Source organism: Camellia sinensis, chromosome 7 (genome assembly GCF_055761805.1).
Source record: "Camellia sinensis isolate YWXY chromosome 7, ASM5576180v1, whole genome shotgun sequence".
Taxonomy (NCBI): Eukaryota; Viridiplantae; Streptophyta; class Magnoliopsida; order Ericales; family Theaceae; genus Camellia; species Camellia sinensis.
Window position 1 is genome coordinate 16,771,677 of NC_138967.1, and position 72,089 is coordinate 16,843,765.

Below are 72,089 nucleotides of genomic sequence, written 5' to 3' on the forward strand. Positions count from 1 at the left end.
CTCTCAACTTCCTTGCTCCTGTGTCAGAAGTGATTTGTAAGCAAACCCTAGAAATGGCACAAGAAGAAGTAGTCGATGTGAGGGTGGACCCGCTGGGGGATGATGATGTGGAGGAGTTAGCAGCGCAATACAGGACGGAGACACGGATGGTGGGGGCGATAGTGGGGGAATCGCAGGCGTCGGCCCTGATATTAGCTCCAAAGCCACTAAGCCAGGTAGAGCCAGATCAGTGACACACTAAGGCGGACAAATCCACACTCACGGCGGCGGATTTGGAGGTTATCAGGGAACAATACCAGATTCCGGCGGAGGTAGAGTTACTGCTGCCAACATCAAGGGAAAGGTCGTCTACTGCGAGGCCAAGGGAGTTTTCCCTGTACGAGGAGGTGCTAAAAGGTGGGCTGAGGTTGCCACTGCCTCAAGTGGTGGTTGACGTACTGAATCGGCTGGAGGTAGCGCCGGGGCAATTGATGCCCAATGCATGGAAGATTCTGCTGGCCTGTGCGAGTGCGTGGCCTAAGGCGAATGGGGGGGAGGCCATGACGGTAGACGAGTTCTTTTCGTGTTACAAGGCGTCGGGGCAGCAAGAAACTTGGGTCACCCTACAGGCGGTAATGGGGAGGGGATTGGTGGCAGGGCTGCCTACGTCGATCAAGGGGTGGCGGCCACGGTGGTTCTACGTGTCTGTTAATGGGGGAGTGGGGGTGCGCACCATCTGGAAGGTGCCAACCAGGTCGATGGAGTCGAGACTGGGGGCGATGGCGGAAGAGAGGGTGAAGAGAGTGAAGGAGTGGAAAGAGAGAGAGAAGGCCAAATGGGACGAGCTTGTTCAACCGTCTGCATTGTTTGAGGCGGGGCTGGGACCGCAGCCGAAGGGCGGAGACCTCGGCCGGGCAGAATTGGAGGCAAGGAGAAAAGCTCAGGAGGTAGAGGATCGGGCCGTTCTGGCCAAGGCCACGAAGTTGAAGGAAGCGCAAAGGGACCGACCGCCTCAACCGATCGCGCGGGAGAGGATCCGACCGCGCCCAAGGCCGTTGGGGGAAAAAGACTTAAGCAGTTTTGAGCCGCGGCTGCCTCCTGTAGACCCTGTAAAAGAACAGGCCAGAAAGGAGGAGAAGGCTTTGAAAAAGAAGAAGAAGAAGAGGAGTGCCCCAGAGGAAGTCGCAGATGAGTTTGGGGCCAAGAGAGCTAAGATGGCCCCAACTAAGGTGGAGGTCCCTGTGGCCAAGGACACCCTAGAGGTGGTGGAGATCATCCCAACGGTGGAGGTTGTGGAGGTTGCTCCAACAGTGCAAGTGGAGGCTGGGCTGACTGAGGCAGTGTCGAGCGGAAGGGAACAGGTCCAGAAGGGGCCTGACCCCTAGGAAGGAGGGGTTCGTCTGGCTACGGCGATCTATCATGCGCGCGCGGTAGCTGGAAGGTTGGAAGGAGAAGAAGGCCCAGCCAGGGCGGGGGCAGATCGCCTGGTGAAGATTATGGAGGAGACAGCTTTGCGAGCGGCATCAGGATATAATGAGGCTGACCTGCTGAGGGGCTGCCAAGTTAAACGTTGAAGAGGCCAAGGCCCAGTTGGCCAAATTGAAGAAGGACAGTGCCGACTGGAAGACTGCCCATGCCGATCTGCCAGCAGTCAAGTTGGAGCTAGAGGACACACGCCGTAAGGTCGTGTCACTCGAGTTCCAACTGGCTGGTGAACAGAAAAAGTTGGAAGAGTCTGAAAGGGCCTGCGCCGTGGCGGTCGAGCGGCATGAAGAGGCCATGATCAGCAATGAAGAGCTGGTCAGGCAAAAAGATGAAGCAGATTCCAAGATTGGAGATCTGTTGAAGGAGTTGGGGGAGGAGCGCGCCAGAGCAGAGGAGGAGAAGGGGAGGCTTCTGAGGGAGTGGGAAATAGAGAAGGCGAAGGCGGTGGCGGAACTGGAGAGTCTGAAGAAGGGGGTGGAAGAGGAGAGGGCGACGGCGGCTGCTGAAAGGGGGGCCCTGCAAAGAGAGCTGGACGAGAAGAGGGCGAAGGCGGCGTCTGAGAGGGCGGCCTACCCTGATCTGTGCGTCGCAGCAATGGAGCAATATAAAGGGTCCCCCGAATTTCAGATGGTGGTAGACGCCAATGTCGCCAAGAGTCTGGCTGGGCAAGAGTCTGGGGGGGTGGGCCCATCAAGGAAGACTACTGGAGGCAGGACAGAGGCAGAGGTGATTGAAAGCTTCCAGCAGTCAGACTTCTACAAGCACGAAATGGCCGAGTTCTGGGACAGCGGTTGGAAGATGTTCAAGCGCAAAGCTGAAGAGCTGTTCCCACACTTGGACCTTAGTAGTGTAACGATAGGTGAGGATGATGTGGCCCAGACCCCCCTGGACGAAGGCATTGAAGAAGAAGATCTGGCGTCTAGCGAGGAGGAGTAGCCAAGGAGAAGAAGAGCTGGGTGTGCTCTGTGTTTGTGTGTTTTCTTCTTTTTTTTTTTTTTTTGTAATGAACTTGTGAACACATTGTAAAGGAATGAGTGAATGAATGAATGTATGAAGAATTTAATTGTAATGAATTTGTATACAAAGGTTATTTTGTTTATGTTGCCAGTTGAATTTTGTTTATTTTGTTTATGTTGCCAAAATGAATGAAGTGTTATTATAAAAACTGGTCATAAAGATTGGGTCAATAAAAATATCGTGTAAAGTTAAAGTTAAAAGTTCCTCCCTGCGGAGTGTGAGTGGAGTTGTATGAAAATTGAAAGGATAATAGTGTTTGATTGAAAAATTAGATTAGGAAATTGTAGAACATAATATTAAGCACGGATGAAGAATCCACGGATGAGGACAAGATGCGGGTTGCGAATTGTAACTAAACAGTTAATTGTAAACTGGGTGAGGTGGCAAATAATCTGATTAGTAAATGAAATACGTGAGAGCATGTTTGGAATTTAACTAGGTAAAAACGTGGTCCGGGAATTGTGAAGAAGCTTCAAAATGTGACTAAGTGTTAAAAATGTGGTTCTGCTTGGCTTTGAAGTGCGCAGTCTAGCCGAGGCTTTAAAGTGCTCAGCCTGGCTGAGGCTTTGAGTGCTCCGACTGGCTGAGACTTTGAGTGCTTGGTCTGGCTGAGACTTTGAGTGCTCGGTCTGGCTGAGACTTTGAGTGCTCGGTCTGGCCGAGGCTTTGAAGTGCTCAGTCTGGTTGAGGTTTTTGAAGTGCTCGGTCTGGCCGAGGCTTTGAAGTGCTCAGTCTGGCTGAGGCTTTTGAAGTGCTCGGGCTGGCCGAGGTTTTGAAGTGCTCAGGCTGGCCGAGGCTTTGAAGTGCTCAGGCTGGCTGAGGCTTTTGAAGTGCTCGGTCTGGCCGAGGCTTTTGAAGTGCTCAGGCTGGCTGAGGCTTTTGAAGTGCTCGGTCTGGCCGAGGCTTTGAAGTGCTCAGTCTGGCTAAGGCTTTTGAAGTGCTCGGTCTAGCAGAGGCTTTGAAGTGCTCAGGTTGGCTGAGGCTTTTGAAATGCTGCAAGTAAAAAAGTTATGGGGGCGACATGGAGACAGTTGAATTATGAAAGCCGAGGTCACTAGTCGGAATTTGCATTATGTAAAAAAGGGAAATACAACAATATTGACAATACAAAAGTATGAACTTATTGATAGTAACGCTTCAAATGTTCCGCATTCCAGGGATGGGGCAGGTCTCGGCCTTCTATGTCTTGAAGTCGGTAAGTGCCTGGTCGTGGTCGGGCTTTCACAACGTAGGGCCCCTCCCATTTGGCTGCCAGTTTGCCCTCGGTTGGATTCTTTATGGCAAGAGTCACTTCTCGTAAGACAAGGTCCCCTACGGAGAACTCTCGTGGTCGGGCTCGGCGATTGTAGTGTGTTCTCATTTTTCTGCTGGTACAAAGCCAATCTGACAGCAGCGGTCTCTCTGAGCTCTTCGACGAGGTCCAAGTCTGTGCGATGGAGTTCTTCGACTGCGGCCAGATCCGGATGTAAAACCCTGGGAGTGGGCAAACCGACTTCTACCGGAATAACCGCCTCAGCGCCATATGTTAAGCGAAAAGGGGTTTCACCAGTGGGAGTGCGAGCAGTGGTTCGGTAAGCCTAGAGTACGTTTGGTAGTTCCTCAGCCCAAAGGCCTTTAGCAGCTTCGAGCTTAATTTTGATGATTTTCAGAAGGGAACGGTTGGTGACCTCAACTTGGCCGTTTGCTTAGGGGTGACCGGGGGAAGAGAAACATGGTTGAATCTGGAGATCTACACAAAATTTTCTGTACTTCGCGTTATCGAATTGTTTGCCATTGTCAGAGATGATGGCTTGAGGGATGCCAAATCAGCAAGATCGATTGCCAGATAAACCTGGTGGTGTTCCGCTCGGTGATTGTGGCGAGGGGTTCAGCCTCGACCCACTTGGTGAAGTAATCAATGGCGACAATCGCGAACTTGGTCTGGCCTCGACCGGTGGGAAGTGGACCAACCAGGTCGATCCCCCACATGGCAAACGGATAAGGGCTGCAGAGTGTGATTAACTCGGTAGGAGGAGCATGAGGTATGTTGGCAAAGCGTTGATATTTATCGCATTTGAGCACGAAGTCGGTCGCATCCTGATTAAGAGTTGGCCAAAAATACCCAGTACGGAGTATCTTCTGGGCAAGGGACCTGCCACCTGAGTGATTACCACAAATTCCCTCATGGATCTCCTACATTACATAAGTTGCTTGAGCTGGATTGAGGCACCGTAGATATGGCCGGGAGAAACCGCGCTTGTATAATATACCGTCGACAATGACGTAATTGGACGGTCGGGATCGGACTTTGGCAGCCCGTTGCTGGTCATCTGGGAGTGCTCCTGTGGTCAAGAATAGGAGAATGTCGGATGCCCAAGGGATGGGTTCGTTTTGGATGTATTGTACAGCTTGCAGATCGGGTGAAATGGTTGGGTGGTGTAGATATTCGACGCAGACATCATGGCTGAGAGTAGGATGGTCAGCAGAGGCCAACAGAGCCATCTCATCTGCTTTGGAGTTTTCCGCCCGAGGAATGTGCCTGATGTGCAAGGTATTGAAGAGGCGAGCAAGGGGGAGTGCCAGGTCCCTGTAAGCTCGCATCGTGTCTTCCTTGGCATCAAAGTCCCCTGTCATCTGACCGACGACGAGTTAGGAGTTGCTGAATACTCGGAGGTGGCTGACCCCTGTGTCCTTGGCAAAGTGGAGTCCTGCTATTAATGCCTCGTACTCGGCTTCATTGTTGCTTACTTCAAACAAGAAACGGAGGGCACATTTGAAGTAGCCACCCTCAGGGGAGGTGAGGATGAGGCCGGCACCACTTCCTTCTCTTCGGGACGAGCCGTCGACATTGAGAGTCCAAGAATGAGGATCTTCTGGCTCTGTTGGAGTTGGTGGGGGCGGAGGTGTAGTGGTCGGGGTCAGCTTGGTGAACTCCATGATGAAGTCAGCTACAGCCTGCCCCTTGATTGCTGTCCGAGAGCGGTAAGAGATGTCGAACTGGCTGAGTTCTACGGACCACTGCATCAGTCTACCTGAGAGTTCTGGTTGCTGCATGACCTTCTTCATGGGCTGGTCGGTGAGGACCACTATGGAGTGGGCTTGGAAGTATGGGCGGAGTCGTCTAGAGGCAATGACCAAGGCCAGGGACAGTTTTTCCAGCAAGGGGTAGTTTTGCTCCGCGCCCCTGAGAGCTCGACTGATGTAATAGACTGGCCGTTGGATTGAGCCATCTTCTCTGAGGAGAGCTGCACTGATTGCGGTTCCCGATACTGCTAGGTAGAGGAAGAGGGGTTCGCCCGTGATTGCTTGGGAGAGAAGGGGGGTTGACCATGTATTGCTTTAACTGTTGGAAGGCCTCTTCGGATTCAGCCGTCCATTCAAAAGTCTGCCGAAGAACTTTGAAGAAGGGCAAGCACTTATCTGTCGCACGGGAAATGAAGCGGTTGAGGGCCGCCACTCGGCCGGTGAGTCTCTGAACCTCTTTGACCGTCCTAGACGAATGCATCTCAACCAAGGCCTTGATCTTCTCAGGGTTAGCTTCGATGCCGCGCTGACTGACCATAAAGCCCAAAAATTTGCCAGACCCTACGCCGAAGGCGCACTTTTCTGGGTTGAGCTTCATCTGGTACTTGCGCAAGGTGGCGAAGGTCTCACGTAAATCAGTGAGGTGATCGGAGGAGTATTTGCTTTTGACTAGCATGTCGTCGATGTAGACTTCCATATTCCGACCTATTTGGTGATGGAAAACAACGTTAACCAGCTGCTGATAAGTGGCCCCAGCATTCTTCAATCCGAACGGCATTACACAGTAGTGGTAGGTACCTCGGTCGGTAATAAATGATGTGTGCTCCCGATCAGATGTGTGCATCAGGATTTGGTTGTACCTAGAGAAGGCATCTATGAAGCTGAGCATTTGATGACCGGCCGTGGCGTCGACCAGCAGATCTATACGGGGAAGGGGGTAGCTGTCTTTGGGACAAGCTTGGTTCAGGTCAGAGTAGTCGACACAGAGCCGCCATTTGCCATTGTGTTTGCGGACGAGGACCACGTTGGACAACCACCTAGGATAGTCCACATTTTTTATGAATTGGGCCTCGAGGAGTTTGTCAACTTCGGCGACAATAAGAGTGTTGCGCTCCGGATGGAAAATGCGTTGCTTCTGGCGGTGGGGTCGAAAGTGGGGTTCGATGCTGAGGCGATGAGTTATGAAGGAGGGGTCGATGCCCGGCATGTCAGAATGGGTCCAGGCGAATACATCTCTGTGCTAGGTCAGGAGAGCAGTAAGGTCGGCCTTGGCTTGGGAAGGTAATTGGCTGCCAATCTTGGCGGTTTTGATTGGGTTGGTGGGATCAATGTTAACTTCAACAAGTTCCTCTACAGGTTCACCTCTGACCAGCTCGTCCTCGTCTCGGACGTCAAGCCCTTCGATCATCATGGCCTCTTTTAGCTTGACTTCTTTGAGTGAGGCGACATAACACTCCCTGGCCACAGTCTGTTCTCCTTTGACAGTTCCGACACCGAGATCGGTAGGAAATTTGATGGCAAGATGATATGTAGATGTGATGGCTTGGAAGGCGTTGAGGGCTGTGCGGCCAAGGATGATGTTGTAAGCAGAGGGGCAGTCGACCACAAGAAAGGTGAGCAACTTAGTGGTCTGCCGCGGGCGCTCGCCAATGGTGATAGGTAGATCGATGGAGCCGATGGAGGTCACACGATCGCCGATGAAGCCGACCAGAGGGGTTTGGAGAGGAGATAAGCTTTCTTCCCCAATCTTGAGCCGGCGGAAGCAATTGAAGAAGATAATGTCTGAAGAGCTACCGTTGTCTATGAGGTCTCGTCTGACTTTGTAGTTGGAGAGGATGGCAGAAATGACAAGGGGGTCATCATGTGGGTAACGGACTCCCGCACAGTCAGTGTCGGTGAAGGTGATGGGTTCGATCCATTGTTTTGACTGTTTGGGAGGTCGGTCCACCGTCGCCACTGCTTTGTCTGAGCCCTGCTTGATTTTTCTGAGTTCTGCCTTCTGAGCCGAGCGGGATGGTCCCCCGCAAGTAAGGCCGCTTGAAATAACTCAGATTTCTCGGACTGGTGGAGGGGGGTTACCAGGAGGCCGAGGCTGTGGTGGTGGGCGATCGTGGCCTTGGTTAGGTGGGGCTTGATTGCGGGGTGGTGTTTGTCGGCGATTGTTCCTGGTGAGGTCGGTTCTTTACCTCTGTGGAGGGCGGGTGTCTGTGAATCAGCTGAGGCGGCCCTGGTGTATGAAGGTCTCGATCTGGTCTTTGAGGTTAATACACTCGTCGGTGGTATGACCATGGTCTTGGTGGAAACGGCAGTATTTGGACTGATCTTTTCGAGTGGAAGGGTTTCGTGAAGGTAGGGACCACTTGAGGGGGTAGTTCCGCTGGATCTGATTGAGGACGTGCTCCATAGGGGAGTTGAGAGGTGTGTATCGCTCAAACCGACCGGGCGGTCGGGTCGGAGTCGACCGGTCGGCACGGGGGGGTCTGTCATTATAGTGGGGTGTTTGGCTATTATACTGGGCGGCTCTGGGTTCGGAGTCTTTCTTCTTGTCTCTAGGGATCGGATTTTTAAGGGTGGGCTCTTGCCGAGCGGCCAGGGAATCTTCAGCATTCATGTATTTCTGGGCTTTGGTTAGTAGGGCTGCCATGGTGGTTGGAGGGTTTTTGGAGAGGGAGAAAAGGAAATTCGACGATCGCAGGCCGGCAATGAAGGCGGCGAGGATGACCTTGTCGTCATTCTCCGCTACTTGAAGGGCCTCGGTGTTGAAGCGGGTGACGAAGCTGCGGAGCGACTCCCCCTCGGTCTGACGAATGTTTAGGAGTTTGGTGGTTGGGCGTCTCTGACGCTGGGCCCCGATGAAGTGGCTCAGGAAAGAGTCACTGAGGTGTTGGAAGGTGGAGACGGAGTCCGCCGGTAACTGGCTAAACCACAATCGAGCTGATCCCTTTAGTGTCACTGGAAAAGCTCGACACGTGATCTCGTCAGGGAAAGCATGGAGGATCATGAGGGTGCAGTAGGTTTCCAGATGGTCGACTGGGTCCGTCATGCCATCGAAGGAGTCAATGGTAGGCATTTTGAACTTGGCGGGCAACGGTTTGTCGCGGATGGAGGCAACAAAAGGCGAGTTGGCGGTGGCTGAGGGCTTGTGCTGGATGTTCTGCATGACCCCTTGTAGTTGGAGTTTCATAGCTCGGAGTTCTGCGTCCCAGAGGGGAATGTTGTCGCCATGGTCAGTCAGTGGGGGCTGGACACTGCTGGCTTCCCCCTCAGGGGCTAGTGGGACGACTGGCGGGCGTGGAGGCGGAGGTGGTAGGCTCATATATGGAGGAGGAGGGGGTTGAAAACCTTCTGGGTTGGGGGGAGGGGGTTGTGGAGCAGTGTGGTCCGGGGTTCTTTCTTGGTTGGGTGGAATGTTTGGAGGTGGAGCAGGGAGGTTTCTTTGGAGCAAAGCATTGATCAGGGCCTGGTTTTGCTCGGCCATGCGGTTAATACTGTTAGTAAGTTCGATGATGTACTGTGGTGGGTTGTTTGGATGAGAAGGGTCTGTTTGATGATCGGCGGTATCATGGTGGGAAGCCATGGACCTAGTCGTGACCATACACCTGGACGGGTGAGAGGAAAAGGTAACAGTGAGAAAGGAGGGCTCCGGCGATAGTGAACACAACTAGCGCACGAATAAACCACAAATTTCCCACAGACGGCGCCAACTGATAGTACAGTCCGTCTCGGGTGGATGGGTCGGGCTGGTCCAGACTCTTCAAGTTCCGGTTTAGGGTGATGATTCCGTCAAATGACCTGCATGCAAGTCCAAAGAGGAACGGGGCAGTCCCCCAGTGAACCCTCCGGCATGAGAATTAGTAGAGGAAGAAGGAAAATGTAGAGAGAAAGATGGAGAGATAAAAAGCTTAACCTTCCTCTTGTCTTTCTATTCTTGCTTATATCCTTTGGTAATCATTTCACTGTCCCTTGTGACGTGCCCCCTTCCGCCGAAAGCCTGTGCCGTAGCTTACCTTGTTCAGAAGGAGGGGGCTCTGTTCCGACGGGGAGGTGTTGTCGTAATAAATGCTGTGATGGGGTGCATTAATGGTGATGTGTTGTGGTAATAACTCTGCAGATCTTTGTCTGCTGATGTGGCCCGTGTTCCACCTGCCATGTGCCCGAATGCCATTGGCCCCCCATGTCTAGATGGCCTCCAGCTGTCCTGGGCTTTGCCAACCGGGTTATGCTATTGGTCCTAAGCGATGGGTTCGGGGTGGTTTGCTGTGGGCCATATGCCTCGTGGGCCTATCCATGTCACAGTTAATAATTTTTAAAGACTATAATATCATTTATCTGATGATCTTATTTACAATTTGTCTTCCTTATTGTAGTGGTAAAGTACAAATGAAATCTTTGATAAAAAAAAAAAGTACAAATGAAATCATTAGGTAAGAATACTATTGTCATAAAAATTTAATAAATATGTTATGTCTTTACACATTACCTTGTTTTGTGTAAATTGTATCAAAATAATATCCAAAATAACTGTTGATCGAATATATTTACCCTTGAGCGTGAACCTCATTTGGATTTTTTTCTATTTACTCAACCCTTTTATTTTTTATACTAAATGATGTGATAGAAGAATGGAAAATAAAAACAGAAGTTATTTGAAATCCGGCCAGGACCATTCCCTTGACTTCTACCGATGAAAATTTTAGAGGGATTGCTTATCAGTTAGATGTAAAAAAAAAAATTATACAAATATAAAAGAGTGCAAGTAGGAGTGGATATCAGCCTGTTGGCCCACCCAATCAGTAAAAAAAATATTTTTAGCCCGAAATATTAATTGGTTAGATTTGAGATTTTATACTTTCAACACAACTCGACCTGCTATTAAATTATTTATTTATTTATTTATTTATAATATATTAAAATATATATATATATATTTTTTTATTGAAATCTAAACTTTATCTTTGTTGATTTTATTGAAACTCACATTTGTTGTGATATGTGATTGAATTTATTTAAGAAATCTTTCAATTTGTACATAAAATCTTTCAATTTATAATGATGTCAATATTTTTTAAAGAAATATAATGTGTGATGGAATTTAATTATTGAATGATTTAATTTTTTTCATATATAGCCCAATAGGTAGGCTTGAGATTTATAATTATTTTTTGGACCGAACTTGGACAGATATAGAGGCCAGATGTTAGGGTCGAATCAGGCTTGGACAGACACAAAGTCCCTTATTATGTAGTGTCAGCCCAACCTGACGTTTGTCTGCCTCGAGGTGCAAGTGAGATTTGCATCACCACGGTTCTTTACTTGTATTAGGGATGGTAATTTGAACAGGATTTTTGGTGAAACCCCCCTTTTGGGCCTCTTTATTAGGGTAAAGGATAACCCCAGTCAATTTTCTTCCAAAAAGCCCTTGAATAGGAAATGTCTACCTTAATAAGAACATTTTATAATTTTTATTTTTTTTATCACAATATTGCCCTTCTATATATACGTATCAGACATTTGAAATATTTGAAATCTGAGCTGAAGATCTCGCAGGAACGAAATCGATGAAGACGGTCTTCAAATCTGAAGATCTCGCAGCTGAAGATCTCTCACTTGGTCAACAATAGACGATCCCGCCGCCGACAATCAACACTCTCAATTAAACGAGAGTTTCATTGAGATTTGTGACTATTGATTGAGTTTTAGAGGGTTTTTTTTCAATTAGGTATGTTGATTTGTTGATTAATTTTTTTTGTTTTGTTTGTTTGTTTTTTTTTATTTATTTTTATTGTGTTTGATTTGATTTCGTTTGACAGAATCAGAGTAAAATTTTATTCTGGTTCTATTGCTCTGTTTTTTGTTTCAGAGAATGAGAGTAAAATTTTACTCTGATTCTATTGCTCTGTTTTTTGTTTGAGAGAATTAGAGTAAAATTTTACTCTGGTACGTGCTCTGTTTGCAATGAGAGTAAAATTTTACTCTAGTGTTAGAATGATATTTAAATTTTACTCTGGTACTTTTAGATTCAGAGTCTAACATTTTATTCGTTTTTCAAAGTAAAATTTTACTTTTATACAGAGTAAAATTTTACTTTTGTACAGAGTAAAATTTTACTTTTAGATTCAAAGTGTAACATTTTACTCGTTTTTCAGAGTAAAATTTTACTTTTAGATTCAGACTAACATTTTACTCGTTTTTCAAAGTAAAATTTTACTTTTATACAGAGTAAAATTTTTACTTTTAGATTCAGAGTGTAACATTTTACTTTTATTTAGAGTAAAATTTTACTTTTATACAGAGTAAAATTTTTACTTTTAGATTCAGAGTGTAACATTTTACTCTTATTCAGAGTAAAATTTTATTTTTATACAGAGTAAAATTTTTACTTTTAGATTCAGAGTGTAACATTTTACTCTTATTCAGAGTAAAATTTTACTTTTATACAGAGTAAAATTTTACTTTTAAATTCAGCAGGGTAACATTTTACTCTTATATTCAGAGTGTAACATTTTATTCTTATTTCAGAGTAAAATTTTACTTTTATGCAAAGTAAAATTTTACTTTTAGATTCATGTCTCAAGTTGTGTTGGTGACACACTATATAAGTTGTCAATCTTTGGCAAACCAAATAGTAAAAATTAACTCTAAAATATAGTACAATATTACACTAAATCACAGTGAAATTTTATCAATTCAAACTAAACACAAATTGACTTTTGGACTTGTAGTGGCAGTAAAATTTTACTTTCATAGTGACAGTAAAATTTTATTTTAATTAACAGTAAATTTTTACTGTTAATTGATTGCAGATTTGTAAAATGGTTCCACCTCTTATGTTGTTATGCAAGTATGGTGATCATACTATTGTGTTCAAGGTTGTGTCAAACTGCACGTCGAAAGATTTAACTGATTTCTTAAGTTGTAAATTGAAGAAGTTTGACAGCAGTGGTTGCATACTGTTATCGTACTGTTTGCCTGGACATTCGCAATGCATGATTGATGATGATTCTGATTTTCAGAATATGTTGTCGCTTGTTTATTCCCTTGGTGTTGACCGAGTTGATGTAACTATTACTAAAATGGGCATTTCAAATGAAAAACATGGAGTTAGAGAATCAGGAGACGCTAGTGGATCCAACATTACTGATGATGAAATGGATTTACTCCCTATGTGTTTGTCAACATGAAAAAAGAACTTTGTTGTCTTGTGGATGGGTGAATGGAATTACTCATGTAGGTCAAAGATTTATTGGAGGTGCAAAGGATTTTCGGACTGCATTATGTAAATATGCCATTGAGATAGGATTTGAGTTTGTGTATGTGAAGAATGAGAAGTGTCGGGTCACTGCTGTGTGTTCAATGCGGGAGTCCAAAGCTTGTTTATGGCGAGTACATGCATCTCTAGAAAGTGCTAATGATTTTTTCTACATTAGGACTCTACATAATGAGCATACTTGTGGAGCTGCAGTTCGTACTTTTAAAAACTCAAGGATGAGTTCAAATTTGGTTGCAAGTTTGATTGTTAATGAAGTTCGTGGGAATCCCCAAACTCGTCCAATTGATGTTGTGCGTCAATTTATAGATCAATACGAGCTCATCATTACGTACAATCACGCCTGGTAAGGAGTTGAGAAAGCTAGGACTACTACTTTTGGAGATTTCTCTATGTCTTATGATGAGATTCAATGGTATATGGATATTGTGATGAGCACAAATCCTAGTAGCTATTTGCGTCTTGACTATAACCATCAAAGTGGATGGTTCAAGAGGTTTTTTGTTGTGTTTAATGCTTCCATTCAAGGGTTTAGGCATTGCCGTCCTCTATTGTTTATCGATGGAACTTTTCTGAAGGGGAAATATAAGGGCACCTTGTTAACAGCTACAACGAAGAATGGGGATCAAGGTAGATATTACTATAGTTTATTCAAAAGTAACAAGTTACTTATTCTCAGAGTAACATGTTACTTATTTTCAAAGTAATATGTTACTGTTATTCAGAATAAAAATCTCTTATATTTGTCATTTTCGTTTAATATACTTACTTATTGTAAAATGTTATTTTTCCGGTTTTTTTCCTCTTACAATGGCAATTGTCGATGCGGAGACTACAGACAGTTGGGAATGGTTTTTTATGCATTTGTCGAATATATTGTTGGATGAAAGACTAATTACCTTCATATTTGATCGAAACGCAGGACTTTTGGAGGCTTTACCCAAGGTTTTACCTACTGCTTACCACTATTTTTGTCTCCAACACTTGAAGGCCAATTTGAGGGATAGGTTCTCCGGTCCAAGTTTTAGCAATACTTTCAGGAGTATAATAGTTTTTTTGTTTTCTTCTTGTGCTTATGCTCCGACAGTGGGATGTTTTAATCAGTGCTTGAAAGAATTACAAAATGAGAGAAAAGGGATCGTTTGTAGGTTTCTATCCAATTTGCCCTATGACAAGTGGACTAATGCATATTTTAAAGGACAAAAATATAGTGAAATGCACTCGAATGTGGCAGAGTCTTTCAATTCATGGATCCGTCAAGCTCGTCATTTGCTCACTACGAAGATGATTGATTCAATTAGGTTGAAGATCATGGATTTGATGTCGAGAATGAGAGAACAAGCTAAGAAATAGAATACTTTTCTTTGTCTGGAGATGGATTCAACATTAGTAAATGCTCTTAAAAGTGGAAGAACTTGGTTAGTTAGCTGTTCAAGTGATCATGCTTTTGAGGTTCAATCCCGGCCATCGGTTAGCGTTGAACTCTTGAATAGAACTTGCTCATGTTACCAATGGCAATTAATGGATTTCTTTGTGCTCACGCGGCGACCGCTATCCAAAAGAGCAGAGGTGATTTGTATGCACATGTGGAACCATTTTATTACACTAGCAAGTTCAAAGCTTGCTATGCTAAGTCCGTTTATCCAATACCCACTGTTGAGAAACCTCTTGTAGCTATGGATGATCTTGTTGTCCTTTCTCAAATTTGTAAGAAGCCACTTGGTAGGCCAAGGAAGAATAGGATTTCATCTAGGGGTGAGAAGATAAGACGAGTACAGTGTGGTAGATGCGAGAAGTACGGTCATAATAGGAAGACTTGCAAGGAGACATTGTCGTGAAAGACATTATCGATTTTGTAATAGAAGTATGAAAATAATGCAGTTCTTCTATAATAAATAGTCCATAGCAGTAATAGTATAGTATTTTAGACTAGATTTGTAAGGAGACATTGCAATAAAAGACATTTTTACTATGTTCTTGAATGGTTGTCTGTTCAAGTTTCTGATTTGCTTTGTGGTTGAGTTTGACATTTTAATATATTTTTTTAATGTGTTTGAATAAGTTTCATGTAAATGAACTTATAATGGAGTTTGTTCAGTAGGTGTGAAGGTCTGAAATGGCTGTGCTCAGCCTGTGCTTCCAAAGTAAAATTTTTCAATATTTCAGAGTAAACTTTTACTTTATTGCAAAGTAAAATTTTACTTTTTTCAGAGTAAAACTATACTGCCTTTCGAAGTACAAATTTACTATGTTATTGAATGGTTGTCTATGGGTGTGATGAGCCTCTGGTTTCACAGTAAAATTTAACTTTATTTCAGAGTAAAATGTTACTTTTAGATTTAAATTTTACCTTATTTCAGGGTAAAATTTTACTTTTATAGAGGGTAAAATTTTACTTTTGTGCAGAGTAACATTTTACCTTTAGATTCATAGTCTAACATTTTACTCATTTTTCAGAGTAAAATTTTACTTTCATTCAGAGTAAAATTTTACTTTTATTGCAAAGTAAAATTTTACTTTTTTCAGAGTAAAACTATACTGCCTTTCGAAGTACAAATTTACTATGTTGTTGAATGGTTGTCTATGGGTGTGATGAGCCTCTAGTTTCACAGTAAAATTTAACTTTATTTCAGAGTAAAATGTTACTTTTAGATTTAAATTTTACCTTATTTCAGGGTAAAATTTTACTTTTATAGAGGGTAAAATTTTACTTTTGTACAGAGTAACATTTTACCTTTGGATTCATAGTCTAACATTTTACTCATTTTTCAGAGTAAAATTTACTTTCATATAGAGTAAAATTTTACTTTTGTACACAGTAAAATTTTACTTTTAAATTAAGAGTGTAAAATTTTACTCGTTTTTCAGAGTAAAATTTTACTTTTGTGTAGAGTCTAACATTTTACTCGTTTTTCAGAGTATAATTTTACTTTTATACAGATTAAAATTTTACTTTTAAATTCTGGCGGTAACATTTAACTCTTCAGAGTGTAACATTTTATTTTTATTTCAGAATAAAATTTTACTTTTATGCAGTGTAAAATTTTACTTTTATGCAGAGTAAAATATTACTTTTAGATTCAGAGTGTAACAATCTATATAATAAAGTAGGATGGTTTTTGAATTTGTCATACACATATTTGTCCTATTAGGACATTTTGACGGCTGAGATCTATTCAAATTAAAAAACAACGGCTGAGATATATTTTTCAAAAAATATTCTACATGTACATTTTGTTTTTTTCCGCTTTTCTCTCTTACTTTTTTCCTTTTCTCACTCATCATTCTATAATCCCATGATCCCACATTCCTCTCTCTTTTTTATTTTTTTATTTTCTCTCATTTTTATTTTTCTCTCAATTTGTTTATTTTTTTTCATTTTCTCCTTTTTGTTTACTTATTTTTATTCATATTATATGGAAAAGTCTGTGATCCCAGAATTTGGAGCCAGATTTTACTGTGTGTAATGGATATTAAATTAATGAATTTTATAGTTCACAAATTAAATGAATTTGAACAATTAATTATTATATTTAAATTTATTGAATTCTTGATAGACTTCGTAAACTTAGACCTCATATGAATATTCAACATATTTTAATAAAGCAGGATGATTTTTGAATCTTCAACATATTTTTGTCCTATTAGGACATTTGGATGGCTTAATTTGTTCAAATTATAAAACAATAGCTGAGATATATTTTCCAAAAAATATTCTACATATACATTTTCTACTTTCCTATTTTTCTCTCTCTTACTTTTCCTTTTCTCACATCCCTCCTTCCATGATCCATAATCCGCCATTCCTCTTTCTTTTCTTTTTATTTCTTTATTTTCTCATGTTTTTATTTTTCTCTCTATTTGTTTATTTTTTTTATTTTCTCCTTTTTGTTCAATATATTTTACACATATTTCCATATAATGTATGTATGCCCGTAATACACTAGGATATTACAGGCATACATACAATTTCATATAATTATATAAGCCAAAGCAGTATAATATGTATGTCCGTGGAAATTGTATGTATGCTAGGCACATCTATTTATCTAGATATATATTATATAAGCAAAAGCGAGTTTTCATGAGGAGTTTTCTGAGAACTCCAAAATTTTATAATAAATTTGTGATTTTATCAAATTAAAAAATAAATTTAAATAGTGTTGGGATTACAATTATATTCTAATCCTAATATTATTTACATCGTGCCTTCAGGCACGGGCATACGCTAGTTTACTCATATTTCAGAGTAAAGTAAAATTTTACTTTTATGCAAAGTAAAATTTTACTTTTACGCAGAGTAAAATTTTACTTTATTTCAGAGAGTATGTCAACCCCTTAGAAAAACATTTCCAACCTGCAACAAAATTTACCACAATACACAAAATCCCCTAATGATCATCATGCAATCTTTGTGCAAAAATAACCTAACAACACAATTACATATATCATCAAAGACACACAATTATAACCTGCATCATTGTATTCTATCCATAACAACGTTCATTCCTAGTCAAAACAATATCCTGCTATAATAATGTATTAATTACCAAACCACAGTAAAATTTACTAGAACAATAGACATAGCATGTACTATCTAATACTCTTTTAGTATTCTTTCACTTACAATTACTTTTTCACCATTATTTCGTTTACAAAAACCGAAATTATATACATCATTCACAGTAGTTCTCCAAAAGTTGTCCACATTGTCATCCTTGAGGTCTTAGCTCTTGCCTATTTTTTTTTATTTTTTTTGAGGTTGAATTGTTCCTCAGTCCATGCTTTTGGATAATCATTCAAAAATTGATGCACTATTAACACTCAGAAATTTTTAATTTCATCATCTTCCATAGAATTTGCAATAGGCTCGTCTCTTATGATTTGGCGCATAATATAACATATAATAATTCCGCAATCAACACTATTAATAAAAATCAATATCTTGTTAGATTTAGTCAAATTTGAAAACTACCAATTCAAGCATGTAGTAGTAGCGTGAAATATTTACGATATTGGGCGTTGTTGTGGACTATCTTTCACAAAAACCAAGTTTGCAAACTTTCTTCTACCTCTCTTCGTTTTTTTGGCCAACTTGTTCTCCACATATGTTATCTAACACCATTGCATAATTGTTTGGTCATAATTAAATTCAATAATAAAACACAGCAAAAAATTACTGTTAATATGATGCAAAGCACTTACAATCTTTTTTGCATCCTTAAGGTAAGGATCTTCTCTTTTGTCTCTTGGCCTTAAAGAATTGTAATGTCTCCACTCATTAAATTCAGTGTCAAATACAAGAAGGTTCCAGTGGTAGGGTTTTTCTTCCTTCTTGTTCCCATTGGAGTTCATGCAAAAGTGAAGGTATCTGTACCCACTCAAATCTTGCTCAAGCACTTGGTCAATTAAACGATTTCTCAAATCTCCATAACCCCATTTCACAAGTGATTGCATTTAATCATATAAGTGTGTCATGTCTCAAGTTGTGTTGGTGACACATTGTATGAGTTGTCAATCTTTGGCAAACCAAATAGTAAAAATTAACTCTAAACTATAGTACAATGTTACACTAAACCACAGTAAAATTTTATCAATTCAAACTAAACACAAATTGATGGCTTACCCAACAAAGGCTTGAGAAAAAGAATGACTTATTATTTTCTGGCTTTTTTGCTTCTTGTTCAATCTGAAGCATTTCAACAAAGCTGTCAATGACCTACAAAAACAAAAATCAATTAGATATATGTTAATAAAATGAACTATTTTTAGTTATTGAAGTGAACACTAGTCATTGAAAATTGTATGGCCACTTACATTATTTGCAGTATCACCATCTCTCATAATTGCATCCACATCATGCATTGTAACATATACCCCATTTCCTGTGCCGAACCATATGATTGCACTAGTCATAAGGTAAAAAAAATGTTCATTAACACGTTGTAGTTTGATAACAGTAAAAATCTATTGTTTGATAAAATTAAAATGGTCTTACTCTGTGGTTTCCAAATTGTAAATCTTGTTCAGTAGACACTTATCATTCTCATCAACCAATTTGCATATTGCAGCCTTATCTGGAAACAAAACCCTTTCAACTGGCTTTGGTTGGCTTAGAAGCAAGTTGTTAACACAAATCACTTCATTTGATATCACTTTAATCACTTGTTTTGTGGTCTTTTTTTCTTTGCCTCTCTTGGCTCACATTCAAAATCAAACATCTCTTTCTTCTTCCTCGCCTTGATTTTGATTTTCTTGACCATGGATGTTTGCAATGGCTCTATGACTATAGGTGTTTCTTTCAATGTACTTTGAATCCAAAAATTTTGCTCCTGTTCTACTCCTTTAGCATGTGGCATTTCTTTAGAAGCAAAAGCTTAGATAGCCGCATACACTGCATTTTCTTCAATCTGATCAACCAACTGTTTATTTTCATATTCGAGTACTTTAAACTCCTTTCTCAGTTTCTCCATTTCTTTCTCTGTGTTGCTCATCTTTTCCATCATTTCTTTTGTTTTTGCCTCTTGATCCTCTTGTATTTTTTGCATTGTTTCTCTCATTTTCTTCAGTTCTTCAACCAATGCCATATTCTCACTTTTCAGTCTATTGTTTTCTTTTTGAACTTGTTCTAATTTCCGAAGATCAATGAAGTCCTTCAAAAGTTGATCATCTACTAAAGCTTCAACTATATGATCTTCATCTTCTTTAGTCTCCAAATTTTCCTCCATGTCCAATGCATCTTCTTCCTCATCATTGCGAATGAGATTCATTTCTTCTTTGGAAGTGGGTTTCAGTTCATCGTGATTTAACTGCTTTTGAAAAATAGAAAAAGAAAAAAAGTCAGCAATGAAGCAAACTTTAACCACTAGAGTAAAATTTTACTCTGTTTCAAAGTAAAAGTTTACTCTGATTGTAAGTAATAAGTAAACTTTTACTCTAATTTTAAGTAAACTTTTACTTTGTTCAAGAGTAAGTAAAATTTTGCTCTGATTGTAAGTAGAAGTTTACTTTGATTGTAAGTAAACTTTTACTCTGTTCAAGAGTAAGTAAAATTTTACTCTGATTGTAAGTAAATTTTACTGTGATTGTAAGTAAACTTTTACTCTGATAATAAGTAAACTTTTACTCTGGTCAAGAGTAAGTAAAATTTTACTCTGTTTCAAAGTAAAATTTTACTCTGATTGTAAGTAAAAGTTTACTCTAATTGTAAGTAAACTTTTACTCTGATTTAAAGTAAACTTTTGCTCTGTTCAAGAGTAAGTAAAATTTTACTCTGTTTCAAAGTAAAATTTTACTCTGATTGTAAGTAAAAGTTTACTCTAATTGTAAGTAAACTTTTAGTCTGATTTAAAGTAAACTTTTGCTCTGTTCAAGAGTAAGTAAAATTTTACTCTGTTTCAAAGTAAAAGTTTACTGTGATTGTAAGTAAACTTTTACTTCAGTTTTAAGAAAACTTTTACTCTACTCAAGAGCAAGTTTTCTTATGTAAGTATAATTTTAAGCAAAGTGAACCAATAAGGCTGAGTTTGGAAAAATGATACCTCTTCGGGCTTTAGTGTTTGCAATGACCTCTTCATTAGCTTTTTCCTCAATGTTGATAAGTCCCATCGAAGGAGCCTTGGACACAAATTTTTTCCTTGAGGTTGAATGAGGGTAGTATACTCGCATAACCAGTACTATAAAATAAAAAATCGAAATTAGTTAATTCTCTAAAGATAGATTACATAATATTTTAAGTAGTTCAATTTACTTACCAAAAGAAGAAGTACACACCCAGTCACATTTTCAGGACTTCCTAATGAAGAATGGATTGAAGTAGTCAACGTGGATGCAACTATAGTCGACCATGCATATGAATTCATCATTTCCAAATCTTCTACAAGGACAACAAAGCCCATCCAACTGTTAGACCAGTTATTGGTAATAGCAAAGTTGCCACAATAAACAAACACATTATTCGGGAAACATCCTCAACATCAACTGTCGTTGTGCCTTCCAATGCATCTACTAATGCCTCTCGCAAACTCTTTATGGATATTCTTGACATATTACAAAACCTTCTCTGCACAAAAGCTGATTCTTGTTTCTTCCCATATGAGACGTTTACTTTTTTCATTCCTGATTTTATCCCAAAAATAAAAGTAACGTCACTGTCTCGTATGTCACACGTTTTCTCCCCAAGCTTAAATCCCTTTGCATGAAAGTCATAACATTTGATCACATCCATGACATTATCATCAAGTTTCTTAAACTTCTTTAACACCACATCTTCTTCTTTCCAAAAAGATTTAAACAACATCCCAGAAGGTGTTCTCTCAAGGGTAGTAATATGTCTTTTAGTGAACCTCGTGTCCCATTAGGTTTATCAGTGAAACAATACTTAACCTATATTGTTTCACATAGTTCTCCCTCTCCCGTACTTCATGTACAACATTCAACTTCAAAGGTTTTGTTGTTGAAGACATTGGATTGCTTTCGTTACAGCCTTCATCATCACTAGCATTGGACTGAACTTCTTTACTACTTTTGCCCTTTTTTTTAGGGACTTTCTTCTTTTGTATAGCAGTTTGTGGAACTTCAAAATCATCATCATCATCATCATCATCACCACATTTGTTTCTTGCAACAACCATTTTAAAACAGTAAAAAGTTTTCCTATATCAACAGTGTAACATTTTACTTTAAACAACAAAGTGACAAAACAAATAAACACTAAAGAAAATACACAAGCATTGTAATGAGACAGTAAAGTTTTACTTTGTTTGCCAGTAAAACTTTACTTTTATTAAAAGTAAAATTTTACTTTGATTGGAAGTAAAATTTTACTCTGAACAATATACCCTAGGAAATAAACCAAAAACACATACAAAATTTATAGAACCAAGAATCAACAAAACCTTGTCTCAATTTTGACTATACGCAACACAGTTCTGAAATTAACATGTACAATTCACATTCAAACCGAAATCAGAAAAATCACGAAACTACAATCACATTCACATACATAAATAGATTTATATATATATATATACACACAAATTGATATGCACATTTATGTAATGAGCAAAGGCTCGAATTAAAGTAAAATTTTACTCTGGTTGGAAGAAAAATTTTACTCTCATTGTAAGTAAAATATGACTCTGAAAAATTCATGAAGCAAGTGAAATTGAAAGCATTGAAATTGCAGGACCAAAACACTATAGAAATCAAAGCAATGAAATTGAAGCAAAACTGCATACACCATTCTGAAATACCTAAATTAGTTTTCAAAATTTTTAAACCTTAACATTCTCACATGATTTAGTAATTTAAAGTATTTTAAGATAATGATAAAAATTTTAGAACATATGACCCTTACTGTAACCCAAAATCCCAAACTCTACTCACCCTAATGCAACAATAAAAAAAAAAAAAAAAAAAAAAAATCCTTTGCAGCCTTACAATCTCATCCCATACCATGCCAACGTAATCTCATACACCACTCGCAAAATGAAAACAAACCCAGACAGACTTCATAATATCGAAAAACTAGCAGAAAGGGAAAAAAATCACCTGCAAAATGTGTGTCCAAAAGAGAGAGTAAAGCGTAATGCAGAGTTCGATTCGAGCGCAAGCGACGAACGTGTAACGTTCCAGGGGTAGAAAGACAGAGTAGCTCTAGAGAGCGAGAGTAATGAGATTCAGAGAAGGGTTTTCAATCGGTGCTAGGGTTTGCGAATGAGCATAGATATTCAGAGAAGGCTTGTCAATCGATGAAACAGAGTGAGGGGAGAGAAACGGTGAAATTGTTTCGTATTTCCCCACTTATATGGAAGGACATTTCAGTCAATTCATAATATTTTTTTAATTGAGGGGCTTTTGGGGTCATTGTTTTATTCCGTGGGTTGGACACAAAATAGGCCCAATTGGGGGGTTTTTTCACCAAAAATCCCCAATTTGAACCCAAACTGAGGAGATCGGGCCCCTTGACCCTAATTAGAACGGTTTTTTTCCAAAAAATACTCCCAACGGGTTGGGGATGTTATTCGAAACTGAATCCCCGACAATTTTCGGGGGCATGGACGGTGATAAGCCCCCCCGTCTTGTCCCTAGTCCATCCCTGCCCCCATTTCTATCTCGAACTAAAATTATTATTATACCCCTCTACATATGTGTTTCTCTAGAGATTTTTTTGACTCATTGTTTGGATGTCTTTTTTTTTTTTTTTGGTGGTGTGTGCGTTGTTTTGTATCTTGTTTGTCATGTTATTGTTGTTTGGATATTTATGTTTGGACATTACTAGATCATGCTTTTATATATATTATTTTTATTTGCCTAAAAAAAAAAAAAGGATATGCAAAATTCAAAAAAAAAAAAATGGGTAGGGGATTTTTCGGGATCGGGAAAACCCGATCCTCGTTAGGAGGCGGAGGGTGATGGATTTCCCGCCAAGGATCGGGGGCAGGAATAGAAAATTTTATACCTTCGGGGATCGGGGAGGGAGAGTGTAATCCCCGACCCCACCCGACCCGTTGCTATTACTAACTTGTATCCCAACATGAAACTACTTGCATCCTTCATATTTTAGTAATTTTTTTCTTTACTCGACTGTTAAGTAATTTCTCCAAAAAAAATTTCCCTAAAATATTGAATAAAAAAATATTTTAAAATAATTAATTGTTAATTTTAAAATTCAGGGAAATAAAATGTAAATGAGTAGTGTAGTTTATCCACATTCTTGATTCTATGGGCTTTGTTAGGAAAATGGTTAAAAGTTAAATTTTGACTTTTAATTTAGATCATATTATTTTTCTATTTTTTATATATATTTTTAAAAAAAAAATAAAAAAAAAAAAATTTTAACCCTTCTTTCAAAATAACCCTATATCAAATGAGGTAGTAAAAGCAAATAAAAAGTGAAGTAATAAAGCAGAAAGAGAGAGAGAGTAGTAACTAGTGTCCTCTTTCTCCCTCTAAATCTTTCCTCGTCTCTCTAGGAAACTCTAGAACAAGTGCCAGCACCTTGTTTTAGTTCCTTCACATAACCCAGTCTCCGCACTCATTGAAGACAGTCCTCCGGTGCTTCTTGTCTGTTCTCTCGCAGTCTCTCCCCTCTCTGTTACTCTCTCTCTCTCTCTCTCTCTCTCACACTCAACTGTAAGTTCTCTCTCTACACGCACTTTGCTTCTATCTATCCATTGAGTTTTCCATTAGCTCTCTCTCTCTGTTGTATGTGCGTGTATTGGAAAACCTCCTCTAATGATTTATGGTACAAGTTTGAGCACCGTAATCTGAATTTCTTATGATTGTAATTTCTACCCATTAATCTGCTCATCGTTTTATGAATTGGGTTGGTCTTGCTTTTATGTATTGTTCTCTGTATGATGATATTACTTTCTTTTTATCAATTACCTTCACTGTTAATTTATTGCTGGTTTGCTCTTGTACTGTAATCTTTCGTACCCTTTGTCTTGAATTTCATTTTAAGAGTTGGGTTGTTCTGTTTTTTTATTGTTTTATTTATTAATCTGAGCCAATTGTGATTTTTTTTTTCTTTTCTTTTTTTTTTTCTTTTCTTCATTGTTATCTTGATTTTTATAGTCTGTTAAATGGTTTCTTAATGAACTCTTGTTAAATTTGGCTACAAGTGCTGCATCATTTAGTGCATTAAAGAGATAGATTATGACTGTCATGAAGAAGAAGGTCACTATGATAGTTTCATAGCACTTGGAGCAAATTAGAGCGAGTGAGAGTTGTCTCGCATTTCACAAATTTCACTTGCACCGGACGCAAGTGCAATTATTTTGAGTTGTTTTCATTTAAAGGCACTTTCCCCAATAAGTAATGCTTTGGTGTTTATTTTGACCAATTTATCCACAATTTTGATCTAATTATATAGATATACAAAACATTGGTTGCCCCCTCCTAATCTTTGTTTTTAGATGGACAACATGTATGCCACAAAGATGTTTGTTGAAAGACCTCAAAGGATTGTGTTTTTTTGACAGATTGATTATTTAATACCTATAATTAATTGCAAGAATAGAGATCAAAAGTAGTTATGGATTTTGTGATAGAGTTTACTAGTTATTTCCCCCAAAATTTTGAGTGGTGCTGTTTCCCAAGTCTTGTTCAATGATGCTTTGAAATCACTTCCGAAAAAACTAAGACCAGGAAGAGGGTTTGATACACAATGGATTAACCCTGTTTGTTCTTCAAGGGGCCCGTCTTGCTTCTTTGAAGGAGGCTTTACATATGCTTCAACCATGACATCACTAGAATAATGCACTGAAACTTTTTCTTTATAATGTCTTTGTGATTTACTAGAATAATAAAACTAAAAGGCTTACATTTTTGGCATGGGGCGTGCACCTCCTCCTTGCAATGCATAAGACGTACTGCTTTAGAATTTATTAGCCAACATTCGTTACATGTCGTATCAGTAGTTTGTTGTGAAGTAGGGTAGGTATTGCTAGATATATTGGTGTATCTCCTATATTGTATGAAAATAATTCATAGCTCATTAAAGGCCTTCTTTGGTATGTAAACATAATTGATTATCACTTTATGCTTAATTTTTTCAAAGTGGCATCACTCTCGAAATTTTGCAATGTTATGTCCATATGAACAAGAACAACTATCTTATTAGTTCTTTGTGATAAAGGTTTGGAGAATTCTATTATACACACCCTCATACGATATGCACCCTTGGCGACCAATTTTCTTCTTTAGTTATGACATTATTTTGAGATATTTGGTTATGACTTTTTTTTTGTTTTTAGTTATGATTCAGAAAGTATAAAGTTATGTCATTTTCTTTTGTAGTTATAAGATGCATATGGTACGCAGAGGTGTGTACCATATTCTTTCCCTGAAGGTTTAGGAGTACTTTGTTTTGTTTGATTTTCAGAATTTATTTTCTGATTTTTTTTAAATGAAAAATAGTTTGACAAAAAATAAACATCAAAAAGATTTTTTCGAATCTTTAAAATTATTTCTGCCCTAAAAAAGATAAAATTATATGGAAGTGATTTTTTTTCAACTATTAGCTTTTAGATTTATTTTTAAAAAAATAATAATAAATCAAAAAACAGATTTTGAAACTAAACCAAACAGAGGACGTGGGTGGAAAGTGAACGATTGTGTCATCAATGTTTATTGACAAATGTGGAAATGCCTGAGTCATATTTGGTAAACAACTATTCATAATGCAGGAATGGCTGAACCAGCATACACTGTGGCATCTGATAGTGAAACAATTGGAGAGGAAAAATCTTCATCTGCTTTTCCCGAAATCGCTATTGGAATCGACTTCGGTACTTCTCAATCCAGTGTGGCAGTATGGAACGGCTCCCAAATAGAGCTCCTTAGGAATGCTAGAAACCAGAAGCTGATGCGATCATTTGTCACCTTCAAAGACGAAATTCCTTCTGGTGGAGTCAGCTATCAGCTGTCTCACGAGTACGAAATGTTATCCGGTGCTGCAATCTTCAACATGAAACGCCTAATTGGTAGAGCGGACACCGACCCAGTTGTTCATTCAAGCAAAAACCTTCCATTTTTGGTACAAACATTGGATATTGGTGTCCGACCCTTTGTTGCAGCGTTAGTGAATAACGTTTGGAGATCTACAACTCCTGAAGAAGTTCTTGCAATATATTTGGTGGAATTACGAGCCTTGGCTGAAATTCATTTAAAGCGTCCAGTGAGGAATGTTGTTTTAACTATTCCAGTTTCATTCAGCCGGTTCCAACTAACCCGAATTGAGCGAGCTTGTGCCATGGCGGGCCTTCATGTACTGAGATTGATGCCCGAACCAACAGCTGTGGCTCTGTTATATGCACAGCAACAGCAACAGAACATGCATGAGAATATGGGCAGTGGAAGTGAAAAGATTGCACTTATTTTTAATATGGGTGCCGGGTATTGTGATGTAGCTATAACTGCTACGGCCGGAGGAGTTTCACAAATAAAAGCATTATCAGGAAGTACCATCGGAGGAGAAGACATACTTCAAAATATGATGTGTCATCTCTTGCCCAATATGGACAATCTCTTTTCGAGCCATGGAATTAACGAGATCAAGTCAATGGGGTTGCTTAGAGTTGCCACTCAGGATGCGATCCACAAGCTCTCATTACAAACTAGTGTTCAAGTTGACGTTGATCTAGGAAATGGATCAAAAATACATAAGATTGTGGACCGGGTGGAATTCGAGGAAGTAAACAAAAATGTGTTTGAGAAATGTGAGACCCTCGTAAAACAGTGCTTGCAAGATGCAAAGGTGGATGTAGAGGATGTGAATGATGTAATACTTGTAGGCGGTTGTTCGAATATACCAAGGATAAGGAGTCTTGTTCTGGGCATATGTAAAACCGAGACAAGTTATACCAGGATGAATCCATTGGTGGCTGCAGTTTGCGGAGCGGCATTGGAAGGAGCTGTTGCCTCCGGTATCAGTGACCCTTTTGGGAGCTTAGACCTGTTAACAATTCAAGCCACCCCTCTGAACATTGGGATTCGAGCCAATGGAAACGCTTTTGTACCCATTATAAATCGAAACACAACAATGCCATCAAGGAAAGAATTGATTTTCACAACTGCCCATGATAACCAATCTGAAGCACTGATTGTTGTCTATGAAGGTGACGATCAATCATTGGAAAAGAATCATCTTCTGGGCTATTTCAAGATCATGGGAATACCTCCGGCTCCGAAAGGAGTTCTGCAAATCAGAGTGTGTATGGATATCGATGCTTCAAACGTCTTGAGAGTTTCAGCTGGTGGGGTTGTTCCAACGATGCCTTTTATGGAAGTTAGGATGCCAACTGTCGATGATGGCCACGGATGGTGTGCTCAAGCTCTGATCGGACAGTATGGTTCGACTTTGGACTTGATTTCAGTGCCAAAGATGATGCAGCAGTGAAGGCTAAATGGCAAGCAAGTGTTGTTATGTATGATATGTTACTATGTTATGTGCTGTTAGTACCTTTGACTGATATTGTTATCAGTACAAAGAGTTGTTAATAATGTGCACTTTTTTGTAATGATGAATAATTGTTTGATGTTTTTGGGATGTTAAATTTATAATGTTTTGTACAATTGTTTTTATTTTATTTTATTTTATGTTTTTATGGATCTGTGGTGGCTCTACTTCTTGTTTATGGTAGTTCAGCAGTAGGTTATGAATGATTGAACAGAACTGAAAATTTGTTGTAGTTTCAATTTTTCCTCGATTAGGCTTTTGGGATTGCATGGTTGCTTTGATAACTTTATGATTTACTAGGACTGCAGTGTAGTGGATTTGATATAAATTCTACTTGGTTGTATTTTACTTTTTGAAATATAGAAAATTTGTTCGACAAATCATTTTCAAAAGCCATTTGTTTAGAAAACATCAGTAAGTGACTTTTGAATGTTCAAAAATTGTTTCAAGCAAGAATAAAAACTACGGGTATTTTTGAACTTTTTATTGTTGTTGGATTGCAAAACAAGAAAAAGGGAAAGCGAAAAACAAAACCAAAAAAAGAAAAAGAAAAAAGAAGATGACTTTGGCATTCAAAATGGGAGGGTGTGAGAGGCTCTATAGACTATTGGGCTACACCAGATTGTGCCCAAGTACCAAACCAGGCAAACCCACTATTTGGGTGGATGTGTTTGCATGTACTTGGTCATACATATTCTTGGCCCATCCTTGCTTGTATTTTGGTCTTGTCCCATGACTTTAGCGCCCTTTGTCTTGGTATAGAAATATTGTTTTAAAAAGTTCTATTTTCTTTCTCCCTCGTCCTTTCCATTCACCAGTTCTCGTATTAATTTTTTGGCTTTCGAAAGTTAGTATTGTAATTTTAAGCGTGCCAGCAAGAATCAATCAGTCCTTACAGAAGATTAATTGCCAACCAATTATCAGACGATTGTGTTTCAGTTCTTTCAGCTTCAATAAAGAGGACTTTTACTGGTGGCTTGTTTAGGAAAATTTGGTAAACAATAATTAAATGAAGAACAATTATCGCATTTCATTAAATAAAAATGAAAAACTTACAATGATCTAATCCAGTCTCGTGGAGGTTTACAGCAACAAATTACTTGAGACTACTCCTATGAATAAAGTGCAATACAAGAATTTGAAAAACATAAATGTAAAGAACAAGAAATGTAAAAACTGAAAGGAAAATATGAAGTAAATGACTGATTTCTAGATCTAAGTCTAGGTCCGTCTTCTTGGGGCCTTCTCTGCTATTTATACTTCTCAATGTTAACTGTCGAAATAAGCTTCTAACCGTCGAAGCATCCCTCCATGATCGCTGATCATACTTTCTCACAGTTAGCTGTATTACGCCATGTCTGCAATTAGGCTTCTCTCCTAATTTTGAATTTGAACCTTATGAGTAACCGTTGGGTTACATCACCTTATATCCCTTGATCATTCCAGTGTTATGCAGACTCATTTTTGCCAGTATGGGTTGACACATGTCTGACTATGGTTGGCGATTTATATTACCTTCCCAAATTGTCCGTCTCATGCCACGTGTTGAATCGTGATTGGCTTTTACAATTTATATAACCAACAGGTGATGACTCCTTTTCTCTTGCACTCTCATCCATCAGCCACCACCTCCGACCACGCCCTCCAACAACCCTTATCCTCAATCACCTTTTGACAACTCACTAAATATATATTTATTTATTTTTATTTATAAATTGATAAAAGAAAAAAAAAAAGTTGTAAGTCCTAACAAACATTAACTTCTAAACAATTTAAGACTTCGTTTGGCAAGTGATGATTTTATTCAAAAAATCAAAAAGTTATTAAAAAAATCAAAAAGTTAACAATTTATATAAAAAAGTCAAATTTTCTTTTTTCTCTTTACTTTTTTTTACATCTTTTCATAAAAAATCAAAAAGTCATCCTAAACATGCTAATTTTTTTTGTATCTTATTTTAACTAAAAAACTAAAAAATTACTAAAAAGTATTTTCCCAAACAAAGCCTAAGTGTACCAAAATAAAATAAAATGAATATGACACAAATGCAAAACAAAAGGTGAGTTTGACATGTGAATTCCACTTCTATGGGCCACACACATTTATTGTACATTTGGATCACATTCCATGGAGAAAAATAAAATTTGAAAAGGGTTCAGCTTATCTCATGTTAAAATCAAGATTGAACCATTCAGTTTAGCTCATAGGTTTATTTTTAGATCTCGTTTCGATAATTCGAACTGTTCAATATGTAGAACTCGTTGAATATTATATTTTTGTAAAAAAACATATTGATCGGATATTGATAGCTATTTGATCGGATCAGAATTTCGTCAGTCATTTATTTTTTCACCATCCATTTTTTTAACAAATCTGATCCGATTAAATAGCTATCGAAATCTGATCAATGTAATGTTTAACAGAGCTATAATACTCGATGCGTTTTACACATTAAACGGTTTGGATTATCGAAACGAAATCCAAAAATAGGCTCATGAACTAAACTGGACAGTTCAATTTTAATCTCAAACATGAGATAAGCTAGATCCTTTGAAAAAATGTTATGTAAAATAATAGAAAACAACTAATCTACGTTTTCCAATGGCATAGGACTATCAGCAACATGTGAGTTGGAAATTGATAAGTGTATGTAATAATTAACTTTCCAATTGGATTGTTCTCAGATCTTTTTGGACTGGCATACTTGTATGGGCATTGCACTACAAAGTACAAATAAGATTCACTTCTTACTCAAAATTATGAGTTTCCTTCATTCCATATATCTATCTATATAGAGAAAGTCTACGATATTAGAAAAGAAGTTTTAAAAAATTATTCAGAAAGATAGAAGAATTGTGATTACTATTGGGTCACTTCTTGAATGAATCTTGACCATAATTTGGAAAATTCGAGTATTTTTCGAATTTTTTTGTTTTTTAATTTATAGCATTGCTGATCCATATATCAATCACGTCTTGAGGTAACAATCCCATCTCAAGCCAAACAACTGAAAAGAAGACATGATGAAAGAGACTCTTAAACTCCATAACCAAACAAAAAAAGCATATTTCAAGGATTATGCATTGGAATTGACTCCAAACACTGCCCCTTTAATTTGTCCACATTGAAGCTCATTGCAAACTAGAAAACAAATTTATACACAAGAGGGAATTGAAATGATAGATCAGCCCTAAGGAACAGAACCTTGAGTGCTTAAGGACACATGGGTACCCGACAAAAACATGGTCCTATATGTGTATATATATATATATATGCACGTATATTTATTTAGGGAAATTCTTTGTTTTATGTACATGATTGTTCACATATGAGTGTGAACTGTTTCCAAAACCAACACAAACCCACAAGTCACTAGCTTTGTTCTAGATGAACTGGAATTTTGTGAAAGCTCCAGTTTGAGAGCTTTTATAAAGCTATTTCAAAAAAAAAAAAAAAAATTGTATATAAAATGATTAACTACGTTAAGAACGCATAAGATTTTTACAGAATAAGACATAGATATATAAGATAAAAGTTTGAGACCCACATAAGTGAAGTACATATGTGAGGCACACCTTTTATTTGACACATGTGTCTTATTCTGTGAAATTTTTTTATACATCTAGATTTTCCCTTAAATGATATTTAAATTGTGAGAGTTTATTGTTTTAAAACCAAAAAAAAAAAAAAAAAGATTCTCTCCAATCTTATTGAAAACACTACAACAAACATGGGCAAGAATAAGTTCAGAAAAATTTGCATTTAAGAATTATTATTATTATTATTATTATTATTTATTTTATTTTTTGGGTAAGAGCCCGGATTTGATAAATAACTTCCATTTTGACTTTCTCATGCAACAATCCACAACACATATTCCTACCCACTCTGCCATTGTTGAAACCAACATACATACTATTATATATATTTCATATATATATATATATATATAAATTGACTGACCAACTAATACAAATACAAAAAGAAGCATACGAAAATGGGAGTTTTCAAACATTGTTCTATTTCTTTTTTATTTATTTATTGTGAACATAACAAAGTCCAACCATGGAGACTACTCTAAAGATTCCATCACCCCCATCAACAACTCTAAATCTTCATTTTCAAAACACAAAAAACAAAAGCAAAAAAACAAAAGAATTGAAACAAAGGCTTCATATATATGATTTCCAATGTAAATTGTTCACCGTCTCGACCACGCTGTCTTCTTTCAATGCCTTGCCTTTCCATCACCCAAAATCAAACATATCTATATCTATATAGATTGCACACTATTTCACATCCCACTTTACACGTACTCTCTCTCTCTCCAATTTTGATGGCATTGGTAATCAAAATCAACGCACGAGATGTAATAAAGCACTATTAATTCCTTGATTGAATTAACAAACAATACTAATCAATTATTAGTAGAGGTATCTCTTGTCAATATATAATTAAGAAAAAGGTCTACATTCACATAATTAAATCACAAAAAAGTACTAAAAATATATATGCCAACATAATAAAATCAATCTTTAAAAATAACCATATGGTTCTATCATGTTGACATATACATCTTTGTTACTTTTTATTGTTTTAATTTTGTGTACATAAACTTGATTAACATATCACTATATACCGTTTGCAAATTTTAATCAGAACCGTTGAGACACTGACATGTGGTGACGCCTAAGTTGAGGAGAGACGATGGAGATTAGACCGCCTAATGGGGGCCTCATTCTCGCCTTATAAGTCATCTCATCGTACGGTCGGCGATAAAATTTTAAAAATGGAAGGAACGAATCTCGAGACTTCTCGGACCGACTGACGTGGCAATCCTTCCGGAAGAACATGGCTGGTGATTGGAGGAACGAGGGCTTTGGTGTCCTCGGATGGTTGATGCTTGTGGGGTCCACATTTTGGGTTTTTTGAGGCAACGGTGTTGATGGAAAGAACCCCCTCTTAGAGCCGTTGATGTTGCCAGGTGGCGTCCTGGCCACTGGTGATGCGAATGAGAGGGATCGGGCGTTGAGAGGGGAGATCAAAGCAGGGCCCAAGAGAGAAGAAGAGGGGGTAGTGGGGCCCACCTTGGATGTTGACATGTCAGTCAATGACAGGTACCAGGGCTTGAGGGAGTCGAAGTGGTGAGAAACAGTGAATGAAAACCGCGAAGAGGAGCAAGAGCCAATCTTGTCCGTTGATGGGACTGAGGAGGGGTCGAATCGGAGGGATGAGGCTCGTGGGTAGGATGAGCAGTCGTTGAACTCTAATGGCCCTTCAAAGTCAAGTGATGAGACCACCATGGTGATTGGTGATAGCTCAATAAATGGGCGTACACCCTGCAAAATAAAATAATAAAATAGATTCAAAAAATTGGTAAATTGAGCATATTGTGCTAAAAATTTACGGTAATATTACATGTATCAATTAATATACACATTAGTATATCAATTAGTATTATGATCTTATTACTAATTATATTTATTATACAATTACAAATACCTAAAACCACACAAATGATGTCACATCATCTGTTAATACAGTAATGTGTATATTAATTAATACATATAGTATTATTCAAAATTTGTGTAGAATTATTTAAAAAATAAAAAGAAAAAAAAGGGGCAAATTTTGCCTTGCCGAACAAGGCCTAAGTTTTATTTTCATAGTAGTAATTTATGTGCACAAAAAATTTAATATGTAATTCAAATTTATTTTGAGTCATTATAAATTTCACAACATTTAAAATGAATCTAATTATATATTAATTACTTTCATGCACGTAACGCTATTATTTTCATAATCAATGAGAGTCCGACATAGTTCAATAAGGTTTTAATCGTTTGACCACTCTCATCTTATTTTCTAGTTCTGTAAAAGCGAATGAGTAATCTAAATTCATATAGACCTTTCAGTTAACAATTCTATGCTTTGAATTTGTCGACCTAAAGTGCCAACCAACTAATAGACTTCATTGATGACTATAATTTCAAACTCTTCTATAAGAAACTTAATTAATTAACTTAAACCAGTCTAACTAATGAAGTCTCTTGTTTGAGAATTAAACATTTTAGTCGAAAAATCAAAGAATCATTGACCTCATTTGAGAAGTTAGTTATTTTATTAAGGTATTTTAGTTTTTGACTATTTTAATAAGTTAAAATTTGTATTTAGAAAGAGAGTTAATTTTTTTTATAATTGAATGTGATATTTGTAAGAGAAAAAGTAAAATAATTATGGGTTTAATATAACATTTTATATTATTGGCTACTTTAGTCTATTTTATATTTTTATAAATTTTATTCAAAAAAAATTAAAAATTCACTTGCCAAACAGAATAAATTATTATATCACTTTTTTATTTCTTTATACTTCTTTTTTATAAAAAATTAAAATCCAAGAGTTGTGGGCATAAGAATAGAGCCGCCCAGGGCATAAGAATATAGCCACCCAACGCAAGTGTTGAGTTTAAACTTTGAATATTTTGGATATGATGTACTGTGAGTTTGAAAAGAGGCAAAGTCAACAAAAGGACTTTGAAACCACCGTGAATTGCGGGTTCCAATAATGCTAGAAAAGTAGAAACTGTGCACTGGTGTATTTGAACATTTTATGACATAAAAGAGAAGAAAAAGACATGTACATTGTAGGACAATCCAAACCAAGTTCAGCTGTGTATGACTTGTACCACTACATTGAACAATGTATTGATTATTAGTAAGTATAGTAATATTTAATATTCAAAACACTTAAAAATTATTAAAATATATGATTTGGATTCATTTTTAGGTTTCGTTTGAGAATATGTTTTTTTTAGTAATTTTTTAATTTTTTTGTTAAAATGTGATGTAAAAAAAACTAGTATATTTGGGATGACTTTTTAGATTTTTACGAAAAGATGTACAAAAAATAGAGAAAAAAAAATCTTTGACTTTTTTGTATGAGTTGTTGACTTTTTGATTTTTTTAATAACTTTTTGACTAAAATGGACACTTGCCAAACGAGGCCTTAGTATAATCATTAGACAAGGATGAAATCTACATTATAAGATACGGTTTTTAAAAATGAGACTACTACTATTCTCACATTGATAATTTAGGGTTGGTTTGGGATGTTCTAAAAAAGTGTACTTTTTGACTTATTGGCTTATATGAGTTGGGTTTGGGTTAGGTTTGATGTGATGTGTTAGAGAGGTGATATGATTTAAATAAGATGATGTGATTTAAATAGGATAATGACTTTTTGACTTTTTGTATTATTTAGGTCATGCCAAACTTGACCTTAATCCTTTTCTTTTTGAAATTTTATTATATAGATTATTTATAAAAATCAAATTTACTTGATAATCATAGCTAGTCTATGAAAAATTACTTCTCATTCGTTTTTTTCTTTTTTAAATACAAATATTATAAAATCAATGATTATGCAAATGGTCTATCCACAAGCTTAAAGGATGAAATGACCATATATCACAGTATGACTTGTGATGAGTCTAAGGGTGAGAACAATATTAAAAAAAAAAAAATTAACAAACAAAATTTTAAACTGAAATCAAGGCGAGAATACTTTATCTTAAAAGGTGACTTATTTACCGACCCTGTTTGGTAAGACTTATTTTTAGCTTATTTTAATTTTTAATTTAATTTAAGCTATTTTGATGTGTTTGGTTCAGTTTAATAATACAACTTATACTTTTTATAAGTCAAAAATTAACTTATTCTTTGAGTGGAGAAGGAGAAACTTAATTTATAAGTCAAAAATTAGCTTATGTTTACAGCCATAAGTTATAAGTTGTTAAGTTATAAGGTATAATCACTTTCCAACAACTCTACCAAACGGGACCACTATATTAAACCAAGATGACTTATTATTTACTTTGATTTAGCTGACAATACTGTACCCATTATATTGTTGTACATGCATTTTATTTTATTTTTTGTGAAAAATTTAAATATTTTATAGGCATTATTGAGAGTTGATTTGAGTTTAAATGAAAACATACCTTCTTTTTTTCTTTGGGTACATCGGAAAGTAGGGGGAAAAAAAAAACATACCTTCCAAAGATAAGAGAAGAGGGATGGAGGATCAATGACAAAAGCCTTGTAAAGGCGAGAAGGGTAGTACTCAGCTATGATCTTCAGTGTTGCCATCATCATATTCATAAAAGCTGATGCTGATCTGTAAAAGCCTGCACCATCATAATAATATTATATTCACCCCAAAAACTAGAATAATTCTCAAATCAAAAAACACATGCATTGTCTCACTACTTTGCTGTCTAGCTAGCTCTGAAAGTACTGGCATAAAAATAAAGAAATAAAAAAAAAAAATAACGAGTTGAAATTTTAGGCACTTTTTCTTTGGTTTAAGGGCACTCCAGGCAATTTTTGACATGGGGTTCACTGATATTTTACTTAAGAAAACTGTTCAAAATAACATTGAAAATGTGTAACAAAAATGTATTGAAATATGTAAAATTTATATACTAAAATTATAAATATTTTAACATGTTATGCTTCTTACAAAAATTCCTCCAAGTCTGTTATTAACGACACCCTTTACATACAGTATATTGAAGATTCAAATTCCACTCACTAATTGTTGAATCGAAGGGTCAAGATTCTCTGTAATACATAGTCTTGTTATGATAAGTCAATGGTCTATGCCCCAAGTAAAGATCACGTTAAAATGTGTGATTTTTAGGTTTATAGCCCCGTTTGTTTTCAGAGATAGAATGAAAGGGAGGGAATTAATAGTGAGAGAATTGTTAGTGAGGAATTGTTAAATTATTTTTATATAAAATAATAAAATAAATAAAAATATATAAAAATTTAAACATTATATTTAAAAAAAATTCCCAATATAAAAAAATAAAAAAATAAAAAAATTTATAATCTCCTCACTATTTTTCTAATACCATCTCTACCTCCTCCTTACCAATCCCCCTCCTCCTCCTTACATACCAAGGGATTACTAATCTTCTCCCTATCTCTCAAAACAAACATCACATTCTCAATCCCCTCCTCACTATCAAACCCAATCCTCTCCCTATAACCCAAAACAAATTACGGATTTTATTTTAAGTTTTTGTATAGTTGGGCATATTTTGAAAAGTGGGTTAAAAGTTAGTTATTTGAATTTATTTTTTTTTTACTTTTTTTGAAAAAATTGTATAAAAAATATAGAAGTTATGTGACCCAAAAAAGGTTAAAATGTCAAAAAACTTACTTCTAATCCAATTATCAAAATAGGCCTTAATCTTGAAAGTTTTAGGTGTAAATCATTTATCAAAAGTTTCAGTTGATCCAACAATTGTAATTACATACTTTTATCAAATTTATATTCAAAAAAAATAAATGGTAAATTTTTAAAATTATACTTGTTATCTTTCAAAAATAAATATAATAAAATCATGTAATTATAATTATTAGGTCAATTTAATAATTTTATAAATAATTTAGACAAGAACTTACAAATCACAACAAACTCATACGAAAAATTTTAAACATGTGAAAGTTTTGCAAAATCAAACATAACTTGTTTCGTATCAAAAATTTTTATTAAACGTGTAGATAATTATATGATCATATTTTGTACAAGAAAACGCTACTGGACAGAGAATCCTCTCCCGATGCACAATCACCATCAAAAGTTTATTCTCTGTTTTCTTGTTTAATTAATTAAATTAAATATACTTCATTGATTACAGTGATTGAGCGTGACCTAGGAAATTAAAGTGAACCAGGTATGTGTAGGCTGAAAAAAGTCATACTATGGAATGTACATTAATTGCCCCGGCCAAAGGCTGTGATGAGATTTGGAGTGAGAAAGAGGGCTTTTAAATTACTAATATATCCTTAGTTTTCAAATTTTAACGTGAGTAAACAAAGGGCAGTAAAGTCATTTCACAGAAGACTTACTTGCATCAAGGAGAAGAACAAATTGTTCAACATTTCTGGGCATGGTTTGAACGGCAACCTCCAATGTAAACACCAGCAAACGAGCAAACCTATGAAAATTCAAACATTGTAAAAATTTTATCCAGAAATATCAATCTATGATTTATTGACTCAAATTCATTTTATATTTAAAAATTTAAAATCTTGATATATTTTGTTATACGTACCTTGTGGACATGTATAATTTATTTTTATTTGCTTTAAAAAAATTTGTGTTAGAATATTTTATTCACCTTTTGTTTATTACAATTTATGAGCACAAATAGAAAAAATAAATTTGTTTACACATTTTTTTTAGTATGAACGATACATAAAATATAATTGATCAAAAAATGTGAACTTTATTTCCAAAAAGTGTAATGGTTCCACCATTCTCCACCAATCAAAGAGTGTGAACAAAATTAGACTTCAGAATAAATTTTAAAAAATAAAAAAACAGGTTATTAAAAAAAAATTAGCTTGTATTTTTAATTATCAGATTTTTTTTAAAAAAATATTTCAATATCTACATTTAATTAATATATAACAGTAGTAGTGATAACGACTTAACACACATACATATTGTAATTTCAAGGGTATACTCACAGTTTCTGAGAATGTAACTTCGGGTAGTCTTGCTTAATCCGGAAAATCTAAGGAAGAAAGTACAACATGTCCAGACAGTTTTAGCATGGTTTTCTTGGGAAAGAAAGTGAGGGAAAGTGAGAGAGAAAATTACCATCACGGGTCTGGAATCTTCATCGTGACCGGCGACATAAGCAACGCCTTCGGCGATCTCGGCGGAGAACTCATCAGCTATCAAATTGTCTGTACTCAAATCACAATAAAAAACAAAAAAACTTTAATTTTATTTTGTTTTGAATATTTAACTTTAATCATTACTTTAACTGAAAAATTCAAAAACAAAGGAAAAAAACAAAAGGATTAAAAAAAAAAGATGAAAAGAAACAAAAAGAGAAGGAAAAAAAAAAGTAAAAAAGAAGATTCAAAATGTGATGTTTTCAAAGAAGAAGAAGAGTATTACCAGTGCCGATAGTCTCTCTCCATGAAATGCAAGCTCGAAGTTGCTTCGCAGCTTTCTTCACATTATCACCTTTTGATTTTAGAAACCGCTGGACACAAGCGTAGTTGCAGAATTTTTCCTGTCAAACACATCAATCACATCAGACAGATTCATAATTATTACTATGAAGTGCCAAAATATGTTTAGAAGTGTAAATTTTTTAATATAACATAAGATATTTTTTAATTTTTTTTAAGGGTACCCCTAGATCCATCACCACATATATATATATATATCAAGATATGTATACTCATATGAGAAGTCCTGAATTTGAAGTTTAAATAGCTAATAGTTAAAAATCATATTAGTAGATATATGTATATATATAGGTATGACAAAATAATTACAGTAGAAATATATATATATATAAATATTTATGATTTTTGAAAATGTTATTCTACTCTATTTGTACTACCAAATTGGAAGTCAAAATCAAGAATTTTGATATATTTTTAAATCAAAATAAAATTTTATATTTTTCAGATTTAACTATACAGATATATCAGATGTGCAGGTATCACTGATTTATATATATACAAATTTAAAAAAAAAAAAATGTGAAACTCAAAATTTATATAGATACATATATGAGGTATGTATTTAGACTTAGGCTAAGTAATTACTGATATATATATATACACATTAATTTTGAGTTTGACATTTCTTTCTTAATTTCTGTCTCATCATATATATATATATATATATATATGTATATACCTGTCGAAGAGAGAGAGGGGATTGTTTGCGGAGGAGGTGAAGAACAGCCTCGACTCTCTCTCTATCTTTGTGATTGAGGTCTTTGGTCTTTCCCATTCTCAATACTTGGAAGACAACAACTGTTTTATGACTTCTCGAGGAAACACACAGAGATACCAAGCTTCTTCTTCACGCAACCACCATTTTTGAAACTCACTCTGCACTTTGTAGAGAGAGAGAGAGATTTTGAAGGGCGAAGAGTGATGGATGATGAGGGGAAAGGATGCTGCGAAAGCACCCCGTATTTATAGCGGTGACGGAAGGTGACACGTCATCAGTTCTCTGACCGCCCCCCGAAAGTGATCTGTAAGGGTCAGTTTGTTTAAAATTACTTGTTTGTCTCAAAATATTACTCCTTTATTTTATTTTTTATTATCTCAAAATATTAATTTTTTTAAAAAATTAAGTATAAAGATAATATAAATTTCTTATTTTTTCCTTCTTTTAAATTCATTAACAATATAAAAAATACAATTATGACATTGATATTCTCCAAAAAAAACATACTATCAAAAAGAATAATTTTGAAAAATCATTTTTTTAAAAGTACAATAATTGTACTACTTGTGTGAGTTATCCATAACTTAAACTTATAAATTTTTCTATCTTTTTGTTACGAAATTTTCATCTTAACCAAATGTTTGAAAGAAAATATATATATTTTTTCTATTTATTTTCTTTTACTTTCACTTTCTACTAAATTTTTTTTCTAATCAAACGCAAACGTCGTCTGCCCTAGAAAAAACACCCAATTAATACTCATTTTCCTATTTTTGCCCCCTTCTTCTTTAATAGTACTATCATATTGCCTTTAAATCAACTCGAAATTTTATATTAAAAGTTAATTACAAATAAGTGGTGACACATATTAATATTAATAACTTAAATCATAAATTGTTTTCATAAATATGTAATAATTATCTCAAATTATCACTAATTGGTAATTTTCCCTTAAAAGCTTAGGAAAAGTTTGTTTGATGTAGCTTCAAAAATATTTTTTTTTTTTATGTAAATTGATTTTGTATTAAAAAATTATTTTTTTATTTTTTGGTATTTAGTTGATCTTTGAAATAAAAACTTTATATTATATGCATTGGGTAGAAACGCAATGAAGAGTCACCCTTTCAATTTTGAAAAGATCAATATGCTGAAAAAGTTAACTTCCAATTAAACTTTTTAAAAATTGGCTTTAAATAACTGAAAATATTTTTTTTTTTTCAACCAAAATACTTTCATTGTATCATCGTGGCATGCACATAAAATTCCAAACCAATGCAGCCTTACAAAAGAGCAAGGATGAACCGAACTTATTTCTCACCCAACCGACTAAAATAAATCACATCAACTCTATTCATTCTATTGTCTTAGTATTTTTATTAGTTTGAGAGCACCCCAACATTTTAGGTTGATAATCTAAAACTGTTAAAGCCTCGTTTGGCAAGAGGCTATTTTAGCCAATTAGCCAAAAAGTTACTAAATTAGCCAAAAAGCAAACAACCCATACCAAAAAGTCAAAGATTCTCTTTTCTCTCTACTTTTTGCACATCTTTTCGTAATTAGCCAAAAAGTCATCCCAAACATACAAGTTTTTTTTACCTACCTTTTTAGCCAAATAGCCAAAAAGTTACTAAATTAGCCTGTTCCCAAACGAGGCCTAAATCTCATTCATTTTTACGTACATGAGAGTACTAGACTTGGGCTATAGTCCAAGTGATGATCGTAAGAAGGCATTTAGATATTAATAAAGTGAGATTTCAAACTCAAGATAATAGAGTTGTCAACTTATTGCACTAATCTAACTCTTTTTAATAAAAGTAAGAATAATTACTAATATTTATAAAATTTTATGTATATATGAGTGACAAAGTGACATTTGAGCTTGGACTCTAATTTTTTTTATAAGATTTCACTATAAGAAGTAAATGGGTTGGGTACATTATTATGGTAGGGAGTAGGGATTGGGGGGACACACTTTACAACTAGTACTACTACTACAGTCTACATTGAAATGATGTAGTTTGTAGACAAAGAGGAGCACTGGAGAATGGGTCCAAGTGAGTTTAACCCGTGAACTCGAACGGATATTGTGGGATGTGAATTTTAGAATGTTGGGTAAATGTTAATTGTTTGGATAGCATCATTTGTTGGCTTTACATTATTATTGTTAGGATCCTTTGTTGTCAAATTTCATGGATCAAAATTGAGGTTGTAACATGATCTAGTTTTTCAGATTTTTCAATTTTGGTCTCCCCGCTCGAATGGGGAAAGTGACGCTCGAGCGGGGATTGCAAACTCACAGCATCTCTGCTTCGCCTGAAAAAGTACTGGATGGTATGATTCGACGCTCGAGCGTGGAAACTTCCGCCCGCTCGAGCGTGAAGCCTATATGAATCACACAAGTTTGAAGCCTCCGCTCGACCGGGAATTCCCATGCTCGAGCGGACCGTGCGAACACAGATTCTATAAATTCGCGTGTTGGGTCTTTTTCTAGGATTACTTTTCCTAGATCTTATTCAAGAGTCCTAGAGTTTTGTTTGAAGTTTTCTTCTAAAAGTTTTGGTGAGTTTTCCTTGATGTTTTGAGAGAGTTCTTCACTCATGATCTAAGCTACATACATCAAGGAGTTTGTTACTTTACGTTCAAGAGAGTTCTCTTCGGTGGATTTCGAAAATTCAAACGTAGAGTTTCAAAAGGCATTTGATTCTATACGTAGTCGTTAATTCGACAAGTGAAGTTGTGAATTCAATTTCAGGATTGATCAGTTCCGAGACAAAGGCGTGCTGAAAGAGTTACAGAAGATTCGAAGACAAATTGACTGAGTTGGGTAATTTGTGTGTTATCTTTGTAATCTTTCTTTCTTCAGTAGTGGATTGATTAGTGGCGTTTCGCTCGTGATTTTTTATTACAATTGAAGGTTCTTCAATCGTGATTTTTTTCACGTAAAAATCGTTTGTGTCGATTTATTGTTTATTCCGAAAACAACATTCTAAATCATTTTCGTAAATGCTTTGATGATTTAGATTGAGTGTTTTGGATAATTAGGAATTGAAATATTTTAATTTTAATCTAATCACGAATCATTTAAGATTTTCAATTTCTAGAGTCTTTTTTTACCCATGACAAGTCTCCTAAAAGGGTATTTATCAAAGATTAATGCTTAGAGATTCTTAAAATCACCCTTCAATTAATTCATATAAAAATGATAGGGGTTAAGTTTTAATTGACTTATTTCTAAATAAAAACATGCAACATACCACGTTATGTGGATAAAGTTTGGTAGGGGATATTAAACAGATGTTTGGAAATTAATTTTTTTTTAATTACTTTTTATAAAAGAATGTGTAAAAATATAATAAAAAATAAGTTAATATTTTATAATAACTTTTTCACTTTTAAATTTTTTTAGCAGTTCTCCAAATAATCCTTAAGAATCATGGCCGACATATTTTACTTTATAATCTAACCATTCGAATTAGGTACAACAAAGGATATTGTGCCTTTTAGGATGTGTCCAAATCATGAATTTGGATAAGGATTTGAAAAAAAAAAAGGAAAAATTAGGTGAGATATAAATGAAATATAATTACATTTCATCAACATTTTTCATTTCCCTTCCAAATTCCTATACAAATTCATGATCCAAACATAATCTAACTAAACTCCATTTTAAACTCATCTCTAATATTTGAACCATTCACATTGTTAGGCCCATTGAGAAAATCATCCACGTAAAAAATTAAGTTAATTGGATGCTAGTAATAACCAAGTCTCATTTATGCCAACAAAATATGGACGGCAAATATGATTTTGAGAATAAATTATTCATATTTTTTAAAAGAAAATAATTCAATTATATTGATACTAATATCTGATCAATCTAATTTTTTATATAAATAATATTTTCAATAAATTTTATAATATAAACTGTTGAAATTGTTGAGGTGAGTTGGAAGTGAAACCCCAAGGAGCATAGAAAGGACATTGTCCAATGCCTAAATTCATATCCATTTACCTTTGGCACAACATGGACACTTACACAGTAATTTTTCCAAATTTTAGAGATAGTAATTAATGCATGTATAGTATTGTAGCACAAGTGTCTTCTTTTTTCACTTTTTTTTAATATTATTATTTTGGGGGGAGGGGGAATTGGCAGCACAATTATTGAATTACTGTTCCATTGTCTGTACATTACAAGCAATGCTTCCTGATAAGGGTTGTACATTTCTTGGCTCAATAATTATAGGGGAAGCTACAATCCAATTGGAAGCGAGAACAATACTTACTAAAAAAAAATGAGATATTTTTTGAGGTGTAATTTTTGTTGTGTTTTTTTACATAGAAAGAATTATACCTCTATATATTTGTAATTTCTTTTTATCATGTGTATTAATTTGTAATTTCCCCATAATTATATGGTTGAAAGTTGATAATTTTAAAACAAAACTTAAAGGCACATTTCCTCAACTTTCATCAAACACTTTGATACAAATTTTTTAAATTTTAAAAAATATATATCTATATAATAGAACAGGATGATTTTTGAATTTGTCCTACACACATTTGTTCTACAACATTTAGACGGCTCAGATCGATTCAAATTATAAAATAACAGCTGAGATATATTTTTCAAAAAATATCCTACATGTACATTTTCTATTTTCCCGCTTCTCTCTCTTACTTTTTATTTTTTTTCATCCGTCCTTCTATGATCCCACAATCCCACCTTCATCTCTCTTTTCTTTTTATTTTTTTATTTTCTTTCATTTTTATTTTTCTCTCTATTTGTTTATTTTTTTTATTTTCTCATTTTTGTTCACTTATTTTTATTCATATTATATGGAAAAATATGCAATTCCAAAATTAGGATCCAGATTTTATTATCTGTAGTAGAGATTAAATTAATGAATTTTATAGTCCACAAGCTAAATGAATTTGAATAATTAATTATTATTTTTAAATATATTGAATAACCTGATAGACTTTATAAATTTAGACTTCATATGAATCTTCAACATCTATATAATAAACCAGAATAGTTTTTGAATTTGTCCTACACAAATTTGTCCTACTAAGACATTTGGATAGCTCAGATCTATTCAAATTATAAAACAATAGCTGAGATTTTAAAAAAATATCGTACAAGTACATTTTTTACTTTCCCGTTTCTCTCTCTCTCTTATTTTTTATTTTTCTCACCCATCTTTCCATGATCCTATGATCCCACCTTCCTCACTCTTTTTTTTTTCCCTCTTATTTTTATTTTTCTCTCTATTGGTTTATTTATTCTGATTTTTTTTCTTCTTTTTGTTCAATATATTTTACACATATTTCCATACAATGTTTGTATACCCGTAATACACTAGGACATTACAGGCATACATACAATTTTCATATAATTATATAACCAAAAGCAGTATTGTATGTTTGCCCGTGAAAATTGTATGTATATTAGGCACATCTATCTATCTATCTAGCTTTATATTATATAAGCAAAAACGAGTTTTCGTGAGGAGTTTTGTGAAAACTCCAAAATTTTATAATAAATTTGTGGTTTTATCAAATTAAAAAATAAATTTAAATAATGTTGAGATTATAATTATATTCTAATCCTAACATTATTTACACCGTATCTTCAGACACGAGTATACACTAATATATATATATATATATATATATATATATTATGGGATACCGAAACTATTCATAGAATTATCACTCCTCTTACAAGACTGTAGTGATTGATTCTATGGCCAAGTTTGGAAAGTCTCAAATAATCTATCTTTTTATCTTTTTTTCATCACATCACCTCTCTACTTTTCTGCACATCTTTTCGTAAAAAGATAAAAAGTGCACTTATTTAGGTTATCCCAAACAACTTATATTGAAGTTGTTTGATGTAACTTATCTTAACTGTTTATAACCTCTCTTCTTCTTTTTTACTCTTACAGTTTATTAGGTAAAAATATCTTAAATAAGTTTTAAAAAAACAATTTTTTTAAAGTTGAAGGAGAAATATTTTTGTCTTCTACTTTTGAATTATCAACGTTAAACTTATAATAACATACACCAAACAACATCAATATAGTTTAAAAGATTGCACAAAATTTTCTTATAAATTGATGTTGCTTAGGATAATAAAGTTCCCATACTTGAAATGAAACATATTAAAAAATACAACAATGTTACAGACTCCCAAAAAATACAACTTTTATAACTCCCACTCATCTATGATTGGTTTAAGAAGAAAAAAAAAAACAAAAACAAAAACACAAGATTAATCTACATCATTTTGAGGGTCTTTGAGTCCCAAACATTTTTGTAAAAAATAATGTGATAAAAGCCACGTCAGTTTGTTGATTCAATATACTTCTTTTCTTCTCGAGTGTGAAACGATAAATCTCTGCACATATTCAAAATACAAACCCAACATTACGAACTCAAAATCCGAGGGAGTTATTAGCATAAATAACCATCACATAATCCCATAAGATTTTAAGTCAAAACCTTGTTATTTGTCCTTCCCCGTTCACCAAAAAAAACACAGTCCATGTCCGTCCTTCCCACGGCGTAGACCATTTTTATATTAACAATCCAACTCCCTCATTAATTAAATTATTATATAAAAATAAATAAAAAAATGACATGTAGTCATGAACATTCTCCACGTGTCAAGTTACTAGAAGCTTTCTCTCTAGAATTCTTTTATTTTTCTCACTTTTCTTTTCCTTATTTCAAAATTAAATATATATGTTAGTAGAGAAAAAAAGAATTGGCTCACTTCGAAGTAAGTGACCACTTTGCCAATTTTAAAACAAAGTCAAAACCAATCTAAATTCACATTGATCCAATTGAAATTATTTTTTAAGGAAATCGTATCATATTGTTGAGTTTAGATTTCTAGAGTAATTTTTTATGAAGTGACTTTGAAGTACCTTTTTAGAGTTGAGAGTGGGAAGATAAATGATTATTGTATTCTCAATTTTTGTAAAATTAAATTTCTTTCATTTAAAAAAATACTTTAAGGTCACTCTAAGAAAAATCACTCTAGAGTATCTGGACTTCAAATTATTTAGTATAATTTCTACTTATATAATTTATGAGGCAAAAATAATTTAAATAAATAAGAAAAAAAAAAAAAGAGTTAAGGTCCATTATGTGTATCAACATTGTGGGGAAGTATTTTGTGAACGACAATACGCGGCTAAGGTGATGTCGAAGTATCAGCCGAGGTGCCAGTGTCCTGGTCACATTGCCGAGATAATCTCGACTAGGCTGAGGTTATCTACGAAAATACCAGAAACCGAGATAAACATATAGGAGACAGGAGTCCTAGAACAGAAGAGGATCTCAGTCGAGATAAAGATAAGGCTCAAGAAGAGTTTCTCTCTATCTAGATGAGGGTTCAGGATAAGCATTGAGTTTGAGTCCATTGAAATGAGACTTCTAAAGGAATCAAGTCACTGCTGGTTATAAAAGCAAAGCACTCTCATGGGTCTGAGGTAAGTTCTTTCTTGTGAGTTTAAGCATAATTTGCTATCTTTGAGAGATATTGATTACTGACTTGATCATCGGAGTGCCCCCGGGTGGACGAACCACCGCGGTATTCTCGTCTTCCTATTACAAGTTGTTGGGCTTAATCTACTCTGCCGGTGCACTCCAGTTGAGTTTCCCGTTTGGTTGTGGTCAAAAATCAACACCCACAATTTGGCATCATCTGTGGGAACTTAAGGAAAATAGATGGCCAACGATGGACAAGAAGAAAAGATTGGGGATGACATTAACAGTGAGAGTTGTGAACATGAAGATCCTAACGTCGGGAAAGAAAACCGCAATAAAGAAGCACAGGATCCAAATCTTGGGGAGAAGGATGTCGGCAAAAAGGAGAACGCACCGAAGAAAACTGACCGAAATGAGTACTACAACGAAAACGACCTCCAAGTATGAAAGGATAGATGCCTGAGGAAGGATGGCAAGATGAAGAGAATGGCGAACAAGTTGGCAGACCTATAGTCAGTTATCAATTTCATGATGCAAAACAATGTGATGCAACCACCATTCCCGTTGCAGGACACGCCGGTACCAGCGGCCAAGACTGACGCCTAGAAAAAGGGGCAAAAAACAATCCCAGTAGTGTTGCAGCATGGCAAGGAAAATAAGCGCTCACCTCAACCTTCACAGGATGTCGGGCGAGCAGAATCGGTGAGAGGTGAGTCGTAGAGGACATTACGAACCAAGGGGACCTATGCCAAAAAACCTCGACATATCCAGAGGAAGAGACTTTGCTTTGATATAGTGAATGAAGAGAAGTCCAAGAGGACGCACAATGACGCCGGGAGCAACGCGCCAAAAAGGCTGAAATCTGTTGATAGCCGAGCTCCCGGCCGAACAAAGGAGGATCTAAGATACAACCTCCAGAGGAAGCGACTCCACGCCGAGGTAACATCCCCCGTCAAGTCGAGAATGCCATTCTCAGTGGAGTTGGATAGATTTGAGGCCCCAAAAAGATTTCATATGCTGAGGTTCCAGATTTATGACGGTAATTCTTATCCGAACTTTCATGTTGGCTTATACTTAAATTCAATAGCTTGGTATAACGTGAATGAGCAATTGTTGTCCAAAATGTTCTCCTCATCCTTTGGAAAAATCGCATTGGATTGGTTACACAAGTTGCCGAAAGAAACTGTGAAGAGTTGGGAAAACCTGGCCGAGATGTTTGTGGTCGGGTTTGTTAAAAAAAATTGCAGCCACTAAGGGTAAACTCCTTGCTGGCTTTGAACATTAGTGAGGGTGAAAGCCTCAAGGCTTATGCCAAACGATGTTATGAGGTGTTCAACCGAATACTGACATGCAACCAGGTACTGGCAGTCGTATCTTTCAAAAATGGCCTGGCTGATGAATGCCCGCTTCGAAAGTCATTGGCAAAAACTTTGCCAAAAAGTTTGGAAGAACTCATGGCACGGATCGAGAAGTATGCTAGAACAGAAGAGGACACGCAGGGGACGAAGACACCAAAGAAGAAAAAGAGAAATGACTCGCCAAAGCGAGGCCGAGGTAATACTAGTTTTAACAGGCAAGAAACAGGGTTGAAGGCTGCACAGGCAGTCAACACTATATTCAGGATCCCGGTCTACAAAGTTCTGGAAAGGACCAAAAACCAACCGTATTACAGAGCGCCAAAGAAGATCCCTGGCGAGTTTATGGGAAAGAGCTTTGGGAAGCATTGTGCTTACCATAATGAGAATAGACACTTGACTCAAGGATGTAGGGCTTTGAAGACACACTTAGAGGATCTGGTCAGACAAGGTCACCTGAGAGACCTAGTATATGAGGTCAGGACAAGGGAAGAACAAGCAAGGCTACCTAGGCACTGGCAGCACCACTTTCACCACCACCACCGCAACAAGCAAATGGACCTCGGGTGATCAATGTGATTCAATTGAAGGTCAATGAGAATGATGTGCAATGGGAGATTTAGAGAGTGATGCACCTACAATATGTGTATCAAGTCCAACAAAAGAAGCCTAAAATAAATTAATACCAGGGGCCAATGGTTTCTTTTACTGAGGCAGACCTAGATATGATATAACATCCACACAACTATGCCCTGGTGATAACGCTGAAAATTGAAGAGTGCCAGGTGAGGCGTATACTAGTTGATCAAGGTAGTTCTTGTGACATCATATATGTAAGATAAAAATTTAGCCTTCACCCAGATGATCTAGAACAATCCAACAGTCCGATGGCTGGATTCAACAGAACGCTGACGTGGCCTCCAAGAGCCAGGAATTTGGAGGTGCAGGCAGGCACCAAGAAGGTAAGCATGGAGTTTACAATAATTGACACCCCTTCTCTTTACAATGTTATCTTGGGTAGACCGTGTTCCCTCAACGCTACACCAACTGTTGCGATTCCCAATTGAACATAGGATTGAGAAAGTCAGAAGAGATCAGGTGCAAGCAAAAAATTGCTCCATGACAGCAATGAAATTCACATGAAACGTGCGAGAAGCAAAGACAATAGAAATTGATGACAAGGACATGGAGGTCCTAGATGATGTTGGCAAAGAACCAACCGACAACAGTGAGGAAGCTTTGAAGAAGATTCTGGTAAAAAAAGATGATGAAGAACGCTTCTTCCTTATCGGCTCAGGCTTAGTCGAGGAGGAGAAAAGTGAGTTAGAGGCTTTCTTGCGAGTAAACATAAAAGTGTTTGCCTGAATGCCATGTGAGATGTCTGACATTAACCCCGAGGTCACTTGCCATAGGCTCAATGTAGACAGGCAGCTAAACTTATCATCCAGCTGACAAGAAGGCCAACATTAATACATGTGGAGGCGATTGAGGAAAAAGTGGACAAGTTGTTAGAAGTCCAGGCTATTCAGAAGGTGAACTACCGTACCTGGTTGTCCAACACAGTGGTAATGAAAAATAAGAACGGCAAGTGGAGGGTCTGTGTGGACTTCACCAGCCTGAATAAGGCTTGCCCCAAGGACAGTTTCCCATTGCCTAAGATTGATCAATTAGTAGATGCCATTTCAGGGCATGGAAGGATGAATTTCTTGGACACATATAGAGGTTAGCACCAGATAGTAATGTATGCCCCAGATGAAGAGAATACGGCATTCATCACCCCGAAAGGACTCTATTGTTACAGAGTGATGCCTTTCAGGTTAAAGAATGCAAGAGCAACCTACGAGAGGCTAGTGACCAAAATGTTCAAGCACCTGATTGGGAAGACAGTAGGGGTTTACATTGATGGCATGGTCGTGAAGACCAAAGAACCAGGGAACCATCTAGCTGATTTAAAGGCAGCCTTTGATATCCTAAGAACATATCGGCTCTGTCTCAATGCTTTAAAATGTGCATTTAGAGTCAAGTCTGGTAAGTTCTTGGGATACTTGGTTACCAGAAGGGGCATTGAGACAAGTCTAGATCAAATCAAGGCCATCATTGACTTAAAGAGCCCGAAGTCAGCCAAACGGGGTCTAGATTTTGACCAACAAGGCAGCAGCCTAGAACAGGTTTATCAGCCGAAATTCTGATAAGTGTAAACCATTTTTCAGTTTGTTAAAAAAGGCCATAGATTTTTTGTGGACAGAAGAGTGTGATGTTGCCTTGGCCGCCTTAAAAAAGTACTTGACAATAGCTCCAGTTCTATTAAATCCAATACTTGGAGAAGAGTTGTTCCTATACTTGTCAATTTCAGACCACGTAGTGAGTGCAGTGGTAACCGAGAAGAGGAGGGAAAACAAAAGGCAGTATACTCTATGAGTAAAACCCTAGCAAGTGTAGAAACCAGGTACCTACTCTTGGAAAAGTTAACACTAGCCCTGGTGATGGCTTTTAAAAGGTTGAATTATCACTTCCTAGCCCACAAGATTGTGGTGCTAATTGAGCATCCCTTGAAATCCCTGTTGCAATATGGAGATCTGACAGGAAGAGTAGCCAGATAGGCAGTGATGCTAGGCCAATATGACTTGGAATTTAGGCCTAGAACAACAATCAAGGGCCAAGCCGACTTTGTGGCCGAGTTCACCCCTGGCGCCATTCCACGTCAGGCTCCAATGAGCCGCAGCTTAGGATGTCCAGAAGAACTAGAAGAAACACAACTGGAGCCAAAGGATCCCACGCCAATAAAACAGAAGAAGGCAGAGCAACCAAAACCCTACGACATCTACATCGGCGATTCCTTCCGCCTGTTTGTTGATGGAAGTTCAAACTGTCAAAGAATGGGGGTAGAAGTGGTTTTGGTATCACCAAATGGGCGAATGATAGAGCAATCAATCTGTTTGGGATTCAAGGCCTCAAACAACGAAGCAGAATATGAGGCACTGATTACTAGACTAAAACTAGCAACAACAATGGAAGTCGATAAGGTGGTAGTCTTCTGTGACTTCCAGCTTATTGTGAATCAAGCAACGAACGAGTATGTAGCCCAAGATGAAAGGATGATAGTTACATAAAAAAGGTTGTCAGGCTGCTTGCACTGTTTCAGGATTGCCGACTACAGCAGGTTAGCCGAGATGACAATGGCCATACCGACGCCTTGGCTAACCTAGCTAGTGCCATGAAATCAGGGGAGACCAGGATAATAATGGTGGATTATCTGTCAGGCCCAAGTGTATATCCTCTAACAACAGAGTACGAAGCAATGTGCTTGGAAATGGGTCTTAGCTGGATAAACGTTACAGTTGTGTTCCTTAAAGAGAGCAGACTACCAGAGGACAGAAATGAGGTACATAAAACCAGGTTGAAGTCGGCCAAGTTCTTCCTGTCAGTAGAAGGCCATCTATACAGAAGATCTTTCACTGGACCTCTACTCTGGTGTATGCATCCCTCTCAGATAAAGGACTTTTTATATAAGATCCATGAAGGAGTTTGTGAAAGCCATGTAAAAAGGTAGGTCACTTGCCCATAAAGCCATTTCCTAGGGATACTGGTGGTCATACATGCGAAACGATACGAAAACCTATTTCAGGAAGTGTAAGAAGTGTTAAAGGTTTGTACCTCTGATACATCAGCCAGCAGCAGATCTGAACCTAGTGTCCAGTCCTTAGTCATTTGCCTAGTGGGGCATGGACCTGGTGAGACCACTGCCCAGGCAACTAGACAGAGAAAGTTTTTGCTAGCAGCCACAGACTACTTTATAAAGTGGGTAGAGGCTGAACCTCTTGCGAAAATTCGAGATATTGATGTGAACAACTTCATCTGGAAGAACATAATAACTAGGTTCGGGATCCCAAGGGCCATTATAACAGACAATGGCACTCAGTTTGATAGTAAGCTGATTAAGAGCTTCTATGCAAAATATAAGATTAAAAACTATTACTCTACTCCTAGTTTCCCCCAAAGTAATGGTCAAGCAAAAGCATCCAACAAGATCATCTTGGATGGGATCAAAAGGAGGCTAAAAGCAGCCAAGGGCAAATAGGTGAAGGAATTACCCAATGTACTATGGGCATATCAGACTATGCCGAGAAGGTCAACTGGGAAATCTCCTTTTGCCATGGTATATGGCACTGAAGCAGTCATCCCGTTGGAGGTCGGCATTCTTAGAATTAGAACCCAAGAATTGGAGAACAGAACCAATGAGACATTCCTTGCCCGAGATCTGGATCTATCGGAAGAAAGAAGGGAGAGAGCAATAATTCGGCTAGGGGCATACCAGTAGCAAGTTGCTAGGGCTTACAACAAGTAGGTCAACCCAAGAGAGTTCAAGGTTAGGGACCTCGTCCTGAAGAAAGTTGTCGGTAACAAGAAGGATCCTAGGGAAGGCAAACTTAGCCCAAACTGGGAGGGGCCTTATAGAATCATCTCGATTGCCAGCAATAGGACATATCGGCTTGAAGACACTAATGGCAAAGAGTTGCCACGACCCTAGAACACTTGCAATCTGAAGTTTTTCTATCATTAGTTTTTGTTTTTTGAGTTTTATGTAATGATTTTATTAGCCAAAGTTTTAATAAAGTGCTAGTTTGATTTTGTTTTTATGAATAAATTGTTGAAATTTTTGCGATAGGACTAAATAGTCTTATGACGATGTTTTCGATTGAAACATGGCGAATAACTTAGACTTGACATATGGTAGAGTTGAATTATATTTGCCATATGATAGAGTTGAACTAAGTTGGCAATGTTTCCAATTGAAACATGATGAGTAACTTTGACTTGCCATATGGTAGAGTTGAATTATACTTGCCATATGACAGAGTTGAACTAAGTTGGCGATATTTTTGAATGAAACATGATGAATAACTTAGACTTGCCATATAGTAGAGTTGAATTATACTTGCCATATGACAAAGTTGAACTAAGTTGGCGATATTTCTGAATGAAATATGACGAATAACTTAGACTTATTATATGGTAGAGTTGAATTATACTTGTCATATGATAGAATTGAACCAAGTTGGTGATGTTTCCAAATAACACATGGCGAGTAACTTAGACTTGCCTCGACAGCAGAGTTGAACTAAGTTTGATTTAGTTAGATTAACAGAGAAACCGAGGTGGAAAACCTTAGATAATCTTTGTTTATATCAGACCTCAAAAAAAAATTAGAGTTGCATGCTTAACGTGAACTTAAGTGGTACTTAGGTTCACATTAGGGGGCAAGAAGCAGGAATAAGCAAGAATAGGCTTGACACTTGTCAAAATTTTTGGAAAAATTTACAAGTTGGAGTCAGGCAAGGTATCCAGATAAGGGACACTCGAATTGTTTGTCACCTGAGATCACCAACTAGGTTATCAAACCTAGAAGGGTTGGAAGGGTGAAGTCTTGATTAAAGACAAGAAGTACAAGTAAGGAAGCAATATTTGTTTAATGTTATTCAAATTTTTTTTATAAAGTGCCCTTTGCCCGAGATCACAATGAAAGGTGAACTTCGAGATAAGTTGACCCGAGGTGACTAACCAAGGCTGGATCTGAGGTGATACATGTCAGATGTGTTCTTACCCGAAGTGATTACACAGTTAAGGTGTACTTAGAAGAATTGCAATAATATTCTAAATATGGAAACATGCAAGACATAGAAGGAAAGCAGATAGAGCTTAAAGAAACAAGAGTTCAACACTTAGAAAGAAAAGAGAAAACTTGTATTCAGAGATAAAACTTGTTCAAACTACAGAGAAGAGGGCACATCGGCCAAATAAAAACTATCATTGTTCAAATTGCCAAAAGGTTATAACTGTTCAAGAGAAAAGCACAAAAAAGAAAAAAAAAAGTTTTCTAAGTATTGGGATCTTGGATCATATTTTCACTGTCCAGCCTCGGCTGTTGGCACTATTTCGGCCTCGACAGACAGGTGCATCAACTTCTCAGCCTCGATCTCAAGAAGGGTCTTGTCAAAACTCTTCTCGACGGTCTAGATCTCGGCTTCAGAAGTGGTCTTCTTGGGGGAGGCACTCTTGGAGACTTGTCCTCCTTATCTTGAGTCAAGTTAAGGACTTGATCATTCAAAGTTGAGGACTTGGCCCCAACAGCAACCCCCTCCTCTTTTTCAACATCATCAGCATCGGTCTCTTTCTCTTTGACCTCGTCGCCCGATCCTTTGGGAGTTTGGGGGAAAGGCACTTGTAGCTAGTTAATATCTCGGATGTGAGAATCCATTAGGATAGAAAGTTTGTTGAAGGTCGTCGTCCAGCCGAGATAAAATCCTCAGTTGCAGGCTTGGTTGACCTGGGCTTTATAAGTGTCACACATGTCGGTTTGGCCCTCGGCGTAGGCCTTTTTATCGACCACCTTGATTTCATCTACCTTGGTCACCAAGGCCTCTTGGAGCTCAGCCTCGGCTTTGGAAATTTTGGCATCAGCCTCTTTAACCTCAGCCCTAAGAACCTTGGCCACAGCCTCAGCTGTCTCAGCCTTTTCCTCGGCCTGGTTTTGTGCTCGTCTGCCAGCTTTGGCCTGATCCAGCAAAACCTTCATCTTGGCCTCGGCATTGTTAAGGGAGGCAAGGAAGCCAACAGTCTCTTGGGTCTTATGGACCAACTCCTTCTTGAAAGCCTCGGCTTTCGTTGCCATGGAGTAGGCATGCTAGATGGCGTAGAAGAAAAGAAATGAACAACGTTAGTAGGATTTCTAAATATGAAGAACTTAAAGTGAAAAGCCAAAAAATACAAGTGTTGAAGACTTACCAGGACAGAATGTTGCATCATCAGAGCAAAGTTTTTATATTTGCTGATCTCGCCCATACGATTTAGATCAGTAAGCAGAAGAACAACAGTGGAGAGAGCGGTGCCGACCTCAACACTGTTAATGGTACTGTCATGACCCGAACTCGCCCCCATGGGTTAAGGACATAACTGACCAGTAATCATAAGATTACCTACGGCCTCAAACCAAAACAACGTATTTTAACAGAGTTAATGGGGGCCAAACGGAAGTAACTTAAAACTTTGTCCTTAGAGTTGTGCTTACATGACACATTAAAACAAACCATACACATATACATTAATAACTCACAATAGATACACAGTACCATAAAGTTCTGTACAGACAGGATCATCCAGAATTAAGTCAACCCATGTAAACTATATACAGACATATATAAATACTTCGCCAACATAACAACTTAGAACAAAATGGCAAAAGGCGAAGGTGAGTCTCATGCGTGAGATATATAGGCTGACTTTCCAAAACTCGGTTGCTCCATACGGACTTCACTGGGGCTGGGTCTGGACCTCTCTTGGCTCACCTACAAACACATGAATGAGCGTGAGCGAAAGCCCAGTAAATAATATCAAATAAAGTAAATACATTGGAGCATTATGCATCAGACGGCCTCGGGCCCAATTCATTCATGTCAAACTAGCATCTGGCCTTTTCGAACGTTCATATCAGACTGGCCTTTTGGCCTTATCAAACTCTCGTATCAGTCTAGCCTGGCCCTTCCAAACTTGTCATGTCAAACTGGCGTTTAAGCCTCTCGAACTTGTCATATCAAACTGGCATTTAAGCCTTTCAGACTTTCATTTCAAACTAGCATTTAAGCCTTTCAGACTTGTCATATCAAACTGGCATTTAAGCCTTTCAGACTTGTCATATCAAACTTTGTCCACCATTCATCATTGATGAACTTTACAAAACTTACATAGAAGTAAGCAATTGGACAATAACATATTTCAGATATTACTCACAGTGATTGGTTTGCGGATTTGCTCTGGAGCTCGACCCTACACATTCCATGAACACAAAAGGGTCACTAACAATCCAATCCGTTCTAAATTCACATTTTCCTCTTTAGGCTTTATTCTTATCTCTTTAACTCATTTAAAATGTTTAACACATGCCTAAGAGTGCTTGCAAGTAAAAGAAAACAGAAAACGAAACACAGAACGCGAAAACAAAATCTCAGAAGATAGGGTCCCCGCTCGAGCGTGGACTACCCCGCTCGAGCGGATCTTTAAAGCCTGCAAAAGAACTGATTGCATGAAAAATAAGCTCGAGCGTGAAATAGGGCGCTCAAGCGGAAGGCCTATCTACAAAGCTCCACGCTCGAGCGTGAAATATCCCGCTCAAGCGGACACCAAGTCTGCAAAAAATACTGGGAGCACGTATTTCTCGCTCAAGCGGCCATTACCCCGCTCGAGCGGACATCAAAATTCTGGGTTTCCCAGATTGTGTTCTTGAGTTTCATTTCAACTTTCAACTAACAATTCATGCATTTTATAGCTCCAATTCCACACATACTTGTACTAACATGGTATAAACACCAAAACACATCATCATGGAGCTCAATTTCAAAGATTTAACACATGCATGGCTCAAATTGACACCAAACTCAATTCTAACATACACATTTATGCATTCAAAGCTCTTATCTTCATAGATTGTACATGCATGTGATGTCTAGCTCCCATTATCAACTTAGATGATACCAATGGTGATTATACATGAGCTTCAACTACTAATTTACATGGATTTCACCCCTTTAAGCTCAAACATGCAATATTCAAAGCAATTACACACACATTGTGTTCAAATATGGATATTCATAACAATTTCCTACATGCATGTGTTCTAAGACTTCAAATTTAACAAAACCAACTCAATTAATGTTCTTTAACATTTTTCAACTTTGAACTTACAAATTACAAACAAGAGTCCATGAATCCACTCACCTAAGAGCTTCAACACTCAAGCTCTAGCCAAATCTTGAGCTAGATCTTCAAGAGATTCAAGCCTTGAACCAAAATTACACAACTCTCCCATTTTTCCTTCTATAGCCGACCCTCCCCTCTCTTATCTTAGAGTTGAAATCAGCCCAAATGAATATAAAAAGGGAATTGAGTGTAGAATGCCCATTTAAAATAAGCCCCACTAGCCAAAAATATAAATATCAAATAATTGGGCACTAAACCATTAATTAAATCAATTTAATCTGACTCGAATCAATTTTCAATTAAATTTCACCGTAGCCTCTAAAAATTACGCTAATCATAATAGCGCAATCAATTTCGGGTTTTATGGCCAATAAGGCCTTCAATTTAATTTTCAAGGCAGATAATCAAATAAATATTCCTACGTTGAACAGATAGAAATTCAAAACCACATATTTTCACATAATGGTGAACACAATCATATTAATCACATAATCATACTCAAATTAATGACCAATTAGCATACCACGGAACAAGGGTATCACAGGTACTATCGCCAGCTTTCATCAGACAATCGCTAATTGAGATCACTAGAGCCCAAGGCTCGTCAGCTTTGAAAAAGCCTGGGTCCTCTGCACCTTCAGATCTCAGCCTTTTTTATTGTTGTTGGTTGGATGGCTTGGCCTTGGCAAGCCTCTTCTCGGCGACAATTGTGTTTTCTTGATCTCGGCTAGTTTGGAGATCGGAACTGTATCTTCTGAATCTAATTGGGTGGCACAGGCTTTTGCCTTAGCCCTCTTTACCCTCTTTGCTTTGGGCTTAGGCAGGGATTGGGATGGAGAAGAGTGAACTGAAACCACTCGTAAAAGATCAGCCAGGAGGTCTTCCACACCAGCTTTACTGTGGCCCATGTCGTCAACGGTTGCAGCGACGGTGACTCTAAAGCCGAAGTGGATTGTAGGAAGAGTAATTGGTAGATTAGTTGGGTCGTAAACTAATGCCTCAAAATCTCAACGTTTGCGGCTATGAGTTCTGCCAGCTAAAGTGTTCGGGAGAGCTCTACGTCAGTGTTGACACTGAGATGGTAGAATCAACTGAGGGGTAGAGGTGAAGGGTTGCTTTACTGGATCTAAGGAGAAGGCTGAGGCTTGGTCTGGCCTTGGTGATGAAGTGGTTGGTGGAGTTGTGACAGATGAAGGAGTCTTACTCCGCTTAGGAGTATCGGACAAAGCAGACTTGTAGGTTGGATGTAATTGAGCAGCAATGGGGCTTTACGCTTCTTAATTGGCAAGCCTAGCAGCCTTTTTAGATTTTTGCTGGGGAAGAAAGTCTTACGGAAGTCCTTTAACGGTTGGGGAAGAACTGCAAAAATAAGAAGTAAACATTAGTACAGATATATAAATCAACAAGTCTTAACAGAGATGGAGTGGTAGGATGACTTAATTCTTACCCCCATCCTCTCTAAACACTACTTGGCGCAGATGAAAGAAAAAAAGATCATCTTCAGGCGCAAACTCCCAGTTGCCCGAGACGATCAAGTAGTCATCTCTTACACCTTTGTTTGAGTCTGGAAGGTTGGCGATAAGTTTGAAGGCAGTGGATTTAGGCTTGAGATAGTACGTGTAGCCTTTGTCCAACTTAAGGCCACACATGGTATAACAGAGCTGGATGTCAGCTAAGGTGATCCTAGCTTTTTCTCGGCGTGCCAATTCAATTATGACATTGATAACCCTATAGGAATTGATGGCTAGTTGCATGGGGTTGAGTTTGTAATAATGGAAGACTTCCCTAAACAGGATGTCTAGAGGGAATCGGAGTCCACACTCGATGAATGTAACTACAGGGAAGAGTATGGAGTCTCCATCAGGCATGATAGAGTCCTTCTCCCTTGCCAACCTAATTTGAATGTCGGCTGGGATGGAGAACTCTTGTCAGAAGTATTCTAGCTTAGCTGGGGTGTTTACCCTCCAGCTAAACATACCCATTATCTCAGTGAGGGAATGTTCAATGACAGAGATTTGGTAAGAGGATTGGTATAGGGGTAAAGACCTCAGCTAAACCTTAGAGAGCACTAGGATGAGGGCTTTTGAAGATCAAGGAGAGGATTTTGTTTCAATTTTCCTAAATTGTAAAGATTTCTAGCAAATCCCACACCTAAAATCTACAAAGATGAATAAGAATCAGAGGCAGGGATCTGGAAACAAGCATGAAAGGGAACATAATTCAGAATCAAGAAAACAACAGAGAAAAGTAACAATGTGACGAGCGCAGTGATGACAATCCAAGAGTATGCAAATCCATAAACACTGAGTGACTGTGTGCAGGGCAATGTGCAAGAACCACAAGCAATACAAATACTCTAAGAACTTGGGGACAAATTATGATGCACGAAATAGATTTAAGAGCAAGAAATTGTTTCAGAATGTGAAAAATGAAGAAAAACAAAGTACAACTATGAATACAAGATTTAATGACAACGAATACAGTATAAAGGGCATATGGCGAGTTCAAAGAAGTAACACATTAAGAGAACAACATAAGACTGAGATTGGAAAAAAGAAAGAAAAGAGCTTACCAAATAGAGATGAAGAGGTGGACACCGAAGTGAGATACGCTGGAGTCAGACAACTTGAATGATCAGAGTCAAGTAATAAAAGATGCGCCTGCGGTGACGGGAGAGCAGTTGTAGAGCTTGAAAAAGCTTGACAATGGCGGATTGTAGAGAGAGAAAGTATAAGCATAGAAAGGGAAATCAAATTTACAAAGTGAGAAGACGAAGAGAGAGAGAGAGAGAAAGAGAGAGAGAGAGTTTTGTTAAAAACTGAAAAAGCAGAAAAATAAAATGAATACACCTTGGACGACGTGTTTGTCAAGCGGCGTGGGCAGAAATGACGCGCCCTGATAGCACGTGTCAGGTATGAACCAATGAGAAAGGGACACGCAGGATGAAATGGTTGAAAAGATTGTGCGTGACAGCTTATACGCAGCAAGAACTCTTAAAATTCTTGAAATAATAAGGCCATGACCTCGGCCAGAGGGGCGGTCTCGGTTAAGAGGGTTAATGAAATTGATTCTTAGTCTTTGATCCTTGGTAAAGTGGACAGCTGAGTCCTGGTTTCGATGAAACCGATGAGTCATGATCTCAGTCAAAGAGAAAAATGAAGTCTCAGCCAATATGAAGTGCGGACAAACGATGTAGGTTCCATTAGCCCAGGTTGCCGAGGTAATAAAACCTATGGGGCAGTTGTTGAAAAGTATTTTGTGAAAGACAGCACGTGGCTAAGGTGATGCCGAAGTATCAGCCGAGGTGCCACGTGGCCAGGTCACGTTGCTAAGATAATCTCGGCTAAGCTGAGGTTATTTGCGCAGATACCGGGATCTGAGATAAACAGATAAAGGGACAGGAGTCCCAGAACAGTGGGGGATCTCAGTCTGGATAAAGATAAGGCTCAAGAAGAGTTTATCTCTATCTAGATGAGGGTCCAAGATGAGCATTGAGCCTGAGTCCATTGAAATGAGGCTTCTAAGGGATTAGGTCACTATTGGTTATAAAAGCTGAGGTAAGTTCTTTCTTATAAGTTTAAGCACAATTTGCTATCTTTGAGAGATATTGATTACTGACTTGATCGTCAGAGTACCTCCGGGTGGACGAACCACCGCGATATTCTCGTCTTCTTGTTACAGATTCTTAGACTTAATCTATTCTGCCGGTACTCTCCAACTGAGTTTCCCCTTTGATTGTGGTCAAAAATCAACACTCACAAACACCACTCATCTTCAATCACTAATAAAAAGCATGTTAGCAAATACAAAGTTAAAAAGTGTTTTCAACATGATCAAATTAGCTCGAATTAGTAAGTTTGATCATGATTATATTAATTAATAGCATATTTTACCTCCAAAAGGAGTAGAAGATGCTTTTTAAACCATCAAAAGTGATTGTCTCACCCACTTTTACAGGGTGGTTAAATTTTCAATGAAATAAACCTCATCAGCAACACTACTTTTACCCATATGCCGTTGTCATCACGCGCTTAATTAGCACTTAGAGAGCAAACATTACAAGTAAAAGCAAGTACTCGTGGTTTAATTAGAAAAAATTGTGGGGTTTGGGTAAGTGAGGTTAGACATAGAGCCAAATCCAAGTTTAGAGTGTTAAATTTGGACTTCCCAAAGCAAAAATAAGTAAGCTTTATCGCTATAATTAAAATAACATTTTAAAAGAAGTACTTAGTGAAAGAATTGTTTTGTTTGTCCTCATTCAAATGTGTGCTAGATTCTCTCTTCACTTGACCTTTTTGCTCTCTCTCTCTCTCCAACATTAGCTTTTCTCTCAAAAACTATATATATAAATACATTTGATGTTTGCCAACCATGTGTGGATGATGACTTTTGGAATATGATTTTGATTTTATTCATCTATTCTATTTTTATATAAAGCACAGATCTCACATAGCGAAGCTATGCCATATAATTTTTTTTTTTTTTTTTTTTATGTTCAAATTACTCTTACATGAATGCTCAAATTTTTTATTTCAAATTTTGATTTCTTCAGTTATTTTTCTTCATCTACATTCATTTTTTTATTTATTTTTTTTTTTCTTCTCAGATAACGGTTATAGATCTTTCATTTCTACACATACATCATATATACATAATTCCTCTAATATAAATATATATATATATAGTTATATATACATATGTGTGACCATCCCACGTGGCCTAAGTGTACTACAGTACATTCAACCTTTACCTACCAATATTGGCATGTACTTTGATTTCAAAATTTGAACATTACCCCCCTCCCTCCATCCTCCCTGAGGGTGGTGATGCTGGTCAATTTACCCACCCCTACAGCCCATACCCCTCAACCACACAGCACCACCTCTAAGAATTCCACTATACCAACCATGGTTTAATCATTGCCTTACAAATTTAAAACAATAGTGCTAAATACACAGAATTAGAAATAGATAAAATGTATAAAAATGTATTGTGTAGTTGTTGTTGAGAGATATTATTACAAATATGGCCTATATCACATTTAATATGCTTAGGCCATGTTTGTTTGGACGGACTGGATTAGTATTCCCATGACTAATAGTCCTAGGACTACGAATCCGTTAGATTATGTATCCTATCTTAACTAATAGTCAAGTTTAAAATAATTAGTCCGTATTTCAATTGTTTAACCAAACATCGGATTAATAATTTTATTGGACTATTAGTCCAATCCCAAACTCATGTCCACCCAAACAAACATGGCCTTAGGGTCTTGCTTTTCTTTTGTTAATCTGTTTGTTGTTTTCTTTATTTTAATAAACTGTTTTTCATGTTTAAAAAAAAAAAAATCACATTCAATATAAATATTAACTACACAATGCATTTTTTTCTTTTCTAATATATTCTATACATTTACCATTACTTAATTCAAAATACATACATTGCTTACTCCTTTCTCTATATGTGAAGATCATAAGGGTAATAAAATGTATTCCTCAAAATAGTGGATGATCTTCCATGTCATTATTTCTTGGGGGCCAAATGGGATGAAAAGGGGACATAATTCAGTGGTCCTAAGACATGAACAAATGGTGCTTAGGAAGGTTATGATTGGTGGAGGGGTAGGACTCACAATTTTGTATTGGAACATGAGCAAACAGCAAGAAAATATGATAATTGGTGATTGGCTAGTGACAAGGGTCCTTGAAATACCTCATAATTTTCCGGTGAAAATGGGCTATATAATAATGGGGCAAGAAAATTGCCAATTTAGTCAGGTAGGACCTCGTTTGTTTGTTTTTCTAACTCATCAGTTGTGACAAGTGAAGTGGGATCTTTTTCCTTATGAAAGTATGCATTGCGAAAAAAACATTCACATAAATCCAGTTTTCCATTTTTTTACGAGAATAGTGAGTGGAGTAACAGAAATAGTGTATGGAATTTGTCTTTAAAATTTGCATTTCAATATTGATTATTTTTTCATAACGAGAATATTAGTACAGATTACAGAAGAAGAGAGTGGCGGGAATTAAAACTCCTGATAAAAATCGAACCCAGGTTTCCTAATAATAGAAACCATTTGCGACTGAATTATCCTTTGGTCTCTATTATTATTATTTCATGAGAAAATATCATAGCGAAAATCACATTTGACTTATTTTGAATAGGAATGAAATTATCTTTGTTCTAATTAAATAAATAAAGTGTGATATTCGGATCCATCATTTTCCTTATTTTATTTTTGCTTTTAATTAAAACATACTACCATAGAGTTAATTCCACGACCTCCAATAATTTTCTACTCTGAAAACCAGTTCCCTTTCACTATTAAATTACCCATCAACATTCTTTCCACAATTTGTTTCAAAAATAGTCTGTCATGCATTAGAAACAAAAAAAAGAAAAAAAAAAGAACAAGAAAAAGGAAAGAAAGAAAAAAAAAAAAAAAAAAGCTGTGGTGACATGTAGTACAGTTGACGTTGGATAAAGTTGAATCTGATTTTGTTTACCAACTTAACAAGATCCACTACAATGTATAAGAGTTTTAGAAATCAAATGTTTTGGTTTATAAAAGTAAAAAATTTGTTACAAAAGGCATTTAAAAATCAATTTCTATCATCATGAGGATAGTCACTAAAAAGCCATCTTAAAAAGTCAAAAATAAATCTTTTAGCGATAAAATTTTGAAAATGTCACTAATAAATAGACTTTTAGAGAAAAAATAATTTGGTCTCAAAATAATTTATTTTTTGAGACAAAAAATTTGGTCCCAAAAGAATAATAATTCATCATTAATGTCTAATTTTTGTTGCTAAAAATATAATAACGACATTTTTTGTAACAAAAATATTTGGGCCCTAAAAAATAATTTTGTCCATAAATTTTAGTATCTAAAACTTTAATTTTTTGTAGTAATGTGTGAATAAAACATAACTTGTGATTAGTCTAAATCAGGTGGGATGACTTTACGTGCAAAACACTATATATTGCGCTATGTGCATAGAAGGAACCGAACGCAAAATACACATATGTGAGATAAAAAATATTTGCATTTACAGTTGCCCGGTCGTTAACTTCAGGGCCCTCAGGATTAGTCCTGGCTTCCCTTAAAATCAACGGGTTGGGAATACCTGAATTATCAAAAAAAAAAAAAAAAACATTTTATCTCATATCTGTACATTTTATACTTGATTTTTTCTGTACGCAGACATTTTGAAAACAAAAATAGAGTGGGTTGATCAACTTTTATCGAGGACAATATTATATTTGTTGGACAATCTTCACTGTATTTAAAAGGATTTAATTCTGTTGTGTACAAAACAACAACAAGAATAAAAGAAATAGAGTAAAGGAGAGAATATGTTTGATTACAAAAATCAAACTCGAAATAAAAATAAATAAATAAAAAACAAAACAGATTTTATTTTGTTACAAAAACAAAATTAAAATCTGAATAAATAAACAAATAAAAACAACACTGAAAGTAATTAAATAACTTACTTGATTTAATTTCTTCGAATTATATTTCTGATCAAGTCCAGTGTTTAACACTGTGTCCTTAAGACAGATTCGTCCTCTCCACGGTGCTTTCAGAATTCGGACGTCTATCTCCCAGGATGAAATGATCTACCACAAACAATAGCAGCACTACTAACTGTTTGCCTTACGAACACACTAAGTGTTTACACTCTTTCTTTCGGAAATAAAATGCAGCAAGATGAAGAATAGAAAACAGAAGTGAAATACGAAATTTCTGAATGCAAAACATCAAATGAGGGTGGTCCTATTTATAGATGTGAAGGTGGCTCTAGAATTTGAAATAAACAGGTATGTAGCTCTTGGTTTTGAATTGAACAGGTATCATACCTGTTGGGTTTTGAATTCAAACAGATAGTAAAACGGGAAGGGCCCTGTTTGGGTGTGCATTAATTCCAAAACAGTTTATTTCTGTTTGAAACCGGGAAGGGCCCTGTTTGGATGAACAAAAAATCCAAACTAATTTAATTTGAATTCTGGATTTTATTTTAATAAAAAATAAAATTAAATTCAAATGTTTTTTGCCCAAAAAGATTAGAAGCCCAACCGACCGGACGGCGGCGCGCGCGTGGTGATTTTTGGGTCCAATGGGTCTATCCCATTTTGCCCATAACCTCTCCCTCTAAAACACTTGGGTACCCCTTGGGGCACACCCCAAGTATCTCACCCTAAGCCTTATAAACCCTTTCAAAACCTCCCACCAAATCAATGTGGGACAAGCCAATTTACAACCTTAAGGAATTTCCACCAAAACTCCATTTCCATGGAGCACACTTTGGCTTCAATTTCCCATTCACTCGGTAATGGTTTTGAGCAACCAAATATACCACGTGAATCACAACGCGGCATAGAACGCGTTACCACTTTGACCCGAGTAAAACGACACTCGGGGCCCACCTAAAAAATAGACCGAACTTAGGAAAAAATTCTGGTTTTATCCAGAATTTTATAACCATTCCAACAATATTTTTATATGACAATTTGTTATTTTAAATCAATCGTAAATTGTGTTTTATTTACACATTTTGTGAGTCAGTGTGTGAACAAAATCATAAAGGCCCTGTTTGGGAAGTGAGTTTACGGCTTTTATTTTAAGGCTAAAATCCATAACAAGATAAAATAGGTTAAAATAATTAATAAGATAAAATGTTATATTAAATCTATAATCATTTATTTTTTCTCTTGCAAACATCACATCCAACTATAAAATAATCTAACCATCTTCTTAAACACAAAAATTTAACCTACTAAAATAATTAAAAATTAAAACAACTTATTGAAATAACTAACTTTCTAAACTTATTAAAATACTCAACTCTCCAAACGAGATGAAGTAAGTTGTGAGGTGTAAAGTGGCCAGTGGGATGATCATTTTGGATTGAACTTTGGTCACAACAAAACACTTCTTTTATCTTCAAGTAACCGTTGTAAAAGACATACATATATTACAAATATATATATACTTTTATGATGATTCATATCTATGTTGACCTAACAGCTCATAATAGATTCTAGCTCAGTTTTTTCTCACATGGTGTATGGACCCATATGTAGAAAAAGTTTGATCTAACCCTTCATTTTTTTATCTGTCATGAAAGAAATGTCATATACATGTCCAAATAAAAAGACCTTGCAAACATCGTAATGTGGCCAAAATAGATAAAAGTATATATCTTTGAAGGGACAGGACAACCCAAGACATTCTTCCTATAGCTATACAAAAACAAATTTGAATAATGCATACTTATCTTCTTCTTCTTCTTTTTTTTTTTTATGGAGTTTATTTTAGCTTTTCTTAAAGGTGTATTTTTTTTTTTTTTATAACCATGAATCAATCCTAGACAAGACTATTTGAACTCATTTCGAGAGCACAAACTTAGAATATGTGCAACAACCTACTAATCTCACATATTAATATTGTGTTTGGTTGGAGGATTTGGGAAGGGATTTAGAAAATGAAAGGGAAAAGGTGTGTGAAACTAGGTGAAATTTAGGCATGTTTTATTCATATTTCACATACCTTTTCCATTTCCTTTTCCAAATCCCTCCTCAAATCCCCCAACCAAACACAGCATAAGTGAAGTAAGATATCAGAACCTACAACTTTCTTAATAAAATTTAAATGATTTAACATTCATGTTGAGCCTCATGGATTTTCATAATGTTGTTTTAAATTTTGTGATAACTATCGATATATGTTATACTTATCAATTTTTTATTACTCTTTTGGATTACATTGGAGTGGAGGGAAAGTGAGAAGTTAACTCGTAAATTTTTGGTGAGACATGAATTTTGGTCACTAGACGAATAGAGCGATTGTATTGCATTATTTTAGACAACACATATACTTTCTCTGTTATTTGTATTCATAATTAATGCAAATTACTAAATTCAGAGTATTGTACTAACAATCCTCTTTCGTAGATAAAACTTACATTCTCTTTCAAAGAGAGCCCTTTGTCACCCCTTCAAAAAACAAAGAAAAGAACTACGTAGATCTCAGTAGTAATTATTATTCACTATGATAAGTTCTATAGGGATATTAAATAAGTAGTCCAACAAAAGATCTTATGATAGGGTTCTTAACAGTAAGTCTTAGTTTGAGTTAATTTTTAATCTAAAAGAATGCAAGTACATGACAGTTTTAGCGTATGAGACCATTGTCACTGTGACATTGAAGAAGAGTTAGACATACACAATCTTATCTTGCTTGCAAAGAGGTTATTTTCGTGATTTGATCCCTTGATGCCAAGCCATAATAAAACAACCTTATATATTGTTGCATGAAGATACGTCAAAGAATACAATTACATACAAAGTAAATTTCTCCCTAATGCTGTGTTTGGTTGGGGGATTTCGGAAGGGATTTGGAAAGGGAAAAGGACAAGGTGTGTGAAACTATGTGAAATATAAGTATGTTTTATTCACATTTCACCTACCTTTTCCATTTCTCTTTCCAAATCCATATCCAAATCCCCAAACCAAACACGCCATAAGGAAAAACTTCAATTAGAAAGGTGGAAAAACTATGAAACCATAAAAAGTATTCAAAAAATAAAGTGATATATATTAAAATTTGATGTGGTACACATTTCATATTTTGATCAATTTAGTGTACAATTTTTTTCTAAATGTGTAGTATTATTGTATAGAAAGACGATCATAAAATGTACGGACTTGAAGATTAGTAACAGCAGTTACATACAGTAATAATTGTTGAATCTTTGTTGTTGGCATTGCTGTAATTGTAGTTGATAAAAGTTAAAGGCACCTGAGAAAATTACAGTTACCTGATTTTGACAAAGAATGATGAAGTTTTGAATAAAATTCCCAATCAGTCACCATTTGAAGTTAAAGTAGTGCTAATTGTTGCAAAAGTCACAAGCAATTAACCTTTTTCTTAGGGATATGGATAGTGATTAGACCCCATAATTTGGATGTTTCAAGTGATTAGACCCCAATATATTGAAATAACAAACAAAAAATATTAAAATATTTATATTTTCAATACATTTTTTTTTTTTTTTTTTGCATATATCAAAATATTTTTATATATCTTTTACATATTTCAATATACTTAACATATTTTTCAACACTAAAAACAATCCTAAGTGTTGTTTTTAATTTAATTTAATTTAAAATTTATTTTATTTTTTGTGTATAAAATAGATAACATATAACAAGAGTCTTTATTGTTCAGAGGGTCTGGAATTTATAGTAATAAATGAGAAAATTTGAAGATGTTTAAAACATTTGTGGACTAGAGGCCTAATAGTAAGTATTCAGTAGTTTTAAAATATCAATTCCACCGTTAATATGGTACTTTTAAAGCAATAAAAATTATAATTATTGGATAGGTGGAGTTAATTGATCTGCCATAATCGGTTGAGTGAGAGAAGAAATTATTCACTATCGTCGGCAAATTTATATAGTTGATAGTTATTGATCTATGCCATAGGATTATTATTACTTTTGTGTTGGTGTTTTAAAAGACAACACAAAAGACATTAATTGATAAGTGATATATAGAATTGCTCCAAAAGTACTTGATAATTTTCAAGTCAGAGACAATGTTAACCCGTCTATATATATCACCTAAATATTTCACCAAAATTTTCACATCCTATGCGACTTGTCATGTGGCATGTCCTATCATTTTTGTTTTGTAAACCTGACATTTATTATGTATATACATATAAGAAATAAAGTAAATTAATGAAATAAATACAGTGATAAATAACATTTTTGAAAAATGCAACAAGGACTTGGGGTTGGTGAGGATTTTGTGGGCTTTTCTCTCAATCGTTAACACACTGTCCTCAACCATTGGGCCCATTATTCAAAGGGCTTACTGAGCCTGAAAGGCTTGCTTCATAACATTAGGCCCAGAGAAATGCTTCAATATTTGAAAAGAAAAAGAAGATAATTACATGGCTAAGATTGAAACAAACTAAATTAATATTGTGTTTGGTTGGGGATTTAGGAAAGGATTTGGAAACAGAAATGAAAAATGTAGGTGAAATGTGAATAAAATATACTTACATTTCACATAGTTTCAAACACTTTTTTTTTTTTTCCTTTTTCAAATCTCTTCTCAAATTTCTCAACCAAATACAACATAATTGTTTATTTACCCTTTATTTACTTAACCCACATTTGAACAAGTAAACAAAAGGCTCAACCAATCTCCAACTAGTCAACAAATATTGAGAGTTTTGTGATTTAGATTGATGTTTTCACTCGTATTAGAGATAATATAGGGCTATTTAGTCATTTGTTTTGCAATGTGTCAATTTCATGCAACAATGACATGCCAAGAAAAAAAAAAGGGTTGGTCCAGAGGCTCTCTCTAGGTTATTTTTGGCGATACTCTAGTCATGCTCCAACAACATTTCGGCGACTCATTTTACAATATAAATCTACAGTTTTAGAGTATTGATCTAGACTTTTTATGTCCAAAATAAAAGTTTTGAGAGTTTTCTTCTCCGATTTCAGCATAGATTTTGGTTTTTTGCTATACGCAAAGGTTCCCTCCTCTCTCAAGCCTTCTCCCATACCATTGTGGGTATACTTCCTTCTCCGGCGGTGGTGGCGACAGAGTTGGGCAATAGTGACAGGAACGGCATCGACGGAGAGGGTGAGCTTTCAAGCAAATCTTGCTTTTAAGACCACATATTTCAGCAAATCAATGGTTTTTCCTGGATCATTACTATTTTATTTTTATTTTTTTGAAAATTTTGTTTTTTGTTTTGTTGCTTGGTTGAGATGGGCCTTTAGGGTATTGTCTATATACTATTGTTGTTTTATTTATTGGATCAGTGGACCCTAATAAGTACTATTCACTCAACCCTACTATTCACTCAAACACTGGGTCTAATGGGGGGTTTGGGAGGGCTTCCCCCCATGGGGGAGGAGACCAAATTTTTTTGGGTACTTTCATAATTCTCATGTGCTTCTGTGTAACCCTAATTCTATACTTGTAAATAGATGAAGGGGGCGCCTCTTTTAGGTTAAGAGACAGTTGTATTTTTCTGATCATAGTGAAAATCGCAGCAGCAGTGGATATAACCCTATTCTGGGGTAAATCACGTAAATCCTTGTGTTCTTGTGTGTGTGATTTGTTTGATTCGCTAATTTCTTTCTTGTTTGTTATTTAATGTCTCACCGATCTTGGTTAGGAAGGGTCAATTCCTAACAACTGGTATCAGAGCATTGGTTCACATGAGAGCGATGGCTACAGACGAAAAGGCTAGAATCGATAAATTCAATGGCACGAATTTTGGCTTTTAGAAGATACAGATTGAAGACTATCTGTATCAGAAAAAACTGTATGAGCCCCTTTCAGAGACGAAACCATAAAAGATGAAGGATGATGAGTGGACTCTTCTTGATCGCCAAGCGCTAGGTGTTATTTGGCTAACGTTGTCTCGTAACATTGCGTTTAACATAGCGAAGGAGAAGACTACAATGGGTCTCATGGTGGCACTCTCAAACATGTGTGAAAAACCCTCTGCCTCAAATAAAGATTATTTGATGCGCAGATTGTTTAATTTGAGGATGACAGAAGGTGCTTCGGTGGCTGAACATCTGAACGTAACACAATTGGGTTCTGTATCTATCGAATTTGATGATGAGGTTAGGGCTTTGATTCTTTTATCTAGTTTGCCAGAAAGTTGAAATGGTGCTACAACAGTAGTAAGTAATTCTTCAGGAAAAGAAAAGTTGAATTACAATGATATTCAAGATTTAATTCTAAGTGAAGAAATTCGCAGGAGGGAATTAGGGGAAACATCAGATTCTGCCCTGAATACAGAAGCTAGAGGAAGATCAGTAGAAGAAAAACCCGAACCGCAACAGATCAAAATCCAAACACAGAAGCAAGTCAAGAATTAGAGAGAGACAAAGTTATTGGAATTAGGGGGAAAAAGGGACATCTAAAGAGAGATTGCTCGACATTGAATAAGAACAAAGGTGATCAGAATCAGAAATCTACTAATGTTGGAACGGAGGAGATTTATGATACTTTGATCTTGAGTATTGACAGCCCCCTTGAATCTTGGATTTTAGATTTTGAAGCATCATTCCATTCTACTTCACAAAGGGAAATCATGGAAAATTACATTGGTGGTGATTTCAAGAAGGTTTATCTGGTTGATGATAACCCTTTGAAGATTGTGGATAAAATGGATATAACAATCAGGTTGCCAAACAGATCTGTTTGGAATACAGAATGTCAGACATGTGCTTGGTTTGAAAAGAAACTTGATTTCTGTTAGACAACTTGATGATGAAGGTCATGTTGTAACCTTCATGGGTGGTTTGTGAAAAATTACCAAAGGAGCCATGGTTGTTGCTTGTGGTAAAGAAGAAGGCATCCTTTACATAACTATGAACAATAGGGATGCAATAGCAATTACTGGTGAGAATGAAGACTCAAATCTGTGGCACCAAAGGCTTGGGCATATGAGTCAAAAAAGGATGAAGGTACTTGCATCTAAAGGGAAACTGTCATATTTAAAATCGATGGATATTGACTTTTGTGAAGATTGCATCTTCGGCAAACAAAAAAGGGTTAGGTTTTCAAAGGATGGCAGGAAACGGAAGTCAGAAAAATTGGAGTTGGTTCATACAGATGTGTAGGGACCTACACCAATTTCATCTTGTTATCCCAGATAGGCAACCCAAGAGGGGGGGTGAATTGGGTTATTAAAAATTTTACAATATTAAAAATAACACAATATTCAGAATTTTAATAAATAAAAAAAACAGAATAATAATTATCAATATAAAAGTAGAAGAGATAGAGAGAGAAAATCAAACACTGCGATTTATAGTGGTTCGGCACGCCAGGCCTACGTCCACTCCCCAAGGAACCTCCTTGAGAATTTCTTTACTATCAATTGAATAAATACACCACCAAGCTTGTGGATTTGGCACAGGACTTACTCTTATCTA

General features: G+C 36.3%; 3 protein-coding genes across 3 annotated transcripts; 2 read left to right on the plus strand and 1 right to left on the minus strand.

Annotated features, from left to right (window-relative positions):
* The first annotated feature begins 14,262 nt into the window (after positions 1-14,262).
* LOC145795632 (uncharacterized) lies at positions 14,263-14,589 on the plus strand. Its single transcript, XM_082880474.1, has one exon. The coding sequence runs from the start codon at positions 14,263-14,265 to the stop codon at positions 14,587-14,589; it is 327 nt and encodes a 108-aa protein (XP_082736600.1).
* A 9,048-nt stretch (positions 14,590-23,637) lies between these two features.
* Positions 23,638-27,832, plus strand: HSP70T-2 (heat-shock protein 70T-2). Its single transcript, XM_028226626.2, has 2 exons — positions 23,638-23,887; positions 25,945-27,832. Exon 2 carries the CDS (start codon positions 25,947-25,949, stop codon positions 27,654-27,656), a length of 1,710 nt encoding a protein of 569 aa, XP_028082427.2. The 5' UTR covers positions 23,638-23,887; positions 25,945-25,946; the 3' UTR covers positions 27,657-27,832.
* Positions 27,833-31,718: 3,886 nt separating this feature from the next.
* On the minus strand, positions 31,719-39,786 carry LOC114283755 (uncharacterized). The gene is made up of 7 exons (XM_028226624.2): positions 39,454-39,786; positions 38,698-38,815; positions 38,392-38,480; positions 38,259-38,305; positions 37,635-37,723; positions 35,769-35,902; positions 31,719-33,053 (listed from the first exon to the last, which is right to left on the minus strand). Exons 1-7 carry the CDS (start codon positions 39,547-39,549, stop codon positions 32,370-32,372), a joined length of 1,257 nt encoding a protein of 418 aa, XP_028082425.2. The 5' UTR covers positions 39,550-39,786; the 3' UTR covers positions 31,719-32,369.
* Positions 39,787-72,089: the final 32,303 nt, after the last annotated feature.

What these genes read in the sequence shown, in the direction of transcription:
- LOC145795632 (XM_082880474.1), top strand. Translation starts at nt 14,263, where the DNA reads ATGGCAATTAATGGATTTCTTTGTGCTCACGCGGCGACCGCTATCCAA.
- HSP70T-2 (XM_028226626.2), top strand. Translation starts at nt 25,947, where the DNA reads ATGGCTGAACCAGCATACACTGTGGCATCTGATAGTGAAACAATTGGA.
- LOC114283755 (XM_028226624.2), bottom strand. Translation starts at nt 39,549, where the DNA reads ATGGGAAAGACCAAAGACCTCAATCACAAAGATAGAGAGAGAGTCGAG. An exon ending in GAGAGAGACTATCGGCACTG is followed by an intron (nt 38,481 to 38,697) that starts GTAATACTCTTC and finishes ATTTGAGTACAG; the next exon opens with ACAATTTGATAGCTGATGAG. An exon ending in AAGTTACATTCTCAGAAACT is followed by an intron (nt 37,724 to 38,258) that starts GTGAGTATACCC and finishes GAATTTTCATAG; the next exon opens with GTTTGCTCGTTTGCTGGTGT.